The 72,089-nt window shown below is 32.2% G+C and overlaps 2 protein-coding genes and 1 long non-coding RNA gene across 4 annotated transcripts; all 3 read left to right on the top strand.

Moving 5' to 3' along the window:
• The first annotated feature begins 22,991 nt into the window (after positions 1 to 22,991).
• On the top strand, positions 22,992 to 24,650 carry LOC132607027 (probable glutathione S-transferase). The gene is made up of 2 exons (XM_060320812.1): positions 22,992 to 23,459; positions 24,028 to 24,650. Exons 1-2 carry the CDS (start codon positions 23,151 to 23,153, stop codon positions 24,376 to 24,378), a joined length of 660 nt encoding a protein of 219 aa, XP_060176795.1. The 5' UTR covers positions 22,992 to 23,150; the 3' UTR covers positions 24,379 to 24,650.
• Positions 24,651 to 40,655: 16,005 nt separating this feature from the next.
• LOC132605381 (uncharacterized) lies at positions 40,656 to 42,115 on the top strand. Its single transcript, XR_009569165.1, has 2 exons — positions 40,656 to 40,803; positions 41,703 to 42,115. It is a non-coding gene; the product is annotated as an uncharacterized LOC132605381 (long non-coding RNA).
• Positions 42,116 to 46,674: 4,559 nt separating this feature from the next.
• LOC132607026 (uncharacterized) lies at positions 46,675 to 49,967 on the top strand. 2 transcript variants are annotated; one of them, XM_060320811.1, is made up of 6 exons: positions 46,675 to 46,866; positions 46,903 to 47,061; positions 47,689 to 47,988; positions 48,369 to 48,699; positions 49,258 to 49,347; positions 49,438 to 49,967. In XM_060320811.1, the coding sequence occupies exons 1-6, from the start codon at positions 46,777 to 46,779 to the stop codon at positions 49,554 to 49,556; spliced, it is 1,089 nt and encodes a 362-aa protein (XP_060176794.1). In that variant the 5' UTR covers positions 46,675 to 46,776; the 3' UTR covers positions 49,557 to 49,967. The 2 variants fall into 2 exon arrangements, with proteins under 2 accessions (XP_060176794.1, XP_060176793.1); XM_060320810.1 differs by having other exon boundaries at positions 46,676 to 47,061.
• Positions 49,968 to 72,089: the final 22,122 nt, after the last annotated feature.

Raw genomic sequence — 72,089 nt, 5'->3', positions numbered from 1 at the left:
TTCATATAATACTGTGGGTATTTTTGTATCACACTTCAAGCCACATCTTTCTCTGATGAAATGTATCACTGATCTCAACCACGCACATTCTCTACTTGCTTCATGAATAGCGATTATCTCAGCATGATTTGAAGAAGTAGCAACAATGGACTGCTTGGTCGATCGCCATGATATAGCAGTACCTCCGCATGTAAACAGATAGCCCGTTTGAGATCGAGCTTTATGTGGATCAGATAAATAACCTGCATCTGCATAACCAACAAGATCTGTACTACCTTTGTTAGTATAAAACAGACTCATATCGCTAGTTCCCTTCAGATATCGCAATATATGCTTAATCCCGTTCCAATGCCTCCATGTAGGAGAAAAGTTATATCTTGCTAGCAAATTAACAGAAAATGCTATGTCAGGTCTTGTAGCATTAGCAAGATACATAAGTGCACCTATTGCACTAAGATATGGTACTTCAGGACCAAGTAGCTCTTCGTTTTCTTCCTGAGGTCGGAACGGATCTTTGCTCACTTCAAGTGAGCGAACAACCATAGGAGTACTTAAAGGATGCGCATTGTCCATGTAAAACCGATTTAAAACTTTCTCAGTATAGGCAGATTGATGTATAAAGATCCCTTTTGCGAAATGTTCAATTTGCAGACCAAGACAGAGTTTTGTCTTTTCGAGATCTTTCATCTCACATTCTTTCTTCAAATATTCAATCGCCTTTTGGAGCTCTTCTGGAGTTCCAATGAGGTTTATGTCATCAACATAAACAACAAGTATAATGAACCCTGATTTTGTTTTCTTAATAAAAACACATGGACAAATGGCATCATTTATATATCCTTCATTTATCAAGTACTCACTTAGGCGATTATACCACATACGCCCTGATTGTTTTAAACCATATAATGATCTTTGTAATCTGATTGAATACATTTCCCGAGACTTTAAACCAAATGCTTCAGGCATTTTATATCCTTCAGGAATTTTCATATAAATTTCATCAAGTAAGCCACATAGGCCGTGACAGCATCCATCAGTATAAATAATGTGACATCTTCTGTTGTTTGGACTGCTGCCCAATAAACATTACGTTTACCAAGATGGATCATTTTACTTGGTAATTATTCTACGTCAACATGCTTTAAGAGACGTAGAAATCAAATCCTCACAACCTTATACAATATTGCGCGCTATATTGTATATTGTCGACAAGATATCATGTTGTATCGGTTCGCAATTCGACATAACTTACTGAGATCTCATCACTTCATTATTTTCAGGTACCTGAACCTCCTATAAGGTTTATGAAGTGTTATGTCGTAGCTCTTCAAGAGCACATTGCCTCCTTATTATGATCATTTGCTCCTCCCTTTTTCAAGGATTATTATATTTGGAACCGATTGGTCTACCATGCTCCATGCACGCTGTAGACTTTGTCCTTCAAGGACATTAAGAGCATTTTGCAGATGAAATATGAAATAGTTGGGTCAGCAAATGCTTCCAGCATTTGACTTGAATTATCTGAGGATCATACTGATGATAATTCACAACATATTTCTTAGCTGCTTATTCTCTCCCCCTTATTTTAGTGACATATGTCCCCATTTTCTTTGGGAAAATCCATCTATGTGCATCATGGTATATCCATTAATCATGTACCGCACATCAAATGCTAAAAGATGGAAATATCTAGTTCCTGACCCTGAACCAAATATGAGGGGAGAATTTATCAAAATTTATTGATCTGAAGCATACAAGTGCTGTTGTATGCAATATATCATATCTCAGACCAACATCTGAAACTCTGTTCTCATAAGCAATGGTTTAGCTGTATTATGGAGGCATCCAATGCCAAACCAACTTAGATATAAACCAGCATTATCAAGATGATTGTCTTGATTTCATATTCTGAAAATTGTGCTTCCAACTCAATTATTTTGAGCAAGCAACTTTGTAAATGTCAAACTGCCAGTTGACAATAAACATACATGTGACTGTCTTAAATAGATGCATCTATTTAAGACATCACATTGCAGGTGAAGGGGCCCACATTCACCTTTTATATTTTTCAGAATTTTGGGGATTCAGTCCCAACATTAGCTGGTGTAATCAACTTATCATGAGAACAAGCAACTCAAACAAATTCTTGAAGAATCTTCTAGTTCTTCAATATGTTTTTTAATACTCAATTAGCACATCAGATTTAAATCAGGACGATCAAAATGGTCTTGTCAACTGATAAAATTATCTGTACCCGTAAACTTCAAGTTTACTATGACGAGTGCTATTTCTTTTAATAAACTTCTGGTTTACTATTGCATGAAATTTTATGTCAAAACTTCTGGTTTATTGTGACATGCGATCTCATCATGCTCGGGTAACGCTTTACACACGTGACCCTACCCGTAATAAGTTGGAGATATTCAATCTTCCAATCATCTGTAGTCTCAATATGATGACCATTTTTCTCGCTAGTAAACTTCAGGTTTATTATAATTTATTTTTCGATCGAAATAATTATGATTTGAGATGAATGGTACTATCATATATAAGCTCTTCGAGAGACATCAATTTGTTCACCATAATCATATATTATTTGGACACTGCTAGTGTCATGATACTTGTAAATAAATAATTAGCTCTTCTGGAGCCTTTGATCATTAATTTCTATTACCAAATATTTCTTAAATACTTCTGGTACCATTAAAGCAAATTTCGACACTACTGGTGTCACGAAATAAACATTGAATTCTAAACTTCAATATTTCAAACATCTCTTTCAGGGAGATTCATCATTAACTGAGTATTTTGTATCTAAGCTCAAACACATAATAATCAAATCCTTCATAAAGAAATATATTAATTGTTATTTCCTTCAAGGAAATCAATAACAACTAACCATAATGTATTAATGTGGTTATAGGAGAAAACATTCTACTCTACTTCCTTTTGCCTTAGAAATATGTTTCGACGTACGACAGGTACATGTAGCAATGTCTGAATTTCATACCACCAGAATATAACATCTACATTCCTTGTATTTTATCCCTCCAGGAGATAAGTTGTGGTATTTGTTCATTCACTTCGGGGAATGAAACCTGATTATTTAAATGTGCTTGAAATACGACGCTCATCAATAGCTCGTTATTTTGCTCAAACACAAGAAAACATTGCTTCAGAGTATTTCTCAGATATTTTGGTAATCCTTTCTGCTTCAGGAGTAAAGTTTCACAGTTTTACTGCTTCGGGAGTAAAGTTTCAAGCTTACCACTTCGGGAATAAAGTTTCAAGTTTTACCACTTCGGGAATAAAACATATAATATTCAGAATATTTCTTCTCAATTATTCTACCTCTTCTGGAGATGGATCATGATATTTTCACAATCAAATGCATGTTTATATTTATAGGCTTTACTACATATTATCACATTCACTTCAGGGAATGGATCTATATTTATAACATTTATCAAAAGTTTTAATTCTTCAGGAATAAAACATAATTATCTGAACGAGCCTTAAGCGTATCAAATCGTGATAGCTTATAGCCTCTTTTAAGATATTACTACTTCAGGAGCAAATCGAGGCATACATATAATGTGGAGAATTTTTCTCTAACACATCTTCAATCATAAACACAATAAGCCCGTAAAAATATTACCACTTCTGGTGTTCACGGATATAAACTCATTTAATCAATTCATATTTGCGAACTAACCTTCCAGTAGAATATTGGCATAAGGCCTTCAGCAACGTTTGTTTCAAGATATTTTGGCAAAAAGAGGCCGAAGTGCTATATTCCATAGTAATATTTAAAAAAAGAAAGGTCATGTTTCTTACTACGTTGATGGTGAGCTTCTCCCAAAAATCAGTTTAAAATTTTCATAGTTGTTAAAGTCAACAACAATCAACCATCAAAACAAAGATAGAAAAATACTTGGAACATGTTACCTGAACTGTTTAGACTAAATAAGTACTGCAAGTCCTTTACTTTATCTTCAGGAGGCAACGACTTGTACTCAGTGTAATTCCAAGAATTGCACCTTCGAGGCTTTCAAAGTATTTGCTCAAGATGGCTGAGGCTCGTGCTGATAACGTGTTATAAAATAAAACTATGAAGTAAATACACAGAAGAAATATGTAGAGAGAATATGTAGAGAGATTTCAGATTATATTACTTCTGCACTTTCAACATTGCATTTGTGCATCCTATTTATAGGAGCAACAGGACATGGGATATTTTGAGATATTTTGGGATATTTATAACTTAATGGATATCCACTACTTGGGATATTTATAACAGGAACTGAATTATTTGACTCAGTAAAAGAAACACAAGTAAACAGTAAACGAAAAAATAAGATGCGCTAATTTTTAACACTATAGTGAGTTATCTACCAGCTGCAGACTCTTGACAAGTTCTTTTTTGGCTTAATGCATATGCAGCCCCCTAAACTTGTTCCTTTTTTTCATTTTGGCAGCTCAACTAAGTGTTGTTCCTATTGAACCCCTGAACTTGGCCTCAAATGTGTCTATCAAATACAATCCAACTTACCTAGTAACATATATGGTGAGTTTCATTTTCTTTAGCCTTGCGCGTGAATGTCAATCACATCCTATGTGAAAAATTCAACCAATTTAAAACACTGCACTCATTTTAATTATACACATTAGATAGGAAGAAGTGTGCTCCTGCCTTATACAAGTGAAGAAGCATCACTTAAACCAATCAAATAACAAAGCTAAAAAATAAGAAATCAAAATTAAAAACTAAAACTGAAAACTGAAATAAGAAACCAAAATTGGAAAATAATAAGCCAAAAATATTAAGCAACACCAGATCCTATTATGTTATTCGAGAATCTCAAAAAAGCTTCAAAATCAATCTCAAAAGGCTGGTCTTCAATTTCTGGTTGCTGAATTGCTTGGTTCTTAAAAATAGGTCGTTATACGTATATTTTAATGATGTGTATAATTAAAATGTGTAGGGAATTTTAATTGGTTGAATCTTTCATGTAAGATGCAATTGACGTTCATGCGTAAGGCTAAAGAAAATGAAACTCACCACATATGTTATGTAAGTTGGATTGTGTTTGATTGACACACTTAAGGCCAAGTTCAGGGGTTCAATGGGAATAACACTTAGTTAACATGCCAAAATGGAAAAAATGGGCAATTTCAGGGGCCTGCATATGCATTAAGCCTTTTTTTTTTCCTTTCTTTGGTGAGCAAATTAAAGGCAAAGCTGTTGGGAAATGACAGATCTATCACAAACTAAATGTGTTCCAGCAATATCTTACTACTGGAGTAATATTTTTATGTCATGTTAACTCAAAAGATTCATCCTTTACAATCTAATTTCCTATGTGAGCAAATCTCGAAACTGTTTTTTGCTTATCAAAGTCACAGTGATTAGCCTATGCTCTGTCTCTTGTGAAAGATTAAAGACAAACCAGAGCATGTAAATTTCTTCTATGTTGCTAGTTGATTGAGAGTGGACAAGTGAATGACGCAAGTGATGGGGTCGTTTGATTTGGAGAAAAGTCATGTGGATTAATTATCTTGGAATTAGTTATGTTCGTATAATTTTTTATTGACTGTTTAGTTTATTGTATTAAAAATAGCATGCATTACATAATTGCTAAGAAGAAATTGTTTGTTACCACCTTATTTTTAGTAAAAAAAGGATTTGAGGGACCTCGAGGGTATTTTTGTCACTTTCATTATTTATCCAGAGATAACTAATCGGGATACTATTATTCCACCATCTGACAGGAATAACTTATCTCAGTATAATTTCTAATATTGGTATAACTTATTCTGGAATCAGTAACCAAATAAAAAATAAGACAATAGTACCAAATTTTTATACGAAAATTATTTATGTTTGTCCATACTGAACGACTCTAAAGAAAAGAATTAGCATCACTCGATGTGAAAAATAGGCAATTTATCACAACACTCTGAGTGACTTAGCACCCCAGACAAAGGACGACATCTCAAATCAATATAAAAGTAAACATCATATATCATTCCTGCTTTAATCTCTAACCACAACAAGTGAAGGGAGATCAACTTTTGCTGATTGCTGCCTACTAAACCAATCACACGGTCAAGTTTTCCTTTTTAGGACGGCCATATGGACGGATGGTATTGTGATTTCAGATGAGATTTTGACTAATGAAATTATACATAAACAGGGGATCTCTATTCAATGTTCCATACAAGCTAATTTATCTTCAACAATATTGAACTTAGCAAGATTCAAAAAGCAAATTAGTCTTAAGCAGATGACTAGTTGTCTTGTGTAAGGTTGTGTTTAGCACGAAGAAAAAAAAATCACCTAAAATGTTTTTTCGAAAAAGTTGTAGTACTCTTACTTATTTTTTGATTTTTTAGTGAGTAAACAGAAAATATCATTTCATTTAAATATATACTCTAGTCAAATACTGTCGGAGTGAGTGTGGAAGTAGTGAGAGGTAAGGTGGCTGAGCGGTGGGGGTGAGATGGGGTGTTGGGCGTAAGGAAGCAACCAACGTGAAATGTCACTTATGAAGCTTGTTTTCCTTACTCCTATCAGGAAATCGTTTTACGAATTTTTAAGGAACATGCTTTTAAAGAACTTATTTTTGAAAACATTTACACCAACCAATTGTGGAAGTTTGAAAAAGATTTTCCAAAAAGTATTTTCCTCCATACCAAACACACCCTAAATCGTTGATTCAAAGTCTAGCTGAATTATGGGGCCCCTCCTCAAAATCCTTAACCTATAGGGTTCAACACGCAATCACTAATACTAGCAAGATTTACTTTTATGAATGTTAAATAAGAAGATAAAATAAATAAATTTATTTCTCTTTAATAGCTTAAATTTTTTATGCATCAGAACATATTAGAATTTAGAGTCAAGCCTCGCTATTATCTATTCTCAAAAATAATTTTTATGTATTTGTCCCACGTACAAGAATAAGATTAACATGTAAGATGACGTATTGAAAATCTAAAATGAATAAATAAATAAACATGTTTTCTCTCCCACAGCTTTAGCTTTTATGCAATGTGATCACACAATTCAACAGTAAAAAAACAAAATAAGGATGCTTGATTTTTTTTCTACTTAAACAAAAGACATCATCCTTTATGTACTTTAGTTATATATTTCTTCAACTTTTTGGTATAAACTTAACCAGTGAAAGTAAAAGAAGCAAAATTAAAGCACACATATGAACATAAATATAGGAAACTTTTATTAATTCTCTGATAAAAGCTCATAAATGTCCTATTAGGTTGCATGCTTTTTTCTTTTCTTTTTTTGCGTAATTAGATGTTATTTCATTTATCACGAACGGTTACAAGATGTGACTCTTCTCCTCATAGTTTGATTTGAAGGATATAGTAGTTACACAGAAGTGAAGGCGGTAAAAGTAAAGTGTGACAGAATAGTAGTAGCACTACTAGAACAATCATATTTGGACAAAATATGAGCTACAATGTTGGCTTCTATATGTTGGACAGGTGGCCCTCCAAAATCGTCAAGTAGTGACCTGCACATAGTAAGAATGTGTGAGTATTTCTCATTTACTCCATTAAGCATAAAGCATAATACCTGGGAGTCAGATTCAATCCGCAAAGAGATGATGTTCAGTTCCTTGACAAGCTAAAGCCATACATTGATCAAACATGTCCATCTCATTCAGCCTTTTATTTTCTTGAACACCATGATCACCTGATTGATGAATATCCTTATAATTCTCTATATTCACTCCAATCTGTCTTTGAACTTGTTAAAGCGTTGCAATTATTGTCATCGTTTGATACTTCATCAGGTTTCTTAAAAAAAAAAAAAAAAAAAAAAAAAAAAACGTGTAGAACTTCAAAGTGACCTACCTATAGCATATCTCAAATCAACTTCTCCATAGGCCCATAGACTTTAATACTATGAACATTCTTAATTGGCAGTCATCTTCGGGCTTGAAAATTTTGGGCCTCTCTTATCGATTTCAAAACTTTCGGGCTTTTGAAATGGGAAAAAACATGGAAATTTTACATAAATGACAAACATTTAGGGGTTCTAAATTGGACATAACTACATTTTAGCTAATTACATTTCGTAATTCCAGTCTCGTGCTACAATAGATTGTATTCAAAATTCGGTTGAGTCAGATTTCGCTTATTCAATTCAGATTTCGCGGTATTCAAGTCAGATGTATTCAACTAAGTTGTACTCAAGTTAAATGTATTCAACTCAACTGTATTTATTTGTAGCTACTTTTACACTGTATTCACTTTTTATATTTAAAATCGGTTGTATACAAAAAAATATCCTTCAAAATACAAGAAATAAAATACACCCCAAACACAATTTTGCACTAAAAATTAACAGATACACTCAAATACTAAATACAAGAAATAAAATACACCCCAAACACTGAATTGTATGCTAAAAAAATTAATGAATACACTAGATTGTATGCTAAAAAATTATTGAATACACTCATAGAGAAACACTATTTTCCAGATCCGGCACGGGAAAATGTTTCCAGATCCGGCAAAAATTAATGAATACACCGGTACATGTAAGTTCTGAAGGCCTAAAGTTAAAGACCAGCCTATTTTAATGGAAAAATATTAAAGACCAAATCATTTGGAGGGCAAACCGTGCAATTTCTTCAAAACTTGCTTTTTTTCGGGTCAAATCTGTAGCAAAACGGAGAAGACGACTGATGTCGATCAGATATAAACGGAGAAGACGACAAATACTCAGAGAAGACGGCTGGGCAGTGGCGGTGGTGTGGTTTGGCGGTGGTGTGGAGTTATACAGTTCGCCGGAGAAGACGGCTGCTCCGGTTCACCAGAGCTAGAAGCTCCTCGCCGGAGCAGTGGGGGAAGAGGGGAGAGAGAGAGATGAGAGGGTTGGGTTGGAAGTGAATAATGTGATGATGGGTATTCTACTTTAAATATATATGTAGCTATTAATTGTATTTAATATATTACTTTTAGCTATAGGATGTAATTAATCTAAACTATAGCTACTAAATCTAAATATGTACTAGAGTTAGTTATGCCATGCAGTTATCCCAAAAAACATAGGGAAAAATCACTAATTGTCCACCCAACTCAAACTAATTACCCGCCTGCCTCCTCTCAAATAATTTTCACTTCTGCTCAGTCCAGCTCAAACTAATTACCCAACGTGTTCCCCTGGCCCAAACCCCTTCCTCTATGATATCACGCAATATAAATATATATCATAATGGTGTCATGGAGGACTAAGAGAAGGACTGAAGCAGTCCTCCATGATACCATCTCAGTATATTTATATACCAGGATGGGACCATGGTCCCGAGGACTGTCTCATTGAAGGACTGAAACAGTCCTCCATGATACCATCACAGTATGTGTATATAAGACTATGGTATCATATTGGTTTTTTTGGGGAAAAGTGTGTCATTTTTAATAAAGGAACGTGATCATTCATAATATTGTTTCAGTATATTTATATATCGTGATGGTATAATGGAGGACTAAAAGAAGGACTGAAGCATCTTCTATGATACCATCTCAGTATACTTATATACCAAGATAGTATTATGGAGAACTAAGAGAAGGACTGGATTATCTTCAATGATACTATCTCACTATATTTATTTACCATGTTGGTATCATAATTGGGGGACATCTCGAGTAAATACTTTTGATTTTTTCTGGGGTACGAAAATAATGGGAATATGGGTGGGTAATTATTTTGGTTTGAGGGAGCATGCGTGATCTTTCCCCAAAAACAAAGGGCAATTTGCACGATTGCCCTTATTCGGGGTTGGTCTTTAATTTTTTCCCCTCAAATTGCTGGTCTTTAATTTTTGCCCTTCGTATAAATGCCCCGAGGTTCTGGGTTCGAACCCCTGCTCATTAAAAATAAAACGCAAGACAGAGTTTCGTAGCAAAATTAGGCTTATTCGTGCAAAAGCTAGCCTAACTTTTGTAAAGTTCCAGCAGAGTTAAAAAAAAAAATTATGCCTTTCAAAATCTCGCAAGGCAAAGTTTTGTCTTAAGGCATAACAAAATTCTGTCTTATAAGGCAGAATTTTCTCAAAGCCTTACCTTGTGATTTTTTTTTTTTTGGTTTATACTGAGCCGGGTTTCAAACCCAGAACGTTAGGATATTTTCGGACACTTTTCTAAGCGAAAGGCAAAAAGTAAAGACCATTAGACCAGCGCCTTCACGCAATCCGTGCCAAAAAAATGAAAAAACATAACTCGGCAATATATATATATATATATATATATTTTTAAAAGGGTATTGATACTTATATACAATTCTTATATTTATTGATATAGTTTTAGTAAATTATTAGGTATAGCAAACAATAGCCCGAAAAGATTAGCATCATATATCAAACTTTAGTTGTTACCCTGTATTTACTAGCAAAATTAAAAATTCACTTCCTTATTTCATGCTCCATAAATATCTATCCATTAATAACTTTCTTAACATAAATACGATACCTATGTTGTTGCCGTGTTTACTATAAAGGTAAAAATTATTTTTCTATTTCATGCTCCATAAATATCCATCCATTAATAAGATTTCTAACGTAAACTAGTCTAAAGAAGCTCGCGCTGAGCCTAGGCCCAAGATCTAGGTAACAAAGTACTCTCTTAGTCCCAATTTATGTAACAAAATTTTAATTTTCAAAGTCTAACAGTTTAATTTTGATCGTGAACTTGTCATAGAATCTTTAATAAGTTTTTTGGGAATAAAATTTACATATTTGAAAAATATGTAAAAAGTACTATAAATCTCAATACTTGACAATTCAAAATACTTAAAAGATATATGAAAAATTAATTATTTTTTTCTCCTTTCAAAAAATGTGAGATGATATTTTCTTTCATTTTTCTTAATCTAAGTGGAATATTTTTTAAATTTATGGTATAATAACTATGCTACAGCCTAAGCAAATTAGAATTAGCTAAATTTAAGTAATTAAATTATATCTTAGTGCAGCGACATATCTAATAATTTTGTTCCTTCTCGCTAATATTATTTGAAGGATCCATTTTAAAATTTATTTTCTATTGTATAATTATGTTAGATCATTAAACCTATTAATATATTCAAAATAAGTTTTTTATTAAAAATTAGATCAGGAGAATTTAATGGTAATTTTAAAATTACTAAGAAAAGATGCTCGACAGAGTACTCTGCCAGTACCAAATGAGTTCTCCAAAATCACCATTTTAAATTATCTTTGTGCATAACTATTTCTATTAGATGACATCAACACCATCAACAACTTTTCAAACATTTTCAAATGACTCAAAGTTTATTATATTTACTAAGTTGGATGTGTCAACCTAGGTAAAAAAGAAATAAAGTAGGGGCAAAAATAAGACATAGAAATAGTCATGGTACACACTTCACATCCAAAAAGTTGGTTAAGAGGTCATGAATTACCAAAATGGGTTTAAAATATATTGAGTTATTGGAAACATACTTTGGTATTGTAGTAATAAATAACAAATGCAAGGGCATATACTTGAAAGCTCAGGTACTTTTAGTTGGCAAGGTAACCAAATAGTTACAATATCACTAAGTACTACAAAACTCTTTACATTGTCACTTATATATAGTAGTAAGTAATACAATACCTATTTTTTTGGTTCCCAACCAAACATGCCCAGTAATTCCTTTATTGGCGAAATCAACCAAGAATCCATATAACTCAATAAGATTGAATACAATTTATTGTGAAGAAGCTAATTTCACATCTCACAAATCCGATCATGTATATCATGCTTAAATTATGTTAATAACTTATATAAACTTAGCAATGCAAATCTTATAAGAGATATACATTTTGATATGCATGTATGAAGGACAACTTATAAAGTTATACACATTTTGAAGGAAAAATCAGCTCATGTAAATCATGCTTAAATTATTTTAATTTTTAAGTAACTGATATACAGTCAGTTATACAAATTTTGTAATAGATATACACTTTTGATATACATGTACGAAGGACAACTTATACAGTTATACACATTCTGAACATCATGAAGTATAAATCAACTCATGTATATCATGCTTAAATAATATTAAATAACTGAAATACAATCAGTTATAAAAATGAAAAAATCAGCGATGTATTGGGAAAACCCCTCAACCCGATATCAATTGAGCCTTAAAAATAGGAGTAGACAACGAAATGGGAAAAGACTGGATTCACCGTAAATATGTGGATACAAAATTTGAGGATATTGTTAAGAGGAAGTTGGTAATAAAAGTAAAAGAAATTTACTGATTGGTTGTACAATGTCAAATATTTAGAAGGAATATTTAGGCTATTAGATGCCATTGCCAAAACCTAAAACGGGTCATTTGCTCGGTCGCCTTTGCACGATCGCCCATCAAAGGCACTGATTGGTCTTTAATTTTTGTCCCTCAAATTGGTGGTTTTTAATTTTTTGCCTTCACCTAATATCCCGACGTCCTGGGTTCAAATCCTGACTCAATAATATATATATATATATATATATATATATATATATATATATATATAAGACAGAGTTTCGTAGCAAAATTAGGCCTATTTGGGCAAAAGTTAAACCTTAAATCAGTATTTTTGCAAAATTTCAACTGAATAAAAGATTAAAAAAAAAATGTCTTAATGCAAACATCAACCTTAAGGTAGAGTTTTGCCTTCAGGTATAAGGCAAAATTCTGTCTGATTAGGTAGAGTTTAAGGCAAAACTCTGCATTGCTAATCCAAACTCTACTTTGTGATTTTTTTTTTAATTTTTGACTAAGCGGGATTCGAACGCAGAACCAAAGGGTTTTTAGTGAAGGACAAAAATTAAAGACCACCAGTTTGAGGGTCAAAAATTAAAGACTAGTGCCTTTGAAGGGCATTCCGCATAAAAAAACGGTTGTTTTGTGCAAATTTTAGCCCCATGCTATATTGCCATGCCAAAATTTCTATATTAATAAATAAATAATTGTTTTTAGGGCAAAGGTGCAAATATAACCCTCAACTTTGCGATTTAGAGTAGATATACCCCTCGTTACAAATGTAGTGTATATATACCCTGCCATTACAAAATAGTGCAAATATACCCCTGCCATGACAAAATGGTGCAAATATATCTTTTTCGCTGACGAGATTTTTTTAAAAAATCATTTAGGTTATTTTTTAATTAAAAAAATGTCACGTGACTTTAAAAACAAGTCTACCCATTTTTTTCAGTAGACATAATTTTCTAAAGCCATATAGTAAAAAAAATTCTGGTGGGTCAGGTCTAGTTCATTTAAAAAAATGGATAGACTTATTTTTTTTAAAGTCACGGAGATTTTTTTTTTAAACGAACCATACCAGACACACCAAAAAAAAAAATTACCATGTGGCTTTAGAAAAATATGTTTACTAAAAAAAATAGGTAGACTTTTTTTAAAACTCATGTGGCATTTTTTTTTAATTAAATAGCAACTTAAGTGATTTTTTTTAATTCCGTCAAAGAAAAGGGTATATTTGCACCATTTTATAATTGACAGGGGTATATTTGCACCATTTTGTAACGGCAGAGATATATATACACCACTTTTATAACGAGGGATATATTTACTCTAAATCGCAAAGTTGAGGGGTATATTTACACCTTTGCTGTTGTTTCTATATCATAACAGCTTCCAAATACTAGAATCCAGCTGTCGGAGAATCAATCCCCAAAGAAATTGTTTCTATTTTTTCAGACAGAATATTTATCACTCATAGGTAATACAACCCTTCAATACTTTTCTGTCCTTTTTAGAATTTAAATTTGGATATTAATATACCATTTTAACATGTTAGTTGGTGGAACTAATATACTTTCAATTTCAATTGTATATTTGACGAGATATATAAGTGGTATATATATCAAGTATAATGTACATCTATAAACAATATGTACGATATCTTTTGTTTATTTACATGTATTACAATGTGTGTATATATTCAATGTAATCTTACAAGTGGGGTCTGTGGAGGGTGGTGAGCGTGCAGCCTTATCACAACCTTTAGAAGATACAGAGGTTGTTTTCGATATATCTTCGGCTCAAGTAAAACATAACAAAATCAAGTATAGAAAGAAAATACAGTAGGAAAGAAGTCATGCTGAAAATTGTTGAGAAGTGCATAATAGAAATAACGAATAATACAATAACTGAAGCAAAAGAAATAACATGTAATGATAAAATCGAAGAATAAGATAGCAGGAGAATAATAATAACAATACCGATAAGTGAAACTAGACAACGCTCGATCGATCACCTACTAACCTTCTCCCCTAATCCTCGACTGATACAATATATGTATAAATAATATATATGATATATTGATCGAATATTTACGTTATATAAATAGTCATATTATAATATATTTAAAATACAGTAAAGGTATATTTTTCTAGAAAAAATAAAATTGTCCAACATTTTATGTGTATATCTACTTATATATACATAATATGGCTAATAAAGATATATATATATATATATATATATATATGGTAATAAAGATATACACGGTACAACATGTATAATCAAATTAAAATCGAGGATCATTAGAAGTAAAATAATGCATTTTTTAAAATATACTGATCATATTCACCACACCAGCTGATCATATTTAACGCAAAGTTTGGTTGCATACAGACAACTGTTATAGCTTAGTATTAATGGAATTGATAATTCAATTTGTATTGACTCTTCTTTGCCCCCAGTAAACTGTCAGGCCAACTATACAGTTATGCAACATGTCCTCCACTAGCCTCCTACCTTTTCCAGTAATTGAAGGTGCCTGCACAATCGATTATAAGCAACAATTCTCCATTCACGGCCTTTGGCAGGCAACTTCTGGAGGACTAAGCTTAACTTGTTCTGCACCAAGAAGTGAAGACCAACAAGTAGAGAAATTGATATCGTGTTGCTGCATTCCTAAGCAAATTAGTGTTTCTCTATTTATTTGTCTACTTATGTTGAGAATAACCTTGCTTTTAACATTATGTTGATATACGGAAGCACCATAATCGAAGTTATAAACACGACAACACATAAACATATCTCCTATGTGAATGGTGTTGGTCCTTTTACTTGTTATGGCATTATCGTCTTTCCGCTCGTTCTATTATATGTCTTTCTTAATAAGATCTTGAAGATTCTCATATAGGAAGGTCGAATAAAGAAGACAAAAATGACCCTCGTGAGGATACAAAGATATGCAGCGCAGGCAAATTAAAGCCGCAGGATTTAATAGATTATGATAGAAAAAGAAAACAAAGGAAATGAAAAAAAAAAAATTGTTAGTCACCATTTTGGTGGTTAGCATAGTTCCCAAGTTTTACAATCAGTCATCTTTGGTTAGATTCAATAATATCTTAGAGTCTGTGTTTATCAGTCAAGCAGATATTTCTATACATATCTCTTTTCCCGCTTCCCGCATTGCTGGTGTTATTCGAGCTGAAGTTGGCAGAGTTACCTATTTGAGTTACACATTTCTCGATCGAGGAATGGCATTAGTTTCCACATGTGTCACAGTTCTTCTAGACTAGATTCCTTATTTTATTTCATGATTCACTACAACATAAGGCATATATAGCTACGAAATCTTAGCTATGAATTTAAAAATTGTGGCTAATATCCACAAAAAATTGAATTCCATAGCTATTTACAAACTCGTAAAATATTTTAGCCACGGAAATTTAATTGACAAAGCTAATTTATCATTTTTGCTATGATTGCTAACCATCGTGGCAATACTTACCTAAATAGCTACAACTTTATTGCTATAGTAAAAATTTGTAGTTGATCATAAGTTTTTGCCACGAAATAGAAGTTACTGTAGCAATAGTCACCTTTTAGCCACAACAAATTATTTGAAACAGAATGTTGTAGCCAAATAGATGTTTTTGCTACAAGATATAAAAAATTGTGGCAATAGCTAAATGATATAACCACAGATCTTTTGCTATACTAAAAATTCATGGCTAATCTTAATTGTTGTCACAAGTTGAAATTTATTGTAGCAATAGTAACCTTTTAGCCACAATAAATTATTTGAAACTAAATGTTGTAGCTAAATATATACCTTGCTTCAAGGTATAAAAAATTGTGGAAATAGTTAAATCATATAGCTAGAGATCTTTTGCTATAGTAAAATTTCGTAGCTAATCATTAACTTTTACCACAGATTGAAACTTATTATAGCAATACTAACCTTTTAGACACAAAAAGTTATTGTAAAAAAATATTGTAGCTAAGCAATTATTTTTGCTTTGAGTACTAAAAATCCGTGGCAATAATCACCTTAATATCTGTAATTATTTATAATGACAAAATGATATAGCCACGGGTTTATTGTTGTGATAAAATTCGTAGCTAATCATTTTTTTTTTTTACTATGAGTTGAATTTTGGTGTAGCAATAGTAATCTTTTAGCCAAATTAAATTATTTGAAACAACATCTTGTAGCCAAATGAATTTTTTTTTAAGTTATATTTGAGAAAAAGTGAAAATAATTTGTTCAATAATTACAACTCTTTATCATGATAAAATGAATAACCACAAACTTAGAGTGACAATAAACTTCATATATCACTATAATTTTTTCTGTACACGTGAGGTTACCATTGCAATAATAGTATTTAAACCAAACTAAATTAACTTTAATAAATTACTAATATGTTTGCAACGACTACGAAAATCATGATAAGAGATGGTCTAACAAGGTTAAGTTATGAAAAGAAATTAAATATAAAGTTAGATTTTTCCTAAAAGATAGAAAAGTTATTGTATATAGATTAAAGAATCAATTAATATTCAAATAAAAAGAATAAAATGAAAAAAGTAATCTTCATTAATAGATCATTTGTATACTTGCTTGTAGGATGTTCATGGGTCGGTTTGTGTCGATTTTTGATTAAGATTAAAATAAAATCAATTTAGTCGATTATTAAAACCAAATCAAATCAAATATACTACAAATTCATCGGTTTGATTGTTTGGTTCGACTTGGTTCGATTTTCCGATTATAAGAAATCTAATGTGATTTCTCTCTCTTTTTTTTTCTTACTATTAGAAAAGACTCTTTCATTCTTTTCCAACTTATAATCTGTTATTACTCTTTTATTGTGGGAGCTATAATTTTCTTGGATTATGGAGAAAATATTTTAAGATCCATAAGCTTTAATCAAGTAAAGTTTATAAAAAAAAATACAATCTTTTGGATTAAAGGCGCAAGAACAGCACGAAAGTCGTTGCTTCTTAGGACATATCTGTTTTCTTGCATAGCCTGTTAATTTTCTTCCTGTTGCAGGTCGTCGATACGATAAGTTGAATTACCTTATTATAAGTTTGGATTCATGAATGCCTTTTAAGAAATGGGTTTAAGGTGTAAAATTCATTGGCCTATTAGAGATAAAGAAACGTTTCATGAAAAAGTAAATAAAGTATTTAAAATATCAAAATTAATGTATTGTATATGTATAATTATACAAATTGTGTATATAATTTTTTAGTTTGGCTCGATTTTTTCTTCGGTTCGCTTTTAATAAATCCAATCCAAATCAAATATTATTGATGTTTTAAAATTTAAAACCAAACCTAAAAAACTCTCGATTTATTTAATCGGTTTTGTTCGATTTTAGTTTTGATTGATTATTAACCAAACTCTAAATAATGTCACAATAATTTTTATGATTATAGTGATATTTATGTATATTTGGTATTTTATTATTTTTCAAATAGAGTAATTAATTTTGTGTGATCACCTAATTTCAAACAGTGTATATTCATATTGAACATTTAATAGTTGCAGTTGATTTTTTCCATTTACTTAATGATAATTATATATTCAATAATTATTCTTTTCGTAGGTAATTTCTTTATCATAATCGCTACTTATAGTACATAACTTATACGTATATAACACAAGCAAAAGAAAGCTAAAATATATAAAATAAAAAAGGAAAGGCAAAGAAAGAGGCGTATTGGCCAAACAATAAACTCCTAAAACCTAAAGCTTATTCTTCTAATTACTTCACTCTCCGTCCGCAACAACCCTCCCACTTTTCCATTCCTTTCTTCAATCATCGTTAGCGAATAATTCTCGAAAAAGAAGAACAAGAAAGACAAAGATGTCAACCCCACGACATGTATATTAATGGTATATTCATGGTGTTATATTTTAGGGTTTTAAAATCTCCTGACACCTGTGACTTAAGTTTTTGGGTTCATGTTTTGCGGATATAGCTATTCCATAGATATTGTGCATTTATAGTGGATGTGGATTTAAATATTTTATAGTTGTAATATATTGAGAGGAACCATAGTTTATCAACTTTTAGAATGAGGTGACATTACAAAATTGAAATTTCACATATATATCTAAGTAGATAGTATATAAATGTGTGTGTGAATAAAAAACTTCATTAGTCTAATGGCTTTAATTGTAAAAACCTTAAAGTTGAACCATCAAATTTAATTCTCCGATTCACTTCATTGCACTTATACGGTTCAACCTTACTATCCTTAATTTTTGGTTAAAATTACGGTTCTTACTTCGATTGCAAGCCTACTTAATCGATCAAAATTCATACTTCTTTTGTGCTTTGCATTGTCCGTTTTGTCATGTGTTAAAAGTTTTACTAAAAGAATTATCAAGACATATCTATTCTGTTCCTGGAATTCTATTAATATTTTCACTAGTCATATTTGCATCTTTGTAGTAAATAATTTGTACCTATTAAGAATATTTAGAAGATTAGTTATTTCTGCTTCCTTATGTTAAAATATTTTACTATTGATAGGTAATTTTTCTGGAATTGGAGCAGAAATGACAAGCTAAATTGACGTCGATCAAGCTAATTAAGGTGCAGTTTGAGACCGTGGGATGAGAGAAAGGAGAAAAAGGAGAAGATTATGCGGCTTTGAATTTCAAATGAGATGGTGTCAAGAAAAATTGTGTATTGTGAATGTTTTGAAATTGAAATATACAATTATGTGTAACTCGGAATCTGTTTTGGCATATAAAATATTTTGATTCTTAGCTACATTATAATTCTTGCTCTTCAATTTGTAACAATAAAATTTTTGAATTTGCAGTTAAAGGTATATACAATTGTCACGTAACAATAAATTTTTGAAATCGAAGCTAAATGTATATACAATATCCACATAACAAGAACATGGCTATATATTTTCACTTTTCGTAGCAAAATCAAGAAAAACTTAGCTATGGTTCCATACATTTCATGGCAAAATGTATGGCTTCTTAGCTACAATATGAAAATATTTGTGGCAAATACTTCAATTTATAGTTATGAAAGTTTTAATTCGTAGCCAACTACGAGTACTATCGCTACGAGATTAAGCTATATAAATAGCCACAAAATTTGAGTTTGCATGACAAATAAATTAAATCTTTTGCTACAATATAATATTTTGTGGCAACGATAAGAAGATAGCTACAACGTTTATGTGTCATGGCAAAAGAATAAAATTATTTGCTATAAGTACATATTCCGTGGCAAAAAAGTTTTATTATCACAGCTACAAACAAAAAAAATCGTAGCTATAAGTATCGATCCTTAGCCACAGATTATGTAAAGTCCGTAGCTAATCTTTAGCTACACTACATTTTGCTACGAATGCTACGGAAGAAAAATTTGTGGCTAAAGTATTTAGCCACAGAAAATTTCATGTTTAGCTACGTTGTATTTCGTAGCTGTATATGTGTAATGTTGTAGTGATTTTATTCTTCTCAAGAAAATAGATTTATACTAAAATAATATATTACATGAATGGAAAAGACAAAGAAAACATTTTTTTGACAAAAATTGATCACGTGCAATGCATGTGCATATTTTTCTTCTTCATAGTTGATTATAAGATTTTAATTACATTCCTCTTCTGAAAATAGACAAAAGGCGACGTAGCCTTAAAAAAAGATTATGCACAATGGACAAAAGCTATTTATTTTGTTCTCTGTGATTGTTGATAGACAGTTAACTTAACAAACTAGTCAGAAAGTGATGTAGCGTTAAAACCCTTTATGAACGAAACAAGACATGACTTAATTTACCAAACCAACTGCTCACATTCACCACAAATCATCCTTGCATACACATAAGTTCTCTATAATATTACGGAGTTGATAATTCTATTCTTATTGACTCTTCTTTGCCTCCAGTTACCGGCTAGGCCAACTATTAGGTTATGCAACATGTCCTCCACGGCTTTTTACTATCTGTAGCATTGAAAATACCTATAACAACAAAACTGATCGATAATTTCCATCCATGAACTTTGGCCGACAATTATTGGATGACTAAGCTTAACTTGTTCTCCACCTAAAAGTAAACAAAGAGCGGTGGAAGAGAATAAAGTGTTGCGCCCATTCTTTTCTTTCATAGCTGGAGCAAATGGAAGGAGAAATCATGCAAGCCGAAGAATTTGACAGGTGCCAGTTGGCGTGTGCGTGTGCGCACACATATCATGAATATAAATTTCTTTTACAAAAAGAGTCACGTGCAATGCACGTGTAGCCTTTTTTTTTTTATCGTTGATTTTAAAATATCTATTAAATTTCTTTCCTGCAACATCTGACATTATTAAGATGTATTCTCAAACAACTCTACCAGAGTGAAGTGTATGAGAATTACCAATATTTCAAATTGGTTAATTCGTAATCACAAGGTAAGCGGATAGCACATTTTGTTTACACAACGGTTCAAACTCAATTTCTTCCTCTTCTAAAACCTAGGAAATCATATAAATCCAAATCGAATCAATCTATTTTATCTCTAAGAAGTCTAAATTTTACCATGTAACACCTTATTGATGTAACTTGTAAGTATCAGGATACAGATGGATATCTTTCACTTATCTGTCTCAATTTATGTGACTATTTTTCTTATTGAAAGTTAATTTGATTAATCTTTTAAATCAAATTGGATTATATCAACTCAATATTCTAAAATAAAAATTTAGATATTCAAAAGTTTTACCAAAAATACTACTCCAAAAGTTGCAAGTTTTTCATGTTAATATGATGAAAAAATACATTTGAAAAAATTGCTCAAAGTTCACATAATTTAAATCTTGAAAAAAAATATCACATAAATTGAAGCAGAAAGTGTATTTTTATGTAGGTGTTCTGACTTTTTTTGGTTTTGGGTTTCACAATAACAATGCCTAAACTTACGTAATTATTTGTTAGAATCATCGGTATTCTTTCTCCTTATGTTTTTGTTTTTTTTAGAGTATTTAATGGATTTAAGTGACTTCGAAAATGGTGGAATTACTTAGAGAGGAATGAGAGAACGAATTAATTTTATAGAGTAAGAATGTTAGAAATAGAAGATTAGAAATAGAAGATTTAGGCGAGAAATATTAAGGACTTCCAGTGAATGAAAATATTAAGGTAGGGATGAAACACATTTGTTGAGCAAATAAATAAAGCATCTGTGTAAGGAAATAAAAATGAAGAAGATAGAGAATTTGGAAAGCAACTGGACCCAAAAAAAATGGAAAAGGAAAGAAATAGAGAGAGAAATAGGGCATCTGGGACTTTGGTCCATTTTTTATGACAGTGGGACCTAAAAGTCCACTTGGCAAAGTATGAGAGGTACCTCATACAAGTTTTGTCTGCCACCTAAATAGCTGTGCCTCTTACACAATAAATTTTTTCCAACGTCTCCATGAACATCAGCATGGAAGATAACGACCTTATCATGTACTCCCTTCATTTCATATTAAGTGATCTTTTAGATTTTTTGTTTTATTTTAAAATAAATGACACTTTAATTTTAAAAAAAAAAAATTATTCTTTTAAATTTATTCTTATTTATAATATAAAAAATATTAAATAATTTTTCTTTTTCTAAGCATTAATTAGGAATAAGTTAATAAAAATACTCATAATTTTCTAGGAGTAAATAATTTTTTACAAAATGTGTATAAGCTAAAAAAGTCACTTATTATGAAATAGAGGGAGTATAAAGTAACGTTAAAGATGATTGTGTTGACCAACAATTGTAAAAAAAAAACAAAAAAAAATACTAGTAGTACATACTATAGTCTTTTATTGGATATAATAATTAACCAAATCAACCGGAGTCGTTGTTGTTGCAGTGCACTCACGTAAATTACAACTGTGTAAGTTTAATTAGTACAAGAAATATGTGGAAGATCAAGCAAGTATAGTGAATGCTGCGACCTTTGTTTATCTGATTACTTTTTTTCAACAATCCAGCCTCCACGGCAATATTGTTTACTTAATCGGCAAAACCAAACTAAAGAAATAATAACCTTTGCGACTCAATTTATGTGATGTGTGTATTAGACACACGATTTTTTTTTTAAAATAAAGAAAGGTTTTTAAATTTTGTGCTTTAAAATAACTATGAATATTTGTGTTTCTAGTAAATCATCTTATTAAACCATAAAAATGAAGAAAATAAAATATCCAAAAAAGAATATAGCCACTAGAGAAAGATTCAACAATGATTATATAAAAAAAATTTATTAGAGATAGGATATTTTACTCAATAACTCATAAGCTCTTAAGTCTCACTACAAGAAAATAAGTGATAGAGCAGTCCTGATACTATTTATAGTACTACAAAATTTAATTAGACTACGAACTAGAAAATTTATTTCAATATAAATTTAACTAATAAATTTTAACTTGACATGAATTTAAAATTAAATTATTTTAAAATATATTAAAAAAAAATCTATTCGGACGGACCAAAAAATGAAAATATCACATGGACTGAGTGTTAAGTGTGCAATAACTTTTACCCAACAAAAAAAGTGTACAACATCAATGAACAAGTCGTGTGTTTCTAGAATTTTCTAGATTCGTCAAAAGTAGTCAGCAATGGTTTGATAATGAATAGAAGCTTCCACGACTTTGGATTAAGTCGTTGCCGCAAATGAATACATTTCATCAGTTATCATCAAAGTGTCGAACAAGAAATTTATTCGATTGGCACCTAAGAAATTTCTTGTGATTTTTCTAGCTATAAAGGAACACCTAAAAATCCAATATACCAACATAACAAGATCTTCAACACAATACAAGTTGTGAGAGTTAGAAGTTCATTGTAAGAATATGTCAGGAGTGAAATTGCTTGGTGTTAGTGGGAGCCCTTTTAGTCGTAGAATTGAATGGGCTTTGAAGATTAAGGGAGTAGAATATGAGTTTATAGAAGAAGATTTACAAAACAAGAGCCCTTTGCTTCTTGAATCTAATCCTATTCATAAGAAAATCCCAGTGTTGTTTCATAATGGCAAACCCATTGTTGAGTCACTTGTTATTATTGAGTATATTGATGAGGCCTTTGAAGGGCCTTGTATATTGCCTAAAGACCCTTATGAGAGAGCAATTGCACGTTTCTGGTCTAAGTTCCTCGATGAAAAGGTAAGCTCAATTCTTCCTCGCTCTATTATGTAAATAGCAATAGCCTATTTTATATTATAGACATATTGAAGAATTTACTTAAAAATAGCCTGCAGATGTATAATATATGTATAATTGTATATAATTAATGTATAATCTATGTATACCAGCTAAGAAAAATAATCGATGAATTCGATTATCTATTTGTGTAAATATCTCATGTTGTGTTTGGCACTAAGAAATTAAAGTCATTAGGATGATCATTCAATTTTTACTTCGTTCATAGAATTAATTAAACTACTTTTGTAAAGAAAAAGTCACTAAGTTTATTTGAGCGTTACAAGAGTTGCTAAACTATAATTTTTGTGACCAAAAACTTACAATACTTTGCTCGATACTTAGACAAAGTTGATTGGCTTTTCGGTTACAGAATTTATTAATGACTTTTTGTTAAACTCAAACGCAATTATAAGTATTATTACTAATCTTTAATAGTTTAATACTCAAATTTTCTTGACTAAAAATGATTTCAGTCAAGCACACACTAGCTCAAACTTTTCAAAGCTTAAAATTTTCTACATTTTCTCAGTGCTTGCCAGCAGCATGGAAAGCTTTGTGGAGCAAAGGAGAAGAAAAAGATAAAGAGGAAGCTTATGAAGTCTTTAAAGTTCTCAATAATGAACTCAAGGACAAGAAGTTTTTTGGTGGAGACAAAATTGGATTTGTTGACATAGCAGCCAATTTTATCGGATTTTGGATAGGAATTATTGAAGAAGCCACTGGGATTGTTCTGGTGACAAGTGAAAAATTTCCACATTTATGCGCGTGGAGAGATGATTATTGCAGCCATGTTAAGGAAAATATGCCTAACAGAGAAATGTTGCTCGGTTATTTCAAGGCTCGAGCTGAAGCTGCGTCTACTGCAACTGCTCCCAAATGAACATTTAAATCCAATTTCCTATATTTCATTTTAAGATCTTTTTTGAGGCAGTAAAAATGTTATTTAGAGAAATATATCTAGCTAGGTTTCATGGAATAAGGCTTGTCAAAGAAAAATAAAGTGCTCTTAAGTTAGGTGATGTATTTTTTTTAAAGAGACTTTTTATATGATTGTAATATACGTATTGCTGTTGGAGATCTTATCTATAAGCAATTTGCATAAGTTGGATAAGGATCCGGAAGAATTATAAGGAGGTTCTTGGGTTATTTCAACTGCAAAGTAAAGAGATGTACGAGGGAAAATTAGAGATGCTAGATTGCTAACTAGTAAGAAAGGTGTACCTTACCATCCTACTTAACAATCTTATAATTATGCTACCCAAGATTTTAAGTATGTAACGAATGCATCTGCCATGGCTTTTTACCAATTGAAGATATTATTGGAGCGTTTTCGATGATTTTCTTTAAACAACTGTATCTCCCAACTCCCAGTAAGGTTGCCTTTGATTACCTGACTAGTGACTAGCTAAAAACTGATGTGCCATGACGCGAGTTACTAGATTCAGCTGAACTAAAGAGATCAAAGATCGATAGCCAGTCCTCTTGGGCGGCCGTGAGTGTTATGTAAAAAGGATCAAGGAGGATTCTATCCTAATGGAGGAGGAGTAGAAGCTCGCTTTGGGGGCGGAATCAAATGATTACGAGATAAACAATGAGGAACGAACAGAATTAGATACCCTGGTAATCCATGTCGTAAACGATGAGTGTTCGCCTTTGGTCTATGCGGAAACGGTATATCGACCTCTGACACCATAACCAGATTTTGAATGATACTCATGGATGTTGATGATGAGGGCCCTTTCGAGTTTTGATTTCTCAATTTATAATTTGTACATATTAAATAAATTTTTAAAATAAATATAAAATTTGGATCAAAGTTATTAAAGTCGAACATGCAAATTCGACCTCTGCCTCTAAGTCGATTTGATGGTTATCCTCTTCTCTTTCAAAATTAGAAATTGAAATGTTGCCCCAAAATATATAGCATTAGTTAGGTATGTGACTCAATGGTCCCTGCAAATCATATACTCCTTTTCATCTTTGCTGGACTAATTAAGCAGATTGCTGTATTATCTGGAAACAGCTAAGAGAGAAATCTCACTAGTGATCATGTGGTGGAAGATTAAACTAAGAAACAAGCATATGCGTGACTTCAAAATTGGATTCGAAATCTATCTTAATTATCTGACCTACCCCAGTGGTATCCATAATATTCACCTATGTCTATATGGGGTCAAAACTCCAAAGGCATCTACCTAATTGAACAATGAGCAATAGTCATAATATACAAGAATCATATATATAGGTGGGATCAAGAATCGATATATAGCAACCGGCATAGCAATAGCATACTAACTGGTCCGTTTAGGGCAAAATGATGATGATATATCACTAAGAATTGAAGTAATACTAATGGATCTTCGTCTTTAGTCCAAATATTGATTAGTTAGCTCTTCTAGGATGGAGGTTCAAAATGACTAGACTTGAATATTTGCTTCTTTTTTTCCTTTCTATTTCGCTGATTTTTTAACAAGGCAATATCTACTGATTGGTGCGAACTGCGAAGCCGCAGAACGAAATGAAAAAAATTAGACTGAAACGAAAAGAGAGACAAAGCAAATCAGATCATATGCATGTGTCCATGACAGACAGGCATGTTTAGAACAGAAAATAAACTACAGCAAAAAAGCGAAAAAAGGGACATCGTTATTTATTTAATTTAAGAATCCATGATAATACGTCCTGTGTGGGGCTATTTATGGACAACCAATGTTTATTTATTTCTACACAAAAAGTCGGTTTTGTGTGGGACATTCAAATAGAGATCCTATAATCTATAAACTCTCAACTTGGAGAAAAACCGGGAAAGTATTCTCAATGATACATCAAATATCTTTTGACTTGGCCCTACAGTAGATAAGTTGTCACGAATTCACACAATAATTAAGCAAGACAGTTTAATCAATTGTAATAAGTGGAAGCTAAGCATGTTGACTTACTTTACTCCTTTCATACGCCCTCCGTTTCATAATAAATGTTAACTTAGCAAAAAAAAAAAAAATCTCATAATAAGTGTTATCTTAAAAAATCAAGACATAAATTAACTAATTTTTTTCAATTTTACTCTTAGATAAAAAGAAAAGTTAAAGTAACATCTAAGTGATCATTGAAAAAGCTACATAATAACTTGGTATTGTTGAATTCCCAATGTCAAAAGGTTCACTACTTGTGCATGCTCTAATCAAGAGGAAAAGTAATTTATTTTTATTTTGTAGGATAATTTTGTAAACTTCACATTGCATTATTGATATTTTAATATGGATGTTTTTTGCTAAGATGACACTTATTATGGGACCGAAGGCGAAAAAAAAAGGGAAAAAGAGATGGAGAAAAGTAAAAAGTGAGGTGGTGGTAAGATGCAAGCAAAGCTTAGGAACACTAATAGACCCCTAAAGATAATTAGAAAGAAGGGGATCTTCATAAAATTTAATCGTCTGCCAGAATAATAGTTGATAAATGTATATGTTTGTATATTAATGTATATATACATATAATATGCTTAATATATAATTATAACTATTGTATATATGGTTATCAGTTGTAATTATTTTTTAAAACGACCAAATGTACAATTTTTCAAAACAAAACTCTTCTGCTGCTAATAAATTTCTTCCTTCTTTGTAGAAATTAGAAAACATAAAGGAACAAGAAAGAAAAGTATTTAGTGTCAGTCTGTCAGAGTGCACCTGAAAACTGGATTCCACTCAGTATTCCCCACCATCAGGGCTTGGGATCATAAATCTTGAACATGCATATATGCTTTTGGTCAAAATTTTGGCCCATAGGTTTTATTTTCCCTTCATTTCTTTTCTTTGCTTTCCACCAAATACCCCAAATATAATAATCATGTTAGTGACCTTTGTCACTCTAATCCTTGCGTTTAACATGGACATAATCCCTTTTTGTCTGTCTGCTTAGTCATTCCATTAGGGTCTGCTGTTCTTCTATGTCCATTACTATTACAATATTACTTAATCAGAGGATCCACTACATTAAGCCTCAGATCAACCTATTCTTGATTTATTATTGTTTTTGTTGCTGATTTCCCATCCAGTGTCCGGGATCAGCATTGGGGTCCGATTAAATTCAGATTCGCGCCGGAAAGTCTCACATTAGGATTAAAGCACTCCATAACAAAGGATCCTCTGTATCAAGGGACTCGAACTCGAAACCTCTGGTTAAGGACGGATGAGTATACTTACCACTCCACCACAACCCTTATTGGTCTTGATTTACCATTCGATATTTCTCAGATTCATCGACACGATTAATCAGATTTGCACAGAATAGGGTAATGGCGCAGAGCTAAGAGAGCCGAGGTTAGTTCAACTAAATCTTCTTCGCCTGAAAATTATAATCCGTAAATAAAGTAAAAAATAATATTTTTATTATGAACTATTGAATCTCCTTGACATAAAATATTATTCTAGTGTTGTGATAAAGTGGTTCAAAAATTGTCTTAGCTTACAAGGTAGAATACTAGGTGTGACACTCTAATATTTATTTTGAATCTCTTTGTATGAACACCTTGTTTCACCATTGGAGTAGATTTTATTAAAAGGGAACACGCTTCTTACCAGGTGTTTATTCATTGTCAGAACCCTAACTCGAGATCTCAGAACCAATTTAGAGAGACAAAACAATAAACTTTAAATACTATTACGCATAGCATATCTTATCCTATGTAATAAGAGATCATGTCCGTAAATACAAAATTATAATATTGAATTGATATTTAATTTGAACTTGCATATAAGTGGAAACGAGGAAAAAAATCCTTATCTTTAGCATAAGTGTGAGGTTATACTGCTTGTCTTAGCTAAGGTGTGAAATGTGCAGCAGGTTTGTGTCTTATCCAAAACCATGCCAAACAACTATAAGAAGCAATGTGGACAGAAAAAGCAAGAAAATAGCAGCAGAGTGTTTCGCCACAATAAAACAATTGAAACAGAGAATTCCCATGCGCTCTCTGTCTTTAATTAAAGCACAGACAAACCAGTAGTACCTCAGCGTAGCTTGTGTACACATTTTGCTAATAAACGAATAAAATTAAAAATAGAGAATTTTCTCATTCTTGGCTATTTCTGCAAATATAGCCTATTAGTCAAATTTCTAAGGCTCTTTTAAGGTCCACATGGGGAAACCTGACTAATGGGGACTTAAGATAAGGACTTTGGTTGTCTAAATTTTAAGTTAGGGACCTTTATTTGGATGTGATTCAACTTCGACTAACAAGTCCAAATTTCATAAGTTGACTAAGTCAAAGTGCAAACTTCTGTTAAGAAGCATCAAACGACAGAGTTGTTCCAAGTTTATTGTGACTAAACAAAAGATACCTAAGAAGAGAATGGTCATATTTTTCCTTTGAGATGACTCAAGTTATCCGGGATATTCAGTTCAAATTAAAAGAACACCATACAAAATTAGTTCAATTACCAAAAGAAAAAAAAAATACAAAATTAAAATTAGGGAAAAGGGTCAAAAATGCCCCTCCACTTTGGAAAAAAGGGCTAAAAATATCCTCCGTTACAAATTTGGGTAAAAAATACCCCTCCTGTCATTAAAGTTTTCAAATATGTGTCTTAACGAAAATCCCCAAATCCCACAAAATAACTCAATTTCATTTTTAAACCCGTTCCATTTAAACTCAGCTCAACTACATAAAAAACCTATATGCGACCAACTTGTTCGCGAGTCCTACATCGGGAGCCACTAGGTACAGGAGGGGGTAACTCATATGGGTTATTTATTTAGTTGGGTCGGATTTAAAAATGAAGTTGGGTTGTTTTGGAGATTTCCGTTAAGACAGGGATATTTTAATGACGGGACGAGTATTTTTGACCCAAATTTATAATGGAGAATATTTTATTTTTGACCCTTTTCACTTAAAATTATTACTTCAGGTTTCAAAATCTATACATTTGGTATAGTGCGGACTGTGGACTAAACCAGAAACTAAAATAGTCGTAATATAAATTATATGTTATTTGCCTAAATGACTAAAGCAATCCGTAATAACTTAATGGAAATTTCTTTCATCACAGAAGAATAACAAGTATGTACCCAAAAACAAAATTACTTACAAGTAGAAGTAGGTATGGAATAAAATTATCCCATAGAGGATTTTAATTCACACCAAACGCTACCCCACCTATTGCATTTCTCACAAGTCACAAACCCAACCAAGAATGCCAAAAGTTTTGGGGAAATGATAGTTAAAAGATTACACGACAAACATTTAGATTGTATTTATGATACATAGCTATAGTTTTAAGTACAAAACATAGTTACATTTTGGGTTTTATAAAAAATACACAATACGCGTGTGTAACTGTATGCGTTAATACAACTCTTTCATGTGATTTTAGTTGATACAGTATGTGCTGATACAGCTGATACCCGCCGCCTAATACAGCTTTTTTGCTGATTAAGTTGATACCCACCTAACATTGCAATTATATCTACGTTTCGTAATTACGTTGTAATATTTATGAAAATTTTCTCTATTTTCTTTAAATGGAAGGATTGGGCTGGGCAGACAGTTGAATGGAAAAAAAAGCCCGCAAATGAGCAAACGGTGGGCCATGACAGTTGGAATATTGGAGGGAAACCCGTGAAGAATCTATGAACGTTGAATTCAAGTCCCCATTGCAAATTGTAGAGAGAGATTTGATTTAGATAAGAGTGTTCTACTTTTGTATGAAAATGACATGTAGGGTTGTAATTTCAGAGGCAAAGGATCAAAACTCTTTCTTTCGGCGCCAAAAGAATATTGAATATGAATCTCCTCGTGATAACGAAAACTCACTATCAAACAGTTGGTCCTATTTTACGTATTAGAAGTTTGTTTGATTCGGGTGACTTGGAAATGAATTGGTCATTCGGGTGACAAAGAGGATGCTTGACGAAGTTCATAAGTTGATCAAAGTAAATTATAAATATTTTTGTTTTATCTTTTAATAAATACCAAAAATGCTTATAAGTCAAAGTTGGTCATTCTTAACTTATCGTTTTACAATAAAATTACCTTAACATTGATATTTCAAATCATTTTAACAAAAAATGCTTAACTTTTATAAATACAATAATGTTTATTATCAAATTCAACACTTCAATCTATTCAAACACATAACCACTTATTAAAATCAACACCAATACCTAAATATAATTTTTAACACTTGATACTTAATGCTACGTATTTTTTAAACGGGCTCTAAAGTAATATATGAGGCTTTAGACTACGGCAAAGGAACATGGAAAGTTATTTTCTATTCTTTGATCTCTGTCCTTTTCACTTTAAATCAGATCATAGGAATGATGGAAAAGTTGTTGGCCAACACAGGCCGTCCCACTTTGTTTTGAGGAAACAACATATAGTATATAGTTGATAATACAGCACGGAATATTTGTTTTGTAATCTAATGGCATCTTAAGGAATTGTCTTAAATGGCATCTATTTTTGACTCTCAACGACAAACGTTTTTCTTCATCAATTAGGTCACATAGTTTACTGTTGTTGTACGCTATTTTGGGGCTAGTTCATTTCTGGACAAGTTCAAAACGGCAGAAAATCAAGAATAAAGCTCATTTTATAAGCGCCTGTTGGCTCCATCTAAATTTTCCCAACATTATACTAACGAGAAGTGCTACTATTTAATTATGGTCCAGCCTCCGTTTCATTTTATTTGATGATATTTGATTGAATACATCATTTAAAAATATTTTTTAACTTATCAAATATATTAGTGGTAGTGGAAAATAACAAAAACAATACCCTGTGTGTTCTATTTATTTCAAAAAGAATAAAGAATGTGGTAAATTTTGATGGTGACAGTGCACATATATAATAAGATGAATATTTGCCCGTGGTAATGAAACTATTGTTTAGTAAATGGCTTTCCTTTTATTTTCTTGCAGTTCACGAACCTTTAGACCATGATCTAAAAGTTTCTTTTGATCAAACTGAGATTTTTATTCAGTATAATACTTCCTCCGTCTCAATCTATATGATATAATTTTACTAGACACATAGTTTAAAAATAAAGGAAAACTTTTGAAACTTTCGGTCGGAAACAAGTCATAGATATTTGTGTGATCGCGAATCATTTCATTAAGGGTAAAAGGGTAAGTTTTGAGTTAAATTCTTATTTAAATATAAAAACATATCATCTTTTTTAACATATTAAAAAGAAAAACGTATCACATAAATTGATAATTAAAAAGAAAAGCGTATCACATAAATTGAAAATTAAAAAGAAAAGCGCATCACATAAATTGAAACAGATGAAGTATTTATTTATAAGGTTAAGCAATATGAGAGCAAATATTAGACACAAAGATCTAATGTTATCCTGAAAATAATCACAAATAATATAGTTACACAATTTTTCAAACGAATAAATTTTACAAAAAAGAATATTAGCGTAAATGAGTGAATAAAAGGCGGGATATTTGTGTCCACTCAGAAAAAGGCGGGAAATAAGCGCTGGTTGTGCCTCGTTATGAAAATGACGTGGCCGTATACATAGCAAGTAAAGACGGCTACTAACCCTAACGAAAATATCGGTTTTGACCTAACTATAGATTTCAATAGTTGAGATCCTTTGCTCACTTGTGGTAGGAACTCCAATATTCAAGAATTCAAATTTTATATTTGTGTATTTGAAAAAGAAAATACTCCCATTCCAATTTACATGACTTAATTTGACTGAACACGAAATTTAAGGAATAAAAAGAGTGTTTTGAGTCTTGTGGTCTTAAATTAAATATGTGTATAATGTAGTAAAATTTATTTTGAATCTTGTGGTTTTAAACTTGCGGATATTTGAATATTAACTTAATAAATATAGAAAGAAACACTTTTTTTTTTAACATACCAAAAAGAAAAGTAAGACACTTAAATTGAGACGGAGAAAGTACTTTGTTTACACGTTAGGAGTGAGTTTCACCATCCATTTATAACATCTTATAGCTAAACGTTCCAACGTTTCGATTAACTTATTATAGGTAAATGCAGAGGCGGATCCAAGATTTAAATTTTATGGGTTCAATTTTAAGATTTTTAGCATTGAACTCATTATATTTATAAAGTTAGGGGTTCATATCTACAATTTATTGCAATTTTAATAATTTTTTACACATAAATTTAGACTTCGCGTCGAAAGTTTGGGGTTCATTTAAACCCCTACCCAGTGGCGGATCCAGAATTTAAGGGTCGTGGGTGCAACTAAAAGATAACTATATTTAATATTGTTATTACCAAAAATGAAATATTGACCAACAGGTTCGAACACGGGTCCCCTTCCACCCAAGCCTTTAAGTTCCACTTGGAAATCAAAGCACTCAGTTGTCTTATTCATTTCCAGGGTGTTTTTTTAACCTTTATACCCAAATTTCATATATTTCTTATATAACTATACCTAATCTACGTTGGATTTAACGGGTGCTGGAGCACCACGAAAAAGCACATAGGTCCGCCCCTGCCCCTACCTTGTAGGCTAGATACGCCTCTGGGTAAATGATTGGAGTGAACATGTATATATTAATTAACCATGGTTACATAATAATCGTATATTGTGACCACATAGCATTCATCCATTGATTTCGTATAAATATCGATTGTGTGAAAGTTTTTACCGATTTTCTTTTAGTTTGTAGTTTAAAAGGAAATTTAATACGTATCTTTTTGGAATACCTTCGACTGTGACTAAATTTAAAAATTTATAAAGTTGTGATGGAGGGAGTAATAGATATTTTTACTAGCTCTGTAATAAAATGCATATTGTGTGAAAATCATGGCATTGGAGCCATAAAGGTAAAGTGCGCATAAATAGCCTTTCTTTTATGATTCTTAGAGCCCGTTTGGATTGGCTTATAAGTTAGCTTATAAGTTGTTTTCAGCTTTTTTGAGTGTTTGGCTGGCCAGCTTAAAGTCATTTTATGCTTAAAATAAGCTCAAAAAAATAATTGGACCCATTTGACTTAGTTTATCTAAAGCAGCTTATAAGCTGAAAACAGCTTATAAGCCAAAAAAAATAAGTTGGACTACCCCAACTTATTTTTTTCAGCTTATAAGCTGCAAACAGCTTTAAGCTGTAAGCCAATCCAAACGGGCTCTTAAGTTAATATGGTTAGCTTCTTAAATTTTGATTTAATGGTTATGTAGTTTGAACGTAGGTAAGAATAAACGAACGGGTGCGGCTATTTGGCATAATAAAAAATGACACAACTTGGCACAACCCTATTAAAAAGTCCTAATTACCCTTAATGAAGATTTGGCTCCAATAGGTAGTATTTCCCTGCAAAATGTTTTCCTCCAAGATAATGCAATTATTACACATAGCATGCTTAACCTTTTAATTCTTCCAACACCTAGAACCTATAAATTTATCTTGGATAAAGATTCACTTCAATTTTTTTTCCCTCTAATATTTTTATATAATTTATACATACATCTAATTTAGTTGTTTGGTCAACCTATATATATGGTCTATCAATACAAACTACAAATTAATGTACCCTATAAATATCTTTTAAACAATAGAAAACAAGTCCTAAATTACATACAAAAATTGTCTAATTTTTTGACGAAATTGCATTTATTTTGTTTAAAAAATTATTGAATTGAATCAAAACTTAGTAAAATATTTACTCAATCCTATATAATATTTAGCTAAATTGGAGTAATTCAACATTTCAATTACAGTCAATCATAGTGTTGATTGCTTGTTTCATCCAGTTTTTGTCATTTTTTTAAAAATTGATTGAATTAAATCAAAACTTTCTAATTGTTCCTCAATTTTATATAATACTTATCTAAATTCTTGCTAGAATAAATCTTTAATTCAAAGTCAACAATAGCGTGACTACTTTTTTTTTTTTGGTAACTAAAGATTTTTATTTACCGAGTGGGAATTACAAGCTCAGAGTAAAAGAAACGTAGGACTGGACAACAAGCCCCAGCCTTACGAACCAACTAGTCACCACAACCAAACAACCAGTATTATTCTAATATTCCTTGCTACACAATAGGGTAATAGTCTAGCTCTTCTAGTTTTCTAGCTAACATTGTTTGCTTTGATCCTCGACAGTGTACCTCCGGAACAATTTGGCGAATCAATGTTGTGACAGCTCTTCATTTTCTTTGGAAGACTCTATTATTCCTCTCTTGCCATATATAATATATGCTTCCAGCCAGTGTCATCATGTAAACCTCAGCATTCACATTCCTTCCTCGAGCATGAGTTTCTGGCTTTCTGCCCACTGTTGTTCTTGCTGCCAATTCATGGCTTGGCTTGAAGTACCTTGCCACCTGAGTAGAGTGTTCCAAACCAATTTTGAAAATGAGCAGGTAAAGAATAGGTGCTCACAGTTTTCATTCTGAACGTCAGTGTGACTACTTGTTAAACTCGCTATTTAAAAAAAATGATTGAAGTAAATCGAAATGTGCTAATTGTTATTCAATTCTATCTAATACTTAGCTAAATTGAGATAATTCAATATTTCCTGTAAAGTCAACTCGGTGTTGACTAATTGTTACATTCACTATTTTTGTATTTTCTTAAATTGATTGAATTAAATCAGTACTTACAAAATATTTATTCGATCTAATCATATCTAATGCTTAACAAATTGAGATAATTCAATGTTTTAATTAAAGTCAATCACAATATCAACTACTTGTTACATCCATCATTTTTTTTAAAAGTTGATTGAATTAAATTAAAAGCCGATAATTATTAGTCAATCATATCTAATACTTAGCTAATTTGAGATAATTTAATATTTCAATTAGAGTCAACCATAGTGTTGACTGCTTGTTACATCTTTTTAAAAAAAAAATGATGGAAGTAAATCAAAACTTGCTAATTGGTACACAAATTTATCTAACTCTTAGAAAAACTAAGATAATTCAACATTTCAATTAAAGCCAATCATAGTGTTGACTACTTGTTATATCTACTTATTTAATAAAAAACATGATTGAATTGAATCAACACTTGGGAAAACTTTTACTTAATAATGGTTGATGCTTAGCTAAATTGAGATAATTCAACTTCAATCAAAGTCATAAATTGAGATAATTCAACTTCAATCAAAGTCAACCATAGTGTTGACTACTTGTTACGTCTCTTCGTATCGTTTCAATTTTATCAAATGTCTACGAAGAGACACTACTTGTTACATCGTCTATTTTAAAAAAAAAAAATGCTAATTGTTATTCAATCATATCTACTTAACTAAATTGAGATAATTTAATATTGCAATTAAAATCAACCATAGTATTGACTACTTGTTACATCCATATTTTTAAAAAATAATTGACTTAAATAAAAAATTGTTAATTGTTACTCAATCATATCTAATACTTTCCTAAACTGAGCTAATTAAATATTTCAATCAAAACCAATCATTATCATAGTGTTAACTACTCGTTATATCCACTATTTTTGTTTAAATTGAATGAATTAGATATGAACTTCCTAATTATCACTCAATTCTATTTAATAATTAACTAACTAAGACAATTCATATTTCAATTAAAGTCAACGATAGTATTGACTACTTGTTACATCTACTTTTTTTTAGTTGATTGAATTAAATCAAAAGTTGCTAATTGTTACTCAATCACATACTTAGCTAAATTGAAGCAGTTCAATGTTTCAATTAAAGTCAACTATAATGTTGACTACGTGTTACATTCACTATTTATTGATTGAATTAGATTTAAACTTACTAATTGCTACTCAATTCTATCTAATACTTAGTTAAATTGAGATAATTTTTATGTTTTAATTAAAGTTAATCATAGTGTTGACTACTAGTTATATTCATTATTTTTGTTTAGATTGATTAAATTAAATCAAAACTTGTCAATTGTTACTCAATTTTGTTTAATACTTGACTAATTAAGATCGTTCAATTTTTCAATTCAAGTCAACCATATATTGACTACTTGATGTGTCTTCTTTTTTATTAAAAAAAATTGATTGAATTAAATCAAGAGTTGCTAATTGTTACTCAATCCCATATAATGCTTAGCTAAATTGAAGCAATTCAATATTTCAATTAAAATCAACCATAGTGTTGACTACTTGTTACATCTACATTTTTTGTTTAAATTGATTGAATTAGATCTAAACTTGGTCATTGTTACTCAATTCTATTTTATACTTATCTAATTGAGATAATTCAATGTTTCAATTAAAGTCAACCATAGTATTGACTATTTGTTACATCTACTTTTTTTTTTTAAATGATTGAAATAAATCAGAAGTTGCAAATTGTTACTCAATCCTATATAATACTTAGCTAAATTGAAGGAATTCAACGTTTCAATGAAAGTCGACCATAGTGTCGACTACTCATTACAATCCTTTATTTTTGTTTAAATTGATTGAATTAGATCTAAACTTACTAATTGCTACTCAATTCTATTTAATACTTAACTAATTGAGATAATTCTATGTTTCAATTAAAGTCAACCATAGTATTGACTACTTGCTACATCTACTTTTGAAAAAATGATTGAATTAAATCAAAAGTTGCTAATTGTTATTCAATCCTATATAATACTTAGCTAAATTGAAGCAATTCAATATTTCAATTAAAGTTAATTGTAATGTTGACTACTTGTTACTTCCATTGTTTTGTTGATTGAATTAGATATAAACTTACTAATTGCTACTCAATTCTATCTAATACTCAGCTAAATTGATATAATTCATTGTTTCAATTAAAATCAACTGTAGTGTTGCCTACTTGTTACATCTACTTTTTTTTATAAAAAATTGATTGAATTAAATCTAAAGTGGCTCATTCTTACTTTTTTCCATTTAATACTTAACTACTTGAGATAATTCAATGTTTCAGTTAAAGTCAACCATAGTATTGATAATTACATATACTTTTTTCTTTTAAAATTGATAGAATTAAATCAAAGCGGCTAATTGTTACTCAATCTTATATAATGCTTAGGTGAATTGAAGCAATTCAATATTTCAATCAAAGTCAATCATAGTGTTGAGTACTTGTTACATCCACTGTTTTATTGATTAAATTAGATCTAAATTTACTAATTGCTACTTAATTCTATCTAATACTTAGCTAAGTTGAGATAATTCAATGTTTTAATTAAAGTCAACCGTAGTGTTGACAAACTCTTACATCGACTTTTTTTTTTTTTTTTTTTTTTAAATTGATGAAATTGAATCAAAAGTTATCAACTTGTTTTACGTAATCTTATATAATACTTAGCTAAATTGAATCAATCCTATATTTTAATTTAAATCAACCATAGTGTTGAACACTTATTACATCCACTATTAAAAAAAAAAACGTTATTGAATTAAATCAACACTTGCTAATTATTACTCAAATATATCTAATCTTAGCTAAATTGCGATAATTTAATATTTCAGTTAAAGTCAACTAGCTGTGGCAGTAATGGCTACGCCCTCAGGCCTCTGTGTAGAGAGAGAAGAGAACGTTAGGTTTTAGATTAGATTATGTTTTAGTTGATTCATTTTTTCGTCTCAACCATAGTGTTGACTACTTGTTACATACAATTTTTAAAAATTGACGAAATTAAATCAACACTTAGCAATTTTCTTTACTCAATCCTAATCTAATCTTAGTTAATTTTCCCTAATTCAATTTTGAATCGACCCATAAAACAAAACAGGCAAAAACATCAATTTTCAAAAAAAAAAAAAAAAAAACAAAGAATTTTAATCAGAATAAAAAAAATGAAATCTATACCCTTCTGTTATATTGACCATCAGTCTTATTAGCCGGTACAAAGTTAGTGAAAAACATCTTATCACCACTACGATTATTATAAGAAGGAAGAAGAAATTCCTTATCCATTGGATTGAGCTTGAATTTTTTCAACATGTCAACAATATGTTACATATGATAATTATCTAATTCACGCAATGAAGATATTTTTGGAGTCATATTTTTTTTTTTTTAAAAATAGGCATGTTCTCAGTCGTAAAACGGCATATCAATGCAATTGTTATTTTTATGAACGTGTGTTTGTGTATTCCAAAATATAATATTATCATTCAAAACTAGAAAATATAAATCTCAATTTGCTGAAGCAAAAAAAATAAAAAAAAATAGACATGCTAATATGTACTTGGAATAGGTGCATTGCACGTTTTTTCTTGTTGAATGTTATTCGGAAGAAAAAAGTAATTATGATCTTGAAGAAAGAGAGATTAAAATTTGAATATTGGGACACCCTCAAAGACCATGTGAAATTACATTAATACCTTAAGAAAGTGGAGTTGTTCCAAGTTGTGCCCTTTGTGGTTGTGCCAAATATATTTTTCCTAAACGAATACTACTCAGGTAACAATTGCGAAGTTGTCTCAAAGGTGCAATAAGCGCATTTAAAGTTTCAATATGATATTCATTAGATTAATTTAATATTTATGATGTGTTAGACACAGAGTATAATTTATGGTATTGCTTTAAATTGGATGACTTTTAATATGCCAAGAGAGGACATGCAAAGAATGTTCTTTGATCATCTTTTCAGCTTGGACCACTTTTTGTCTGATGAGTGATGAGTCCAATATAATTTTCCCCTCTTAAATAGTTTGCATAATGTGCTAGAGAATATTAAGAAATACATGTTGCTTGACAGCGTTACCCCTCCAAATTAGATAAACGCATTTTTTACTATGTTTCTTATTCATAATTTATTAGAGATCATGTCGAATTGATTTACAGAAAAGAACGATTGCAGGCAATCAAATTTTATTTGGAGGTACAACATTTATTCGAATTTTACCTTTTCTGGATGGGATAAACAACAGTAAATACTACTCCTAGAACGTTACAATCTCAGCTAATTCTGATTTGCTAATCACTTAAAAAGCACAATGTGTGACCCAAATGAGGGAACATATAAATAGTTTACATCATAGTAAATAATTTAATTTTAAAAATCACAAATCAACGTAATGATCGCTTAACTATGCTCACGTGATAAATATTTATATGGATAACACATGTTTTGCATTTATGGATAAACTTTTACCCATTTAGACTGCGTGGCATGAAGGATATTGGATAATCAAAATCTCCGCAGATTAATTCTTATTTTGTTATTTTCCTGCTAGTGTTAACAAGGTTTTAAATAAAAAGAAAGATAAATACTAACATATACTACTTTAAAGGGATATTTTTATTCTAAAATAATTTTAAGAAATATAATTACTACTGAAATTCATATTTAATCACGCGAAAGCACGAAAATTGAAATTATTAGCTATTATAGTACGTTAAGTATATCGGACTATTTTGCCAATGAGGTAGGCTTAACAAATCTCGAATGTCCCATAAACTCATGGTTATCAAGGCATCAAATACTGCCTTTATCAAGATTCATCCTACGTTCGAAGGAGAAATCTATGAAAGCAGAATCAAGGGAATAAACAGATTTGTACCCGCAATATTTATCAATAAAATATATGGTTCTTCATATTTTGTTTGTGGTTGAAATTTATTTTCTGCATATCAAAAAATTGTTGCAAACAAATTGGCACGTCTAGTGGGACCAAATCTGCCCTTCATCTCTTCTATCACAAATCAAATCTGCAAAATTTGGAGTCACAAAACCGCCAAGATGGAAGTTCCATAATACGGGTACTTCAAGTCTCATATTTGAGTTTCGGCAAGTCTACACTTCGACAAGCCTTGAAGTAGGGAGCATTTGTCACTACAAGAAAATGTCAAAATTGTGATGTAATGTTTGACACGGAGCAATTCCGTCACAAATTGTGACAGAATTTTGACAGGTTTGTGACGGATCAACCTTTCTTAAATAAAAAATTTTATAAGTCTTTTTTTTCTCATAAAAATTCTGATAGTAACGGATTTGTGACAGATTTTAAATATATTTTTTTGTAACGGGCCTATTTCCATCACAAATTAAGGCTGATGAGAAAAAATGACAACTATTTGTCACAAATCCGTTACAAAAATTGTGACAGATTGAACATTCCGTCACAAATATAATATAAAGATAATTAATAATAAATATATTAATTTGTGACAGATTTATTTCCGTCACAATAACAAAATTAGACAACTTATTAGTTTTGCCTCCAAATATTTCTAACACTTTTTATTTTCCCACCCAAGGCCCAAAACTCTCACTTCCCCAAAAATCTACATCTTTCTCTTTCAACATAACAATGGCGATTTCAACATAACGATGGCGATTTCAAATTAACGATGGCGATTTCAACATAACAATGACTAAGTTTTCTAAATCTGAGATTTGAAATCAGTGAGTGATCCGATTTGATTCATTTTAGGGTTCTGCCATTTTTGCTCCTCTTTTAATGCTTGTTATTAGGTCTTTGTTTTGCTTGATGCTACAATTTCAAAATCTGAGATTTGAAATCAGTGAGTGCTCTTTAATTATGTATATTGATCTTCTTTAAGCACAAAATATGAGTTCACTGTTGCATACGTGTGTAAATTGGTTCGTATTGACCTAAATCCTAGCTCCTTGTTGGTTCTGATGTTGTTTTCTGCTAAATTTAGGCTAAAAAACTGATGCATGTTGTTCATTTTAGTTTTTTGGTTCATTTTAGGCAAATTTTGGCTAAAAATTGGTAAATAATAGGCTAAAAGTTATTTATCTTAATCGAATTGAAGAGTATTAATATATATTAGCAGCTCTAATAAGTTGTTTATACGATTTGTTGATTTTTTTTTATTTATTTTAGTTTGATAAGTGAACCTTATAAATCTTATTTGTGTTATATTAAGTGATAGAAATTGGTGTTATATTATTTTGCTAACTGCTAGGTTCATGATCTGTTTTGTGCCTTTTTACATTTCTTTGATGTTTTCAAATGTTAAGAGTGGTATGTTATGCTATTTCTGAATGAGATTTTTGTTAAAGTTTGCGTTAATAATATTTGTAGTGCTAGTGTGCACATGTTCTATTGTTTAAGTTCATCAGATCTGATGAAATTGTATCTTGAATAGGATTCGTATCGAATGAGCTTTTCTTTTGGTTGTCTTTTTTGGCGTAGGTTTTGATTTATTAGTTGAACTATATGACTAGCCTTTTCAAAATATATTCAGAGACTCTGTAAGTATTTGGTGGATTTTGTGGGTCTCTTTTGGTATAGTCTTATTAACGCAATTCTGCCACTTCACGCAATTTATCTGTAGTGACTGATCGTATTGCTCAAGAGCGCATCAAACTGCTTGAGGAAGAGATGTTGCGTATGAGAGAAAATCAACAGAGGATTCTTCAAGAGCGTGTAGAGGCGGAGGTGCAACAGCGCGTAGCGCGGGAGGTCTTTCTTTTGAAGCAACAAAGTGATGATCGGTTTAAGTCTATGGAGGAGCGATGGACCCGTATGATGAGCGAGATGGCGTTATCTTCTCGCTCATGATCTGGTGATCCTACTCTCCCTAACAGGGACTCACCAAATGCTCAAATGTTTAATATTTTCATACTTTAATTACTTGGATTCTTTAAGTGTTGTTTTTAATGTTGTGAGACTTACCAAATGCTTAAGTGTTGTTTTTAGTGTTGTTAGACTTTCCTTAATTGGATGCTTCGTAAGTTTTAAAATATTTGTAGACTTTTGCTTATTGAAGTTGGGTTTTAGCATATTTTATCTTCATGCTTTTGTATTATTAATTTAATATTATATTTTGGGGAATAAATTTTATGCTTTTAGCGAATTTACTGTATATATTGAACAACATTATAAAACTCCCAAATATTGTGTAATTATTATTAATTAAATCTAAAAGTTCAAAAAAATTTGTGACGGATTTAGTTTGTCATAATTTATCCTAAATCTGCCACTAATATGGCTTCAAGAGCAAATTTGTGACAAAATATTGTGTCACAATTAATTTGTGACAAAATATTCCGTCACAAGTGCGGTGACTAAATTTAAAAGTTTATCACGGAACCAATTCTGTCACTATTTTGTCACGGAACAATCCGTCAAAAATCTCTCTATTTTGTGACGGATTTTAGCCAAATACAAGGCTCTATATTGTAACGGACAGCTCTGTCACAATGTTGTCACAAAAATTTGTGATGGAACTTTAATCAGTCACAATGAATTTATGACTAGAGGTTTTGGGACGTCCGATTTTTTGCCACAAATCCGTCACAATCAATGATTTGTGACAGATTTGTGACGGATTTGTCCGTCACAAATTTGTCATTTTCTTGTAGTGTGTGAACAGTGAAAAATTACCTAATTTGAAATAGGACTGTACAAGATGAGTTCAATTCACCTTCAAACTCTAAGGTCGGTTAGGGTTTCTTGGGGGCTACTCTACCCTAAACCCTAACTTACGCTTATATAAAGGGAAACATATTCCCTTGAAAGATATCTCGAATATCCCATAAAATCATGGTTATTCATAAGAGATCAAGGCATCAAATACTGCCTTTATCAAGCTTCATCCTAAGTTCGCGAAATATGCTATAACGACCCTCGAATTACGGAAAGAGAGAAGAATCAAGGGAATAAACAGATTTGTACCCGCTATATTTATCAATAAAATATATGTTTCTTCATATTTAAAAAAAAAAAAAGGTAGGCTTAACAATTAACATTGTGATTTGAGATTATAAAATTGCGAAAATTCTAGAGTCCAAAAGGCATGATTTAATTTCCCCTAACGTTAATAATTTATAATTTATCTTTTCCGATTTTGATTGCTTATTGTATTACTCCTATTTCATATAGATCATTATTTTATGTTTCAGTGGGAAGACATTTACTTTTATTTCAAAGAAAAGCGTATACACCAATTGTGAATGTATTTTCTTGATTCAAATTAAGATTGAAAGCAACGAAAAAGGAAAGACAAATTCCCTGCACAATAGGATGAATTAATTATTGGAATGATCTCCCAAATTTTTGGATTACCCACTAAAATTACTTATAATGTTTGGAATAACAAAATTATTCAACATATATTACTATTTCCCTCAAAAAATAAAATATTGACAGTTTATGACATTCCTTGTGGAGATCTTCCTGAAAAAATCAAAATATCTTTCTGCAGGCAGATCTTCTCATGAGCTCACAAGTTACAGGCTTTAAACATATGCACTCTAGCCCTGTCTCCTATTTCCTACACTATGTTGCCTATTTCCAGGATTGTAAGCACTTTGTCCAATCCAATTCCATAGTGCTAGTTTTTGAAATTCGAAAAGAATTTAATTTAGATTTTTATCTTATTTTTATGGTAACTTGTTTCTCCTATAATCACGACGTTATAAAATATTTAATGTAACAAATCAGAATCCTCAACACAAATATAGATAATCACTAATAGCCAAATTAAAATATAAAATCTAAACTATTGAATTACAATAGAAAATACTAAAATCAAGTAACTAAGAATAGAGATAAGAATATGAATGAGAAGTTAGACTCTCAGAAAGGGGATGAGAGGAACAAACAGTTTCTTCGTAGTACGCATAAGTCTATTTTGCTCTCATAAATCGCTATTTATTAACTCGGATCTCAAACATTCTCACTTAATTCAGTATTGGGCTGCCTTGTCAGTATTGGTCCAAACCCATTCATAACATTTAATATCATAAATTTTAAACTTTTTTTCTAGTCTTTATTTCTATTCCAAATTTTATGTATCACTCTTAGATATGTGAAATTAAGTAGTCGTTTGACCGTAAAAATCAAATATTTTTCACTTTATTTGGAATTTTGAAGTTGGAGTTGGGTTTAGTTATAGTTTTTACAAAGGATATTTGATTGTTTGAATGTACTAAAAGTGAAAACAAAGTTTTAGGTGTTTTCCAAATTAGATTTTTCATGGGCAAACGTTGTTTTCAAATAAAGTGAAAAAAAAAGTTACGGAAGAAAGTAAAAAATTCTCATGGCCAAACGGGTCCTAAAAAATCACCATCAATATCTCGATCGAGATGATAGTATTCACAACAATTTTTCAAGTGCCGAAAATAAGCTGCAATAAAAAGTAAAAGAAAAATGTAATTTTATTTATGAATTTTGTGAGTACAATTCGGTTGTTCTCTTGATTCTTCTCTCCTAAACGTTATGTGATTCGAGGGCTTTCGGTAGCGTATTTCTCGAATTGCAAGATGATTTGGACCCCCTAGAGATGTATTTTGATCACTATAAATGTCGAGCAGTACTTCATCGTTTCGGTTGATCCTCAAGAAGAACTCTGTTGCATACTTCAGAATTGTGCAGTCGATGTTGTTGCTTTATCCAATGCTTGCTGAATGTCGCCAGAAAGTTATGTAACCTCCTATTTATAATTGTACGGAGTAGGCAATCCAAGTGTAGATGAACTCTCTTGCCTCATTCTGATTGATTTACGTAAATCATCAAGCTTATCACAAATGTTATGTGATAAGGTTACTTGTGATTGACAAGACATGTCATTTGAGACACTTGACGACTTTTGATTTGTTTTTGTTTTTGTATTTGACCGGTATTGCTACATCATTTGAACGCGCGGCGTCATCTTATTGGTCTTGAATTTGACTGGAATGCCATGTTACTTGACTCGGGGATGAGTTTGGGCCCTCAAGATGAAATGAACCTTGAACTTGAAAATAATAACATGAACTAATTTAATTTGTAAAGTCCAAATTAATTATTCGACCCAAATAAATATAATTAAATACAAGTTTTGCATGAATTTAATCCAATAAAATTTACGTGTCTACAAATAGTACTCCAATAAATTTAGAGCTATCTACAACTCCAATTAACAAGTCTCAAAGATACAACTATTGTATCTTTAATGCATCGATAGATACTCTAAAGAGGTCACAATAACTGCGAATAAAAGATTTTAATAATGATTTAAGTGTTAGTTACAAAAAAAAAATGATTTAGGTGTTTTTATATTAATATTTGCTCTTATATGTAATAATTTCTCCATTTACAATAAAAAGATAAACTCCTTAGTGGCTCAAAATTTGCTATATAAATTAAATAGAGAGTAGTTACTTTTACAAATCAAATATAGGGTCCGACACTCAATTGAAAACAGCGGCAATTAATTATTAGGATAAAATATTTTTGTATTGTGACTAAGAAATAAAAAAAATGACTAAATGAAATTCTTTCTAGAATTTGATAACCTCCAATACAAATCGATAAATTAAATATTCTTATTAAGCATAAGAAATATTAATTCACGCAAAGCACGAAGTACCATGAGAAGTGGATGCGGACAATCTGTGTTCTGCCACCCATATTGGCAAATCACAAAGGTGCCAACACGTTGTCATTAATTTAGGCTTTGATGTTTAACTCTACTGTGTTTGATAAGTTTATTTTTTCTCAAAAGTATTTATTTTTTTAATAAGTAGTTATTGTAAAAAATGTGAGGTATTTAGTTAGATTTTTGAGAGAAAATAAATATTTTTGGAGAGTAGCAAAAATAGTTTTTCAGAAGCTAAAAAAAATAGCTTTTACCCAAAAGTATTTTTTTGAAAAGTACTTTTGAGAAAAATACATTTTGAAGCACTTTTTAAAAGCTTGGCCAAACACTAATTGTTGTTTAAAAATACTTTTTAAAATTATTTGACCAAATACAAACTACTTTTAGCCAAAAATAAATTATTTTTAGAAACTTGACCAAACAAGCTATAAACATTCATTAACAACTTAAGTATTCTAATTTGTGGAGTATTTCTTCTTTTTAATTTATGTTGATACTTTTCACTTTATGGAATTCAAACAACTCCATATGAATTTTAAGTAACATTTTAATATATATCTTTTTATCAAATTAAAATGAAAAAAATTGTAACTTATAACTTTTTATGTATTTCAATTATATAACTTAAATATCACAAAATTATAACAGCGAGATTAGTCCCATTCTTCCTCTGGAAAAAATATTTTATTTTATTTTTCTAAGAAAAAAGAAGGTACAAGTTCTTGCAGACTATAGTATGCCACTTCCATACGTGGGTCCCACCACTACTCTCACGTGGCAGACGTGCTAGCCCAAATCGGCGCATTCTTATCTCTCTCATCTTACCTGGCAGGCAGCGTGCACTTCAATCGCCGACACAGCAAGTAGAAAAAAACAAAACATAAAACCAACAACACCTAGGATTTTCAATTTATAACCCCATACATTATCTGTCTCTCACTAAATACTTTTGTCATTTTCAATTATATAAACAAACATCAACTGTCTCCACCACTCTACAAAATTTTCATTTTCAAACCTCTTTCATTTTTTGTAAACCTTTGAAATGGGTGAAGATGCTAAGGAGTGTGAGTTTTGCTTACCACCACAGTTTCTTACAGATGATGACATTCTGTTTGGGTTTAAGAAAAATGAAAGTAAGAGGTATTTTGGGTGTGATTTTCAGAATGAATTTTCTTATGGGTTTAACATGTTTGGTCCTAACTCGGATCTGAGTTCACCAGTTGAATCAGTTGTTAGCTCAACAGAGACAGAGAGTGAAGAAGAAGATGATGACTATATCACTGAATTAACTCGTCAAATGGCTCACTATACTTTTGAAAACCACAAGGTATAATAAAACTTTTTTCTTGTTTTTCATGTTATTTTTTTTGTTATGCTCCTATTTTTGGCCATAGATTTTGTGAAACTTGAAAAAAAAAAGAAAAGAGTTTTTGGAAACTTTGAAGTTGCGTTTAGACATGCATATTACTTGCAAAAAAGTTTGAAGTTTTATTAGTGGAATAAATATTTCACCCAAAATCTGGTCCAGTTTTGGAACTTGAAAATTTTTCTTCAATTTTTTTTTTCAAAAACTGGTCAATTTCATGGACAAATAAATGTTTTCAGTTTTTTTTTTTTTTTTTGATAAAAAACTTCCAAATTTATGGCCAAACAAGAGCTTAGATTTTTTGTTTTTTCATTCTTTTTGCTTAGTTTGTGAGTATAAAAAAATATTACACCCAAAAACTGGTGGACAGTGTTTGGAACTTGAAGATTTTTCTTCTAATTTTTATTTTCAAAACTGATCAAATTTCATGGACAAACAATATTTTCAATTTTTTGTTTGAAAACAACATACAAAATCTATACCCAAATAGGAACATAGTTTTGTTATTCATTTTATTTCGTCTGCTGTTTTTTTTTGGGTTTAGTTTAACTTTGGTTTTGGGTATTTTCTTGTTTTTGCTTTGTGTAGGTTAAGAATTTGTCAAGTTCACCTCAGTCAACGTTATGCGGTGTGTTTGGGTCCAAACAAGGCTCAAATAACGAAAGTCCAAAATACCCTTCTGTGCAGAGTGGAAAGGGGACAGTGGATTTGCTATATGCTGCAGTTGGTGAGGTTGCAAGAATGAAGATGGAGGACAAAAATGGAATTTGGGCTCCACCAAGAAAGACAAGTCCAGTTTATGTAGACCAAAAAATGTCTAAACCAAATCTTGGGTCTTTCTACTCTATTCAGCCACCACTATCTTACCAACAGTTACAAATGGCTCAAGTAAGGTTCATTTCTGAAATATAATATTAGGGTGTGTTTGGTATGGAAGAAAATAGTTTTAGAAAAATGGTTTTTTTCTTTTCATTTTTGTCATGTTTGGTTGGTCAGATGTTTCGAAAATATTTTCTCAAATAAAAAAAAAAGAGGAAAACGACTACCTAAGAAGTAGGTAAAACAAGTTCAGTAAGTGCCATTACTAGTTTCATTAATGTTTTTGGGATAATATTTTGTTACTAGCTTACCTAGCAAACACTAGAAAATAAATAAGAAACCCATATGTTTTCTCTAGAATAACATTTTCCTTCGTACCAAACACTCTTAATAGTTTTTTTTTTGTTTTGCTTCCAAATTTATTGATTTTTATGTTTGGGGAAATGCAGTTTCAGCGTTTGAAGCAACACCAGTTAATGAGGCAAAGGCAAGAAGTAATGGGTCATGAAAAAGAAAGATTTTTGCAGTACCCTATGGGCCAAGTGAGAGATAGAAATGGAGCTGATAGGCCTTTGAACATGGCAAAATCTGCTTGGCCTAATCTACAGCAATCTCAGGCGCCGCGGCCAATGCTGCAACAGTCTCACGCGCCGCCGCAGTCTGGCTCAGGCATGCGCGCTTTTGTCCAAGGAAACTCTGGACCCAAAAGAGAATGTGCTGGAACTGGTGTTTTTATTCCCAGAAGAGTTGGAACTCAAACTGAAACTAGAAAAAAACCAGGTAATTTTTTTTAAATTTTCCCCTGTTTTGTTAACTTAGTGGGCTTTTGGACATAAAATGTAACATTTTAAAAATGTAGTACCTAATGGTATTTGAAAATTGAATGTGTTTGGACATGAGTAAAACTTGGAAAAACATTGAAGTTTTTTGAGTAATTTGGAGTGAAAACAGGTATTTGGAGCCAAACGGGCCCTTAATTTCATTATTTATGAGGGAAATCCATGTGTATGATTTGGCTATTTTGCAGTGATTTTAACAGTGGGTTGGACTTGTTTTCCGTTATATTTTTTCATTTTTTTTTTTGGCACTGATAGCGGGAATTTGAGACTGGAATTTTGGACGGTTTCGGCTTTGTTTTGACATTATGTGTGCTTTTGGTGGGGGGGTGTGAACTGTAAAGAAATATTCAAAATAAGTATAAATCCCATCTGTTTGTCACAAAATCTCCTACATATATATGTTTTGGCCGTGTTCACATAATCTCATGTTATTTACTGTTCTTATGATTTATTCTGTGGTGCTTATGTGTTTGTCAATTTTTGTTTGTCTATTTACCAGGGTGTTCGACAGTTTTAATGCCAGACAGGGTGGTCCAGGCCTTGAATCTGAATCTGCAGCATCAGGTTCAACCCAGATGTAATAATAATGGTAAAAATTCTACTCCTATCCTGTTATCCTAAATTAACTACTACGTTTTATTTTGAATATTTTCTGATTTTAGAAAATCTTTTTGTATAGGTGGTGTTTTGAAGTACCGGAATAATAATGTGATGGAGCAACAATGGCGGAGTTTGAGAAGTCAGTCGCCGGTTGCAATGTCCCAAGAACTACAGCTTCCTCAGGAGTGGACTTACTGACCAAGAAATTATATTTGGAAGTTTTAGAAGCAGGAAAAAAATGTCTTTTAGTATTTTGACAGTGGAAATTTGGTGAAAGATGGCTTTTTTGGGGGGTAGTAGTAGGGTTTAAGATTGGCCTAAGGTCATAGTCTTCTTCAGGGGAAGAAGAATTAGGGTAGTAGCAGACAGGCTCTAGATTCAAGAAAAACAATGCTTAGTGGATTATTAGGTTCTCTTTTGTTTGGGTTAAGATTAGATTAGATTATAGTAGGTATATGACAGAAATAAGCTTCTGAAGTCAAGAAATGGATGACTGGGTCATGTTTTGGGTGGAACACTGGAAATACAGTCTCCTTTTTCTACAGTTTTATCAGCAAATGTATGGGTATTTTGCCGGGGAAATCTATCAATAAATATACCATTTAAGTATCCTAAATGTTACTTGCTAATGTCTCCTTTTTCTACAGTTTTATCAGCAAATGTATGGGTATTTTGCCGGGGAAATCTATCAATAAATATACCATTTAAGTATACTAATTGTTACTTACTACTTCAATTAGCCTTTTGTTTTCTGTCCATTTCCCTCTTATTACTAGTAGAGAGAGTACTTATCTGCATTATTAATTGGTACTATTGTCTATGAACTACCTTTGTTTTGTTTCTCATTTTTTATTTTTACTAAGGACGGAAAGAGGCAAGCAGCGACTTAATAGGAAAATGTGCAACTCTACCTTGAATGTTGTGAAAGCGTATAGATCCACTTTGTTACTTTTGGAAGTAAAGATCCATATAGGCTTTTGTACTTTATCCATTTCGTCTTTATATTTTTTCCTTTGATTAGTTTTTAGTGTTATGGTCAAAGTTGATTGGGGCCCGAACATGGCCTAGAGATCTTTTGCATATCTCAGCACATGCATTAGGTACACTGTATTTTGAGTTTGAATCCCGAAATTAAGTTACTTTTGGTAAGAAGGGGTTGATCCTTAAAGTAAGAATATTCAACATGAATTTAACCAAGTCAAAGCCTTGAGTTTGAATCAAGAAAATTGAGTTTACTTCCGGTGAGAAGGGGTTTATGTTTACAACAACGATGACGACCCACAAGTGACGTCTGGATCGTACTTTTATGGGGAAGGTTATTTCTGATAGATTACTTTTATTGATAGATGCTCGGCTCAAAGGGTTTTCTTCAAGTACGAATATTCAATATGAATCCAAACTAGTTAAGCCTCAAAACGATTACTAAATATCGAGCGAAATTTTTTAAAAAGTATGCATGGTGGCAATTTGGCTATAGTGGTTCATGAATCTCCATTTGTTTCTTGATTTTAGTTTTGCCGTTTAGTAATAAAAGCTTAGCTGTTACTTTGGATTCTCATTTGTAACAGGGGAGGAGCATGTCAAAGCACAAAACACAAACAGCGGTCACTTTTGGAGAAATGTGCAAATAATGCTTCGTAGAATGTTGCCCATACAAGACGGATGTGGAAGTGTAACAAAGACTCTTGGTATTGAAGATGCTCCATCCTTGACTTTTCCTTTCTCCAATGCTTTCTGTTTTTTAAAATTTAAAAAATGATCAGATGTGCTTCTATAAAATTGAAAACTGAGCAACGTCACCATCTAATATTACTTTTGGCATTATGAAATAGTTTTCTTTTTGTGCTTAACGTTTGACGGATTTCCAATATGAATGTAACTTTATGTCATAGTTAAAAGTCAGATAAACTCGAACCTTTTTATTAAAGAATTTGAATGCATGTAGTCCATTCATTTTAGGTTGGAGTTTTGTTAATGAGCTAAGAATACAAAGTGAAACCAAGGATAAAATTGTGCTAACTACTTTGTATTACATGAGAAATTGTGAAAAATAAAGAAATATGGAATAGTGTTTGTTGATGTCAGTGAGTACCCAATAATTTGTATAATGTTGTTACTATTTCTCATGTCCTGGACAAAAGAATATGATATTTCCCCTTGCAATAGCAGCTGATAATACTTTTACACTGTTTTGTTTCTTTTCTGTTCCGACCTTTTAAAAAAAAGACTTCTCTCTAGTTTGGGTGGAAAATGTCTAGTTATATATCTCATATCTTCAACTAACGAGTCCGGAGCTTAAAGAGCATAAAAATACACGGCATAAACTAAAAGGGGGCTGCCTTTCATTTATATACCAAAACGGGTATAACGTGGAGGAGTCCACGTTATACCCCAATTTTTTTTTTTTTTTTTGCATTGTCAGAAAATCACAGCAAAAAAATAAATAAGTTAATGGTATAACGTGGACTGATCCACATTATACAAATACTTTTGTATAACGTGGATCAGTCCTCGTTTTACAAATATATGTTGTAAAACGTGGACTGATCCACATTATACAAAATTATTATACCATTAATATATATTTTTCTCCCCAACGTTTTACAAAATAGTTTGTAAGACGTTGCCTCTATTTAAATCATATTCGGCTGTGTTTTTAATAAACAAAATTTATTGATTTTTTTTTAATTTTTAAAGCATACAGTTAATTTCAGTGATTAACTGAAATAAATATTTTAATACATGCAATAATTAAATATGTGTTATATATGCGAACATAAATAAATAATAAAATATAAGTTAAATAAACGTCACACATTAACTGAATAGTAAATGTTAAATTACATACTAACTATTAAACGGCACAAGACATGTTATATATTCTTGTAAGATTACATAAGGAAACAACGATCGTACAACTTAAGAAAAAACATAAAAACCACCAAGCAACAACAACTATTGATTTCTGTCGGGGCAGCGATTCTTGTTATGATCTTTTTGCTTGCACGTACTACACTTTCTAGCCATGCTAGCAGGAGCTATATCCATTTCATTCCTCCTTCTAGTTGTAGTCTGCGCTCCTGAAGTTCCCTCGTATTCAGTGTTTGCAATTAAACTGAAGGGAGAAGGTGGCCAATATGCCTCATCACCCAACGGTGAAAAATTTCCACTATACGTTTGCTTGTAAAACCTGCAACTGTAGTACTTGCTAACATAGGTCTTTGGTTGAATTCTGCGGATATCACAAAATTTAATTGCATGTGAACATGGCATATGATAGTTTCTCCACTTCCCACACGAACACTTTTTCCCTTCGGCAGAGACTTTATGGATATTTCCGCCCTTACCTTCGTGTGCAAATGTCAGAATCTCAAAGACCCCTTCAGCTGCATTGTATTGCTGCATGTCAGTATGCTTTAGGGACCTTTCCCAGTATTCATCAAACTTCTTTTCAACAGCGCGCGGCCAAAACTTTTTATCCGCGATCAACAAATCAGCAAGGGTGCTTCTCTCAACAAACCGATCAACAAGATTTTTAAACGTATAACGGACCATGGCAGTAACAGGCAATCCACGAGCTTTCTTCAATAAACCGTTGTAAGACTCGGAGACATTCGTTGTCATAGCCCCCCACCTATGACCGTTGTCCTTATGCAATGTCCATTGTTATACCCCATTTAAACGGGTCAAAGTAGAGTACAACATATTGGTGATTCCTATTTCGTTTTATTTTAAAGAGTCGCCACCTAATTAATATTAAAAGTAAATTAAGGCACCTAATTATTAACTAAGGCAAAGTTAAAACTAAACCTCCATTAATGGTCTACTTAGTTAGTGTGATTCTAGGTAAGAGTTCTTGATTATCCTAAAGGGAAGGGGTTAGGCATCCTTTAGAATCCGTTAATCACGATTACCGTCCAAACTTAGGTTAATTAATTGAGGCTAAAGATGCAAATATAGCATTTAAATTTTAAGAAGATGGCTTGTAAATCTTACTAAAGTTTTAGAAACCGACTTCTATAAGTCTTATCTTAAATAACATTATTTAATAGTAGATGGCGACGCTAGCACCGTCACCATCTACTATTACTTTTGGCATTATGAAATAGTTTTCTTTTTGTGCTTAACATTTGACGGATTTCCAATATGAATGTAACTTTATGTCATAGTTAAAAGTCGGATAAAGAGCCTGTTTGGAACAGCTTATAAGCTAAAAAAAAATAAGTTGGGGTAGTTTATTTTTTTTTATTTTTTTGGCTTATAAGTTGTTTTTAGCTTATAAGCTGCTTTAGATAAGTTAAGTCAAATGGACCCAATTATTTTTTTGAGCTTATTTTAAGCACAAAATGACTTTAAGCTGGCCAGCCAAACACTTAAAAAAGCTGAAAACAGAACGGGCTCTTTTTATTAAGGAATTTGAATGCATGTAGTCCATTCAATTTAGGTTGGAGTTTTGCTAATGAGCTAAGAATACAAAGTGAAACCAAGGATAAAATTGTGTTAACTACTTTGTATTACATGAGAAATTGGAAAAAATAAAGAAATATGGAATAGTGTTTGTTGATGTCAGTGAGTACCCAATAATTTGTATAATGTTGTTACTATTTCTCATGTCCTGGACCAAAGAATATGATATTTCCCCTTGCAATAGCAGCTGATAATACTTTTACACTGTTTTGTTTCTTTTCTGTTCCGACCTTTTAAAAAAAAAGACTTCTCTCTAGTTTGGGTGGAAAATATCTAGTTATATATCTCATATCTTCAACTAACCACCCTTTCATATAGTAGTAAAATAAATCCTACACATACATCACGATCCACTACCACGACATGGTAAAATTGAAAAACAAATACGTGGGGTTTAGTTGAATATTATATTTCCTTTAGTTACTTATTGTCAGTTATGTAAAAACAAAAGAGACAAAAAGGAGAAGGAGAGAATTAGTGTCGAATTAAATATAGGAACCAATCTTTGCAAGCACTGTTCATTTGTCCATAAAAGAATGTCTGTGATTTCATTTTCAGTATATTTATAACACGGCTATTTATAACACGGCGTTTTTTAAGAGCAGTGGAAGGAAGGCGGAATCTCCTTTATTAGTATATTCTTCTTTATATACGTTGATAGCGATTTTTTTTTTTTTTTTTTAATATTATCAATAAATTATAACTTCTGATAGCATATTACAAGACTAAACAACCTTCTTAACTAAAGGGATGAAACAGCAGTGGTTAGAGCTGAATTTACTCGAAGTCTAGAACTGTTCACCAAGAATAGTGTAAGGATCAAGACATATACTATCCCCTTCCCCTACTACATTTCCTCAAGAATCCAACTAACGAAAAACTCAACTAGCTACAAATATACATAGATATTCATGATTCTTCATCAACATAATTAAGGCTTTACTTTAATAGTAGTAATAAGTTGTTCCCCCGCTTGCAAATTCAATTTAGAAAATCATCCCATTGTTGAACAATGAAGATTGGTGATAATTGGTAAAGGTGGTTGGTGATGGTGACTGACATTTGTATGGTTAAGGTTGTTGGGGGTGATTGAACAGTAGTGTTGGATAGATTAGTGGTAAGACGTTACATTTCATAGGAATCTTTAAATGAATAACGTCTTAAAAATTTTCAAACTATGTACAAGATCTGAATGACTCGGGCGTCCATTATATGAAAACAAATGGAGCCAATAGAAGCTATCTACACTCATAATATCTAGGCCAAAGTCATAGATGGACCTCTGAACTTGTTCAGATTTTTCATTTAGACCCCTTAACTGAAACATTGACCATCTGGACCCTCCAACATAAGATAAAATGTGCCATTTGAACCCCTCGTGCCAGCTGGGTACACGCCTGAACTGCACTGCTTTAACAGAGCGTGAGTTACCAAATTTTTTCTTTTTTTTAAATTTTTGATCATTAAAAATTAATTTTAACAAAAACTCTATTTTAAAATCTATTTAAATAATTAAAAAAAATTGAAAATCCAATCCATCCTCTCCGATAGCCCACTTTATCGCCGCCACTGCCGCTGCTTCCTCCGCCGCCCCCACCAACACCGCCGCCGCAGCTTCAAAATCTATTTAAATAAATCTCCGACAAAAAAGGGCACCATTTTTTTAATTATTTAAATAGATTTTGAAGCGGCGGTGGTGGGGGCAGTAGAGGCAACAACGGCAGTGGCGGCGGTGAAGTGGGCTATCGGAGAGGATGGGTTGGGTTTTTCAGATTTTTTAAAATTATTTAAATAGATTTTAAAATTATTTTTTCTTAAATTTTTTTTTTTTATTGACATGGCTTATTTTTATTGGTCAGATATTCCATGTCACTGGTCTATTTTCCATGTCACTGCAAGTGGACTGCATGCGTGTGCCCAGCTGGCACGAGGGGTTCAAATGACACATTTTATCTTATGTTCGAGGGTTCAGATGATCAACGTTTCAATTAAGAAGTCTAAATAAAAAATTAGAATAAGTTCACGGTCCATCTATAACCTTGGCCTAATATCTAAAAACCCAAATTAACTCGGCGCCTGCAGGACACTAGGGCCTGGAAACTTACTGTCCAGATCAATTTAAATGGATAAAGATCGGATTCTGCATCATTTTTTTTACATATTGTCCTTCAAAGGCGCTGCTGGTCTTTAATCTTTGTCCCTCAAATTTCTGGTCTTTAATTTTTATCCTAAGCTTAAAAAAGTAGCTGAAAATACCCCAAAGTTTCCGGATCGAACCTGCATTCAGTAAAAAAAAAAAAAATGTAAGGCAAGGCTTCGCGAAAAGTCTGCCTTATAAGGCAGAATTTTAAGGCACATTCTGCCTTAAGGCAAAGGTGCGTCTTGCAAATTTTTGTTAGGCAGAATTGTTTTTTTTACTCCCTAATATGCCTAATTTTGCTACGAAATTCTGTTTTGCCATTTTTTTTTTACTCAGTGGAGTTTGAATTAGAACTTCGGGATATTTTAGACAAAGGGCAAAGATTAAAGACCAGCAATTTGAGAGACGAAAACTAAAGACCACCCACGACTAAGGATAATCCTGCAAATTGCCCATTGTGCATATCTTGTGGGCTTCTAGTTCAAGTAGATGGATATCAAGTTCAGAGTGTTTTTCAATAAATGGATTCAAGTGTATAGTAGTTCGATAAAATGATTATTTACTGACACTCAATAATCAAACGTTCCCTTAAGGTCAACACACACACACACACACATATACATAGACAAACAATTATAGTATCATGTAAAGTGAAAATGGTTGAAGTAGTATATATCGATTCTTATGAAGAAAATGAAGCTAATAAAGTATATAAATAGTATACAAGTTACAATCTTTTATAGCAAAAATTCACAAATGTATCAGTCACACTTTGGTTGCTAACTCGGATGGTTGTTCAATGCTCATTTCTTGATCATTATGATATTGGTACACCTTACAAACAAATCTTCCTGCAGCATGACCTGTAACAGCCACCAGAAAAAACCTGAAATCTGTTGTCATAATGAAGATAACAGCCAAGCAAGTCATAAACATTCTAAGTCCATGGAATCCAGCTTCTTGTAACAACATTTTAATGCCTTTCTCTTCATTCTTTGTACTAAAAGGGTATAAAGAACAGAATTCAGACATTAATGCTAGCAAGAAAATCAGACAGACAGGAAACAAGCAGCCCCCTTTAGTAATTTCACATTCTGGCCATTCCGAGAATTGTGTCTTTGTGTATGAAATCCAGTAGGTTGAACTTACTGATGATTGTATTTTGCTTGTATTTGTATCAGTAAAGAAATAGCTTAGAGATTTTGGAGAAACTGAGTTATTGGTTGAGGACATAATTACTTTTGTTTCTTAATTTCCTCTGTCTCTCTTTTTGTGGAAGCTATATATAGCTGTGGGGATTTAATTAGAACTGAGAAATTTGGAGAAACTGAGTTATTGTTTGAGGACATAATTACTTTTGTTTCTTAATTTCCTCTGTCTCTCTTTTTGTGGAAGCTATATATAGCTGTGGGGATTTAATCAGAACTGAGAAATTTGCTAGGTGGAGTATAAATAGCAAGAGGATGATAATGTGATCGAGTGAGTAGTAATCTAAAAGCAAAGCTTAAGAATTTATCTGGCAATGTAGAAGCATAATTGGCAATGAGAGTCATCATAATCATGAAGAGTAACTTCTACTTCTGTAACATAATCCTAATTAAAGGGCTAATTGCCATCATTTCTCTCCAATCTTTTCCATTACGAGTTCATGAGTTAAACTTCAGTTACTTTCTCACTGATTAGAGATAAAATTCACCGTTACGCACCTACTGTATATAGTGGCGGAGTCGGGAATTTGGCGAAGGATGCGCAAATTTTCTTCTCACTTGTGTTAAGGGTGTGCAAAATTAAATATATACTCATAATAGCTAACATTTAACCTATGCACACCGCATAATTTTCCGACGAAGGGTGTGCACCTGACCACCCTTCGGTGCACAACCTTCGCCGAAGGTGGCTCCGCCCATGATTGTATTCACACAACAAATAGTAGTAGTACTTCCTAAAGGTAAAGGTTACACTCCTTTTGACATGCTGAAGAAGAAGAAGCAGTTCATCAGCCACTGCATGGGTGGATTTCACAAAATCATTATATCTGGGGGTTGCTCACTCCTTGATAAGGGATTTGCCAACCAATAAATTGGTGAGGAATCCCCCAAAATCTGGATGAAATTCCATTTTACTCGTCTCGAGTAGTATAGTTCTTATAAGGAGATATAAGATGTCTAATATGCTTTGTCGAGCTATTAAAAAATGTCGATATGTGCGTGTCAGCTCCTCTAAAATTAATACTTCCCCTACCTCAATTTATGTGATACTTTACTCTTTCCTTTCACCAAATTGATATAAAAAAATTTGCAACTTATAGTACTTTTCATATAGTTTTCAAATACATAAATTTTGAGCTTAAAAGATTGAGTTAATTTAACCAATTTAGCTTCAAAGTTTAGTTCTCGAAAAGTGAAAAGTATCGCATAAATTGGGACGGAGAGTACATTTTTGAAGGATGCAGCGCAATTATGGCAGAATTTTTGAGGATCCAAGCAACATAGTTAATATGTAGTAGTATGATTAGTTTCCTATTGCAAAAGGGTGACAAAGAGCTTGGTCTATGTTGATTTCATGTACGGAGAAGAAGTTGGCGATGGCGATTTCTTGACCACGTTGATCTTTCTATAGTTCTACTATATGCCTTTACCGTAGCTATTTGATAGTAAATAGCAATATACTGGTTTCAATTCTGGGAAAAAGAGATTGTTTTCATAGTGGTGTTTTTTGGTATATTTTTAATGCAAGTAAACAGAAAGTGATCCTTATTCTCAAATCTGTTCTTATCTGTCTAGACCATTCAAAACCCCATGATTACCTAAAGTGAGTGTCGAATCTTTTAGAAGTAGTACTGTATAATTTTTAAGGATTCTAAATGAATGTGATTGAATTTTTAGAGAGTTCAAACAATATAAATAAAATAGAGTGATTGAATTTTTAGAGATTTCGAACAACATAGTTAAATGGTCAGTCCCAGAATCCAGAAGCCGGCGTCAGCTAGAACTGCTAGAAGCCTAAGTTCATTCATTACTTCAAATGGTCTGTCTGACTAAACCATGTTAGATTTGTATTCATTTCATTCCATATCCTGAAGAATTCATCCCTTCAAAATTATAACCTTTATTCATATTTGGCACGCAAACTATTTATTCGATGTGTAAGCTTCACATTTCCCTTTAAACAAATGTGCACTCAGGCAAAACTAATCAAGAAACTAGAAACAGAAAACAGAACACACAGTAATCAATCATGCACATATATCTTTCTTTTTCTTTTGTTAATCATAAATGTAAGTCATTATCTATCCATATCCTTCTTAAAAATGGGGCTTCCAAAAACCACGTAACCAACCGCATGGCCCAAAATAGCCGAAATGAAAACTCCTCCATTATAAGACATAACAGCAAGCATTACCATATAAGCAAACCCGGCTCGAATAGCTTGTACCCCGGCTTGGAAAAAAACCGCTGCGGCCCGGTTCGAACCCGGTTTAACCAACTTAAGATTGGAAAAAAACTCAACAAGAATAGCCAAAACAAAGACAAATATCAAACTCAAACCATACATTGCTTTGCTATTTCCAGGCCAATTTGGGAAAAGAAAATGAGTATTTCTGCCCCAATAGAATGATAAGTGCCAAAGATGAGTTCTTGGATGGACGTGGGAATGATCATTTGAGTGAGTCCAGGCCATGGGGAGTTGTGGGATGTTATGTTGTGCATTAATTGAGTACATTTGAATTTACTAGGAGTTTTTAGGGAATGAGGACCACAGTATGGGGTTTAAAAAGGTGAAAATCAAATGTTGTAGAGGAGACAAAGTGAATATTGTTTGTCCTTTGTTGACATTAAAAATTAAGGATTCAACACGCTTCCATTTCGAGAATGTTGTGCACGCCCTTTCTCTTCTTTTCCTTTTAGTTAGAAGTAACACGAGTTGTGCTTTTGTTAAAAACATAAGTTAATTTTATTAGGGAAATGAGAGTATTTTATCTCTGTTTCGTAAGGCTTCTGAGGTCAAGTAAACGTAATATTGAACTTATCTTACAAGCCAGCGGAAAGCTTTTATACAAGGCAATCCGATGCGCAAAGTATTTTATATTTACGCAAGATTAGGGACTAGGGGAAGAGCCACACTTCAATGGAGTGTAATGTATATACAACCTATCCTGACTGAAGTATCAATGACTAATAATTTCACGACTCGAACCATGACTTAAAGATCACACGAAATATAATTTACCATTTTCCCGAGGTTTTCCTTTGCTGAAGTTTATAGATTAGGCACTTTATGTTTCTGTAAATTCTAAGAACAGTGATTATTGCATAGCTGTTCATTTTATAAGGGTTCAATACCCCTCTTTATAGATTGTACTAGTTAAACTAAACTACAATTTCTAGGTGCTTGCAAAACTTGGGATGTAAACTAATGGAGGAGTTTTTAGTATAGAAATGGATTTTTCTCTTTTACAAAATGGTGGAAAAATATTTCTCGTGCATTTGTTTCCTCTCCCTCCCCACTTTTGCACATAGATTATCGGGCGAATGAAAACTGCAAATAGATTAGATATCAATGTCTAAAAATGACCTCTTAAATTTGAATTCAGAAGTATTGACCTCTTAATTATTATTGGATGGATTCATTGGAATAGTAATACGTGTCATCTATGGTGCATTCATTAGATTGATATAAATATCGGATACTATTACTAGATTAATTTTACCCTAAGGATTGTTATATGTTGTTTAGATTTGGAACATTTTGGGCGTGTGAATAACACACAAAAGGCTAAACGCTACAGAGTAAATATGGATTTTCCTTTTAAAGAGAGAATCGAATGTGCAATTACTTGTTTTGAAGCAATCCTATTTCAGTGCGCTTTTGGTCTGGCAGTTGGTGCCTTGGTGGGTCACTAAGTCACCTCTTTGGCTCTTCTTTTCCATTATTAGAATAAAGTTCTGGGCCTACCCAAAACCAAGTGCAAATTAAATTACGTAGGAAATTTACAACGTACTATGCTTTCTTAAATTAGTTATTAAAATAAACAACATAACTTTTGGAGTAGTTTTAAGAAATAGCAGTGAAAAAAATATTTGTAGCATGTTTTAAAAATACTTAAATTTAATATAGCAAATTGCTGTAATAAAAATGAAATCACAATAATTAAGGTATTATATCTTCCTGACTCTCCCTTCAAACTTAATTTCTATATCTTTTATTTGACTTTAACCGTCCTCATCTCCCCCTCATTTAGGGGTGAACATAAATAACGAAAATCGAATTACCAAATCAAATCGGGATTTACCATACCAAAATTTGATTTATCATACCGAATCAAAGCTTGGTATTTGACATCTACCGTCAATAATCAATATCGAACATTGGAAATATCGAATCGAAAATCGAACGGCCACTCATAACCATATATATGGGTAATATTAACAAGTGATTTGGATGTCTTGATTGACGGGTGACGCCAATTCATAATGTTAGGGATTGAGACTGGAGATCTAAGATAATCTTTGTATGTGATTTCTCTAAAAGCTAACATGTCAAATGTTAAACAAATATGAATATATCTTGTCAAAACATCTTTTACTTCGATAGGAAGTTACCGAATTATCATACTGAGATTTTTCATTATAGTTTTTCTACCTTTTTGGTGTATTTCTTGTGCACAGGTGTATTTTGGCCCAAACATCAATGAAATATATTTACCTTATCAAAAAGGAGTTGTTAAGGATGAAAAATTCTTTTCTAACTACAGAAAAACGAATTGAGAAAGAAACAAATACCATTAGGTTTTTAAAAATTGAAAAGTGAAATAAAAATGACAATCAAAGCGATAAATGGATATTATATATTACTTGTTTTGTTTTAATAATTAAAAAGTTAATCAAATTGATTTAATTGCAATTTCAACCAAATGCCAATCCAAATCAACCCACGAACACCTTAAATAAAGCTAAGGATCACTTGAGACAAATTTAGAAGATAAGTCAAATAATTTGTCCCATTCGGCAACTACCCTAAGCATGATTGTTTAATATTCAATTTTCATTTCTTTTGACGATGGACCTAAGTCCTAACAATCAATAGAAAGATTACTGTTCGTCCATTGCATTTTGTTATATTTCACTTTAATCGGCGGTGGAGCCAGGATTCGAAGCTTGTGGATTCGGAATTTTAATTCGTTTAAGTTACTGGGTTCTAAATAGACAATTTATACATATTAAAAAACAAATAAAAAATTCTAGACAAATACAGAGTTTAGACCAAAGTTACTGGATTCAGCCGAACCCAAGTACTATGCTACCGCCCCTGAGATTAATCATGTATTAATGAAGTTAAAATAATAAAAGTAGACCTAAATGACTTGTCGTTTTTGCCAACCACCATAATCATAAATATGTGCTAAATAATTTTTGGTCGCTACAGGGAAGAGCAGCACTTCATGAATCATACAGCTCGAGGATGAGAGCCTTGTCAAATCACAGCACATTGACAGAAATACTCCAAATATTAATCGTTTTAACAAATTAAATTTATTTTAAATATTTGAAGTTTAAAAAAATAAGAAATTATTTCTTATTTTTGTTTCTAAATTGATTATATAAATAAAATGTTCAATATAGAGATAAATATTTACTACAAGAAAAAAGATATTTGGCAACAATTTTTTTTTTTGTTGCTATAAATTGATTATTGTTGCAAAAAGTACTTTTGGCAACAAAAAAAATTATTGCATAAACTTTTTCCAACGGCTGTTATTGCAACGACGTGTAACTTTTTATTTTTGTTACCAAAAGTACTTTTTGCAACAATAATCAATAATATGACAACAAAATTAAATTGTTTGGCAACTAAAAAGTTCATTTGCCAACAATAAAACTAAGTTGTTGTCAAATATTAGATTTTTTGTTGTCATTTCTATACTTTCTTATAATGATTACTTTAGAATAATATTGTTCTCATGAGGACTATTAATTTTTGTTTATACGAAAACTTTGAAAGATTGTATAATATGAATAGGATAGAGTATTTTATTTAAGTGTCACTCCTCGAACACCTGTTTCTGATGATGCATAGGGGGATCATGTCAACTATCCAACTACCCCAAGTATGATTATTTGCTAGAAGGACCTAAAAATCATTAAAAGAACTGGTTTTCCACCATTTTCTTTCTCTTTTTGTTTCTTAATGTCATTTTAGCTAAATGTATTGATTATTATTAGCAAAAAAATAAAAAATTGTAAGGTATGTGTACAAGATAATCTAAATTATTTTATCCATAAATATATTTTAACCTTTTTGGCTTTTATCTATTTCATAGGACTTCATTGAAATAATTTTAAAAAACTCATTTATAGGTCAAATAATTTATCCAGAACCCATTAAGCAAAATGAATTATGGTCCAAAACTCATTAACTAAATATTCGGACTCCACTTATGCCGGTGAGCTAAATCAAGAACAATCCAGTGAATTTCAATATGAATTGCTGATAGACTACAAATTTATAGCCTGTTTAGTAATTAATGACCCTACCTATAATCCAGTTTCTCATACCTAGCATGCGTACTTTTAAATTTTAGACATGCTTTATGAACGTTTCATTTGCTAAATCGCATAACTATGCATCAAAACCTATAGGATATGCCTACATTATATTGGATAAAATGTTCATGATGCTTTCTTGAGTATTTTGAGTGATTTGAGTTATATCTGAGTTTTATGAGCATATCTACGAGTCTTACACATGATTCAAGATATATAAAAATTATTGGGCGTATTGGGAATAAAGAAGCACATTTGTAGTTGAAAAAAGGTTGGGAAATTAGATAAAAGGTGTATGGATTTTTTATTACTGTGAGGTCTTTTAGGAAAAATCTGCATGCTTAGTTCAAAGCAATAAGTATCACACCATGTTAAATATATTTTTGGTGTAGTTTAGCCCAACAACTAGCAACGGAATCAATTATTCGAGAGACGAATATCGGAGATGGCAGAGTGACATGGAATTCGGTTTGCTTCCCTGCGAGCTTGCATACACACGTGCACAAAAAAGCTGACTCTGGGCTTAGGTGTCATAATTGGTCAGTCATGTGGGTGGCATATAGTGAATTTCAGAATTGCCACGTGGATCGTGGTAATGGGTCTCATGGAACTTACTTCGAGGGGAAGACTTGTGGCCGATCGTGGTGATGGGCCACATGGAACTTAGTTCGAGGGGGAGACCCGTGAATTGTGTTGATGGGCAACGTGAAACTTAGTTCGAGGGGAATATTGTTGGATGCGCGAACAAAGTCTCACATTAGTAGTTAAAAATTTGGAAACTATGTATAAGTTGTTAGGATACTCTTAATAGTGTGAGGACTTTTCAGAAAATCGTGGGAATTTGGCTCATAAAAACAAACAATATCACGCCACGCTAAGAGTATCTTTAGGCTAGTTAAGCCCAACATAAATCATCTACTTGGTGTTTCTCTCATAATGAATGGATTGTGAGTTTTAATTAATTAATTTCATTTTCTAAAAATAGAATAAAAAGTATGAAGAGAAGTAGAGAAGTGGGTCTCCTACTATAACTATTGTGAAGTACTCCATATATTAGGAGAGTAGGAAAATAGGCAAAACATATTTTAGAGCCCGTTTGGATTGACTTATAAGTTGCTTATAAGCTGTTTTCAGTTTTTTTGAGTGTTTAGCTGGCCAACTTAAAGCCATTTTGTGCATAAAATAAGCCCAAAAAAATAATTGAGCTCCTTTGGCTTAACTTATCTAAAGCAGCTTATAAGCTGAAAACAACTTAGAAGTTGTTTATTTTAAGCCCATCCAAACAGGCTCTAAGGTTCAAACAAATTACAAAAGAAAATCGAACTACAGTTTTTTTTTATTTTTTTTTTATTTTTTTATTTAAGATCGAACTACATTATCAATTTGCAATGGAAGAATATAAAAGGAATTAGAATTATTAACCTCAAATCTAGGATGGATATGGTATATGATTAAAATGTCTCTAGCTTCGTTCCACTTCCCCATGAAGAAATTTCACATAAAACCCTTTACAGGTTTAATTAACATATGGAGAAAAAAATTGAATATTATTAATATTATATTGTCAAATAGTTAAAGTTTACTGGAACTTCTAGATTGATATATCTTGTTACACAATAAAAACATTATTTAATTAATTAATCATTTCATGAACAATATAAGATCATTTGGTAGCAATTTGTAGGACACGTACCCCTATCCTATGATTTAATTAAGGGGCCTCATCAAAGTATATAGTATTAGAAAATGAGAAAATGAAGGCCAAGAACAGGAATTCAGTCGCTATAAATACAGGTCTGTCTCAAGGAGTTGGGCAACACCAAGACAGCAATATTCCTCCTATTTCCTCAGTGTTAGACATGGCTGGTGCATCATTTCTTAACTTGGGCTTGGTTCTCAAAGTTCTCCTATTAACTGGTTAATAGTGTTATCTGTCTCTCTTTCTCTACTATTACATACTATAATATCTCTTCCATGCATGTTTAATTTACATATTTCGTATTTAAAATCATGAATGCAAGTTGGATGCACTAAGAATATATATTACACCATCAGTCGAAGGGTGGTCAGTTAAATACCCTTCAGCAGAAAAATATATTTGTGTATATAGTTTGAGTATTACTTTCTTCGTATAATTTGTGAGCACGTAATTTAAGAGGAAAAAAAGATTTCTAAAACTTGTGATCTTAAACAATTCATCGAAATTTTTGTAATTATAAATCATCTCATTAAGACTAAAATGAGAAGTTGAAAGTTAAATTGTCAATAAATATAGAAAGATGTAACTCTTTTATGGGCCAACTAAAAAGGAAAGAGTGTCACACACATTGAGACAAAGAGAGTAATTTTTACATATATATGCACATAAAAATCTTCCTCCCCACTTCTATGTTGAGTTCATCTCGTAGAGGGGAGCTGTAGTTCAATAGTACGGGAAGCAGACTACTAAATCTATTATTTGCATTAATTTGAGAGTCATCTCTTTTAACATAACCTTTCGACATCTTCCTTTATGCGTCCCTCAAATCAGTATCACTTGATCGTCAAATACCTTTTAACAAATTCATGTCTTCGCCACTACATACAAGTCTAATTATAAGTGTAATCTGCTATAGTTATAGCTAGATAAATAAATTACACATATCTTGATGCAGTTTTATTGAGTGTGTCGCAAGTTATGGGCACACGAGAGATACGTGGTAAAGTAATTAATGCACTTGAAGGAAGACTGTAACACCCCGTACCTTTAACCTAAGCTTTGACCATGATCCTAGACTTAGAAACCAGATAAAGAATGTGGGAATTTGAAATTTCCTCTTCAGTTGTAAGATGGTGGTTTACGCCCATGAACAGTGATCGTATTTCAGTATACGGCCCGTATTGCAAGTCGTAAACTGGTACCAAAGATTTCTGAGCATTCTGGAATTTGACACTTAGAGGTTACATCGTTAATTATGGACTGTATTTCAAAATACCGCCCATATTTCAAAACTTATTTAGAATTTGGGAAAACTTCCTTGATTAAAGTTGTAGATCTTTGAAATACCTTTCCAACGGTATATTATGGGGGTCCAACGGACATCTGTGCAAAGAGTTATGGCCATTTTACTGAAGAGACGCAATGTAGTCCATACATAATACAGACCGTATTTCAAAATACGGCCCGTCTTTCAAAAGACGGACAGTATTTTGCTGGACGTAAAAATCAAATTTCTAGAACAATATATATTCGTCCATATCAGTTCAAATCATTATTTTTCATTTCTTCAAGCCCTAGAACGACCCCCTACCCTTCTCCATCATCAAGAACATCAAGGTAAGCCTACTCTAATTATTCCAACTTAATTCCAACATATACTCTAATAATCTAAACAAGAAATCATCATTCCTAAACTAGGGTTTTCAAGAAAACCCATCTCAAGGTTCAAGAATTCAAGATTTTGGAATTCTTCTTCAAAGCTCAAGTCTTTAATTCAAGTTTTGGAGCGACTAAGGTATGTAGAGTTATTATCTACGTGTGGGAACATCATTGTTCTTCCCTACGCCTTATAATCCATAAATTATGATTTTTTACGAAAACTAGGGTTTCTATACCATGCTCATGATAACCCTAGGTCCATGTCCATGATTATATTATGTATGAATTGTTAAAATTCCATCATTGAGTTCTTAATATTTCTTTATGATTATTAAGAATCTGTCCGTAATCTATGAAAAATCCATATATCTCATTCCATGGGTTCATGCATGCTAGTTTATGATATATTATGCTATTTTCAAGAAAATACTATACATGTTTTACAAGTTCATGCAAGCAAGCTATAATTTATGATATCCATGTACAAGAAAGTTATATTCATGAAAACCATGGGCAGCAAGTGCCACTTATTTTACATGTTCATGATTTTGGGAGTTGCATTAATTACCGAGGAAGGCTTCAGATAGCCTGAAACTACGTAGCCGTAGGATGAGGATCGCTCCACCCATGTCCCGGACTATCTCTCATAATGACTGGATCCTTTCGTATTTTATTATATCTCATGTTCCCTGGCAAGGATTGAGTGTTCTGCTGGCGGGACGCAAGAACCAGACCATGGATCGGTTATAAGTTATTTCTCTCCCTACTTATGATATTTTTACCATGTTTTATATATATGTATGTATTCATGTTCATGACCAGGTTTCAATTCCTATCATTATTATTTCATGTCCCATGTTATTTCATTCAGTTTCTTTACATACCAGTACATTCTAATAACTGACGTCCTCTTTCTATTGCCTGGGGGCCTGCATTTCACGATGCAGGTACTGATATACAGGACGATACATCTGCTCAGTAGGACAGCATTCGTATCAGCTTATTGGTGAGCCCCATCTCATTCGCGGTTTAGTCAACTTTTGTTTTATGATTAGTTATGCATCTAAGGTATGCTGGGGGCCTTGTCCCAGTAAGTATGTTTTCCAGTCAGACTCATGATAGAGGTTTCATAGACTAGACAAGTCAGTTATGTTATGTCTGACATTCGGAGTAGTATAGTCATTTTGGCTCATTCCTGTTATTTCCGCACTCATGTTTAAACAAGTATTTTTATTAAGTATTATAACTTACTATGTTTTATAAAGGCTCATCATGCATTCACGTTATATTCCGCTCATGTTATGCCTCATGATGATTCAGCAAGCCATGTGGTTCGCTCGGTCACATGCAGTAAGGGACCGAGTGCCGTGTTTCGCCCAGGCCATGGTTCGGGGCGTGACAAAGCTTGGTATCAGAGCACTAGGTTCAAGTGTCTTAGGGAGTCTATGAAACCGTGTCCAGTGGGGTCACTTTTATATGTGCGTGCGCACCACACATATAAACAGTTGACCACCAAGACATTTAAGTTTGTCTCACTTCTTTCAACTCTAGATCGTGCAATAGAGCTATGTTCTCAGAAATCACTCGGACTCGTGTGTTGTTTCCCATTCTACCGAATATGCCACGTCTCAATGGATGAGAAAGATATAAATCTAATCATTATCAATATGTTGCTTTCAGATGGAGTCATCAGGAATTATTCTAATTCGTGCCATGAAGTTTAGAGCAGTAAGTAACATTCTTTTTCCATCGAATTCTGAATGTATCAAATGTGTAAGCGGCAAGAAGGAAATTCGAGACCCAAGACTTGCCAAATAGTGTGTGGTGTGTTTATCAGGTGTTAGTATTAGTTGAAAGACAAATTTCGGTATGGTAGCACACGTAAGTTATATTCCCTATAGAGTAAGTTTATTTGGACTCTTTGACCATGGAGCTATAGTATAAGGGTGATGGTTCATATTTAAGCCCCCACGAGGTAGGATGTTATGAAGTTAACCGCAGCAGGCATAAATTATCCACGGTAGTTTTGAGCAGGAAATAGCCTAAGAGCCAACCACCTGTAATACTAGAAAGTCTCGACCTTTTCTAGGATATATATATTTTTGTGATATGATCTATGCATATGACTAGGAAGGGATTTATGCGATAAGAAAACCACAAGCAGACGATATTGATTTTTTTTTTAGGGTTAGTTTTAAATTATTTAAGCTTATTCAGATCAGAGCTAGAGAGATGATGTTAGTAAGTTACTATAAGAGGCAGATATTACTATGAGATAAATGATATGATAATTCCCTCTTAGGTTATGTGATTAAGTATTTATCCCTAATGTGTATAGTATGATATAATTTTGAAAGTGTATAGGGAGTTTGGGGTTAGTTGCTCCAATTCCTTGTTTGAGACGGATGAAATTTCCCTAAGTGTGATCCATGTCCATAGTTCAGAAAAGATAGTATACAACCCCAGAATAGAGTCAGATAAGGAGGAAAAGTTAGAAATAATCTTATGCTTCACTTTAGTACTCAGAGAAGAATTAGAGAATATGATGCTAGCAAGTGGTTAACAGAAGCATAGTAAGTAAGTTTGAATACATACAGTGAATTAGAAATTTTCAGCAGAGTTAGTAGAAGTACGATTTGAGTTACTTAGTCAAGTTAGCACTACTAAGTGGGTAACTGTCTGAATACACTGAAGGCGTGTTAGAACCCAAAGGATTTAAGTTAAATTTGAGGTATAGAAATTGGTGAAAGAAGAAAATCATCTAAGCAGTAAGAGAGCAAGCTACAGAAGAAGAGACTTTAAGAGTTATCAGAAAAGAGTTTTCCCCAAGACTGACAAAGCTAGTATGCCAGTTATGTACATTAGAAACCCGTTCATTTAAGTAATCCAGTTTTTTCAGTAAGTAAGACTTGCTTGAAGTAAGCAGAATAAATGAGTCGTCAGTATTTTAGAGGAAATTACCAGAACCATTAGATGACCACTTATCGCTAACTCGAGAGATCCACAGGCTTTAAGCGTCATCCTTTGAAACTAAGAGGGAGATCGTGCGATGAGGTGCTGAAATAGATTATGTGTATCGTAAGTTCATAGGTGTTAAGGAGATTATGTCAGAGGATCACAGTTTCATGTAGCTAAGATAAAGTGTTCGTTTTGTCATGCCGTTGGATCAAGTACTAGGTAATTATGTTATGAGATAAAGTTCTAGATCGAATAGCAGGTTTTAAGGGTATAACGGTTCCAATTCCAGAGTAATTCATGTACTATGCGGTACTAATGCCCAGACGTACTCTACTCATGCCTTTCGTACCTATTTCATGCCCAAGTTACCGTTTTACACTCCATGCTTATAATTCAAGAACCAAGACTCCATCAGGTTGTGCTCATGTCTAAAGTTACCGCATTCATGTCTCACGTATCTATCATGCTTGTATACTCATGTTCATGTTCTAGCATCTAAGTGCTTTTCAAATCTGATGATGATCTTGACCCCTATGATTATTTTATCCATGTTACCACATACTTGCGCCCCAATACATTTCGCTATGCATCCCACTTATAGCGGTATCGTAATAATCATTTTATTAGATAACAATGAAGGTGAACCAAGATGGATGTCCTACCCATGATTCTATGTAATTCGTGCTTATGTTCCTTTAACTAATGTTTTACGATCATGATGACATGATTTTTTTTCTTTTTCCTTTCGCTAAGTATCTAGGCCTCGTTATGTTCAAGGTGACTTTCTACCCATGTCTTAGATGCTCGAGGAACGAATTATTCATGCCTATAATCCATTCTTTCATGAGCCTTATTTATAACAAGGGCGTTTACTCACGGTGATAAGAGTAAGCTATACTGAACCATGTCCTATTCTTTCGGTATATCTAAATCCTAAAGGTAATGGTTTATCCATGACTTATGTCTCTGACCCAAGAATGAGCCTACAATTGTACTCCATGCAAATCACACTTATGCCTTATTATTAGCTCAATACTCATGAAATCAGGTCCAGACGCCATGATATGCATCTATGATGTACTTATGTAAATGTCAGGTTGCTCATGGTCCCATGCCCTATGTCATGATATTCACGTTTCATGCCACATGAATCACGTTCCCATGTACGCATGTTCCACGTTACGTCCTCCATGTACAATGCATCATGTCATGTCTGTTCTCTAAAGCAAAGTATCTCATGTGAATAGTACCAATAATTCCTTTTCTCTCAGTCCTCTATAATTCGCTCACGAGAGTGAGCAAAATGAGCTAAGGTATTCATAATCATGATTAACAGCTAACAAGATAATCAGAAGTAAGGTGCATTCCTATATTCAAATAGATATCTTTTCATGTACCCTGTGGTACTTATCTCAGGAGTATTCTACTCAGATTCGACGTATTCATGTCATGCCTATGCTAGAGATTTATGAATACCTATGTTAGGATCATATTCTTGTTATAGAACTCAAGTCTGTCGCATTCACATTGAGTTGCACTTACATTCAAAGCCTAAGTCATACTCCCATCTCATATTACCATGGTGACATACAAACTTCTATGATTAAGTCTCTAAGTATCCAAATCCTACACGCCCTTAGTATTCAACCCACATGTTGTAACAATCATGTTTTCGACATTCAGATCCCATGTTACGATATCCATTTTCACACGTATTCGTATCTCATGACAGTTTAGCACTCATGTATTCATGTCATCCAGTCTTCGTGTATTTATGTCCCACGTCATGCATCTCACGCCCAGGTAATCATATCATGTTCGTGCCTATGTCCAGTACTCATGTCATTCGTGCCTACACATTTCTTCCAAACCCCATAGTAATAATGTAATCATTCAACCAATATTCGTGTGTTCAAGCCAGCTTAGTATTTTTGTTAGCTACATTCAAGATTCAGTAATCATGTTATGTCACATCATGCGTATTAAGATGCTATGCGAGTTGTGTGTTGGTACTTTAGTTAGCTGACAGGCGTTTGAGAAATGTCGTGAGGGTCTGAATTATGAAGGAAGTCTTGCCATAAAATTTTGTAGATTCCAGAATTAGTAGCGATTCTTAATGACTAGTCATAAATCAAGGACATATATTTCATGATTCTCATTCATGTAGGTGCTACTCAGTTTCATGTTCCCAATGTACATGTTTCTATGTAATCACGTATTCAGTTCTCATGATCCATGACCATGTTTCCACGTAACCATGTCAA

Source organism: Lycium barbarum, chromosome 8, assembly GCF_019175385.1.
Source record: "Lycium barbarum isolate Lr01 chromosome 8, ASM1917538v2, whole genome shotgun sequence".
NCBI lineage: Eukaryota > Viridiplantae > Streptophyta > Magnoliopsida > Solanales > Solanaceae > Lycium > Lycium barbarum.
This window is presented reverse-complemented; position numbering and strand designations above follow the sequence as displayed.

What these genes read in the sequence shown, in the direction of transcription:
- LOC132607027 (XM_060320812.1), top strand. Translation starts at nt 23,151, where the DNA reads ATGTCAGGAGTGAAATTGCTTGGTGTTAGTGGGAGCCCTTTTAGTCGT. An exon ending in CTAAGTTCCTCGATGAAAAG is followed by an intron (nt 23,460 to 24,027) that starts GTAAGCTCAATT and finishes ACATTTTCTCAG; the next exon opens with TGCTTGCCAGCAGCATGGAA.
- LOC132607026 (XM_060320810.1), top strand. Translation starts at nt 46,777, where the DNA reads ATGGGTGAAGATGCTAAGGAGTGTGAGTTTTGCTTACCACCACAGTTT. An exon ending in AACAGTTACAAATGGCTCAA is followed by an intron (nt 47,989 to 48,368) that starts GTAAGGTTCATT and finishes GGGGAAATGCAG; the next exon opens with TTTCAGCGTTTGAAGCAACA. An exon ending in TGAAACTAGAAAAAAACCAG is followed by an intron (nt 48,700 to 49,257) that starts GTAATTTTTTTT and finishes TCTATTTACCAG; the next exon opens with GGTGTTCGACAGTTTTAATG.